General features: G+C 42.4%; 1 protein-coding gene across 3 annotated transcripts; it reads left to right on the forward strand.

The window, feature by feature from the left end:
• The first annotated feature begins 31,686 nt into the window (after window positions 1-31,686).
• Window positions 31,687-60,672, forward strand: ATL2 (atlastin GTPase 2). 3 transcript variants are annotated; one of them, XM_033145038.1, is made up of 14 exons: window positions 31,687-31,841; window positions 45,870-46,129; window positions 47,573-47,707; window positions 48,884-48,988; window positions 50,174-50,224; window positions 51,979-52,035; window positions 52,622-52,714; window positions 52,934-53,072; window positions 54,085-54,212; window positions 55,103-55,159; window positions 56,155-56,226; window positions 57,164-57,595; window positions 59,847-59,861; window positions 59,963-60,404. In XM_033145038.1, the coding sequence occupies exons 1-14, from the start codon at window positions 31,772-31,774 to the stop codon at window positions 60,068-60,070; spliced, it is 1,722 nt and encodes a 573-aa protein (XP_033000929.1). In that variant the 5' UTR covers window positions 31,687-31,771; the 3' UTR covers window positions 60,071-60,404. The 3 variants fall into 3 exon arrangements, with proteins under 3 accessions (XP_033000929.1, XP_033000930.1, XP_033000928.1); XM_033145039.1 differs by lacking the exons at window positions 59,847-59,861; window positions 59,963-60,404 and adding an exon at window positions 60,469-60,672; XM_033145037.1 differs by having other exon boundaries at window positions 59,847-60,405.
• Window positions 60,673-61,102: the final 430 nt, after the last annotated feature.

Below are 61,102 nucleotides of genomic sequence, written 5' to 3' on the forward strand. Positions count from 1 at the left end.
GCAACATCTGGAGGGGCACATGATCCCCATTTCTGGTGTGCAGGCGGAATCCCTGCCTGATACCACTAAGGTCCCACAGGTTCAGAGTGATGCCACAGTAAGTAGGCTTGAGTCCTGACAAGCTGCTAAATAAGTGAGTAACAAGACATTCATAGGTTCCACTTACCATTTGATAGGCAGGAGGTAAGTCACACTCCTGCACTTAGGGTTTCAGAAGCAAGGTAAGCTACAATCCTGCAGGCACTTACTTGGGAGAAAGTACAGTGGAAGTCAGGGAGAATACGTGCGTAGAAATGTAAAACAATGGTTTGTTCTTGGGAGACTATATGCAGCCTTAACCTTTGTGTCAAAAGTCCAGTTGCGTTCAATAGGCATTAGCACAGTTCAAGGATACAGCTGAGCAAGGCAAAAGCAGAATACCTAAATGTAAGAATAAAGCTGCAGTGCTTTGGTTTGCCTTGTGATCTGCTGGAAAGGAAAGGGAGAGTATATAGGATATTAATGTGCAAACCCCAGGATCTAAAAAAATTGCTGCTTCTGTCTGACTGCAAACAATTTGGAGAGTTTTCTATCTTCTTTCTCAGTTTATTTGCCTACTTAGGCAGAGAATCATTTGGATATTTGCCTGTTTTAAACGCAGTCCTTGGGGCACATCCCTGTAGCAGCATTTGCAGAGGCCTAGTAATGCAAATATTTAATTACTTTTCTGTTTCCTCCTCCTGTCTAAGCCCAATGTTTATTTTCTTTCCTGCATTCTGCTTGCTTGCTGCTCCTACAATAACTGCGGCAAGTACCGTTGGCCAAGCAAAGGTAATTTTTCGAAACGCAGACAGTTTGCACGAGGGGGACAAATACCAATTTAGATTTTCTAATGGTGCACACGGACCACTCGTAAGCATGCCCTGTTATGAAATGATTGTGTAATGCAATTCCCATTGCCTAGTTAGGTTGCTGGAAGCAACTTTACTTAATAGCAGTGCTGCTATTTGAATGGCCATGTGATGCAATCCATCCATTCCCTGGTGTCTGTTTTTGTAGGTTTTTTTGCCATTGGGGAAAAGAGACTTTGAGGGGAAGATGGTGCTTTAGTCTTTCCAGTTTCTGCTGGCTGCAGAGCTACAAGAACAGGCACTGCCTACTTTTATAGGTAGTTTTAGAGCTTGCAAATGTGAGGCCTGCTGGATGTCCCTGTGTCATTCACAACTAAGGTTGCCAACTTCTTTTTTTACTGGGCCCAGCTTCTATGTTTTTAGCAAAAAAAAAAACCCTGCCCCCATCACTTTGAAAAGCTTTTTGCAAATCCCTGCCCTTGAAGTACCAAGTCTGGGCTGAGTTGTTTTCTGGTGGCAGTCCAGAGATTGATAAGCCTCCCTTTATATTCCTTGATGCAGTGGGAGGCTGCATGCCAGGATTCTTCTGCTCTCATTTAGCCCCTTGGCTCATCTCCTTTTCCATGTCTTTCCCCCAACCTGCTGGGCTACACACCTGGAACCCTGCTAAGTACAGCTGCATTCTTCCTATAAAGCACTATGATACCACTTTCAGCAGTCATGGCTTCCCCTGAAGAATTATGGGAGCTATACTTGGGTGCTGAGAGTTGTCGCGAGGTCTGTAGTTCCTCTCACAGAGATACAATTTTCAGAGTGGTTTAACAGTCAGCCCTTGTTCCAGGGAACTCGGAGACAGATCGAGATACAATCACTGTTTAACAACTTTCAATGAAGGAAAGTCCAGGACCTGACTTTGCTCTTCATATCATACCCTCAAGTCCTAAGGCTGCCCTGTGTTCCCAGTCCTTGGTCCTTGTGTTGTTGATCATGACATAATCAGTCCCTGCTTACTGGCCAGCAGATAACAGGCTTTTGTATAAGACTTTGATCAGAACTTTTCTTCTTCTCTTACCAGTGACCTTTGGACTTTACATAGAGAGTGAGAAAAATCTTTGAGATTCAAGTGTGCACACTAGAATTACTAAGTTTGCAGTGCAGGTTGTAGATCGCTGACTCCCAGCGATGAATCTGCATTCACATAGATTGTACACCTATGGGAAGGGATTGCCTTCCATTTAATTTAATATAAAAAGTAGTGTTTAGGTACTTTAAAAATAACAATTTAAATAATATCAGCAACAAAATCATAGGCCCAATCACATGCACCTCCATAACTATGTACCTGCATTGTTGCTTTCCCTTGCAAAATGCACCTCAGCTGTAGGATTTTAGGAACCTTCGGGCTCCCTTAAACTGGATGTGTTGACATTTTTGGTCCCTGACAAACAGCTGAACTCACCAGTCTCTGCAGCAGGCCTTGTCTCAGCCTCTGAGCTCTGAAATAAGAAATGGTCACTCAAACTGTGGAACCACGTGCCACTTTTTGACTTGAATTGTGAAACACAATGTGGAACGCACATTTCTTACTTGACATTTTTTGTTCCCAGTGCACAACTAATGGAGAAACAGACAACATCATCCAAGTTTAGACTGTGTACACATCAGAGAGTTAATATGCACATGGGTCATTTTTCCTGAGCTTGCTTTTGCTCATGCATGAACACTTCTAATTATCTCAATGGTTTCCCATCTGCACTATTGGGTGGTCCTTGATGGGATATATTTGTACTGTGTTGTTGTCCACACCACTAAGTTTGCACTTCCTTACCTCCCGGAGTTCTGGGAACCGGAAGTCCACTGTGGGAATGTACACAGGTATTTGCAAATGGGTCCATGAGAAGGGGAGGCAGTGAGTCACACTTGCCTCAGGCCTCGATGGGGCTAAGCTGGTCAGGGGCCCCTGCCAGGGACCAGCTGCTTTTTTGTTTGTGTTTTTAACTTTATTCTAACAAGACTCCTACCCCAGGCCTCAGACAAGCTCTGCCCATGCCCCAAAAGACTAATGTCTTTACAAGTCCCGTTTTATTATGTTTTCAGGTCACTTCTAGTACTAGTGCCAGGAATAAAGTAAATTTGCTGGAGCAACCAACTGCTATGATCCAAAGGGAGAGGGTTCATCACCTCCTCTTTATGTTTTTATTCTAAGATAACACACCTTATAGGGGTGATTTGAATGATGACCCCATCATGTCTGGGCTGGTCTTCGGTTTGCTTTTGCATTGACCATTTAATCTTGCAATAATTATGTAAGAATCCAGTTCCATGCTTAAGTGATTCAGATCTATATTTCTGTTTAAACAGACCTAATCTCTCCCCCACCCCCTGTGCATTCCAGCCCATCTGATAGAAATACTTGCTGGTTTCTTCTCTTCTGGATCTCAGGGGTGCCAAATTCCACTGTAAAAGATTGCATTCCTGAGAGACAGCTGCTTGAAAACAAGAGAAAATGATCACTGATCATTGGCTTCTACTTTGAAAATCTCAGCAATGCCTTCCTGCACACAGAAGTGGCCTGACCCTCTGAACTCTTGCTCTAGGGAGGGGAGACAGGGACGGACACACAGATCCAAGCAAAACGGTTTCTCCAACAAAGCTAGGCAGAAGACCTTCCCTTGTTAAGATGATTTTGCTTGGATGAAACGTAAAAATGTAAAGTTTGATTTAATATGGGGTGGGGAAGATGGTGCCCTCCAGATGCTGTTGGACTCCCAATTCCCATCAGCCCCAGTAAGCACGGTCAGTGGTCAAGAAGGATGAATGTTGTTATCTAGCAACATCTGGAGGGCCACCGATTTCCCATCCTTGATTTAACATGACACAAAACAGGTCGAATCCATCACGTTTTACAGTGGTACCTCGGGTTATGGACCCGATCCATTCCAGGGTGCCATTCACACCCCGAAAAGTCCGTAACCCGAGCGGTGAAAGCACGACATTGCGCTTCTGCGCATGCACAAACCGCACAAAATGCTTCTGCGCATGCTCGCCAGGTGAAACCCGGAAGTAAACACTTCCGGGTTTGCCGCATTCGCAACCCGAAAAAACGCAACCCAAAGTGAACACAACCCAAGGTATGACTGTATTTCATTGCCCATTTAACGCAAATATATATATTAAGTATTTGGGCCACCCTTATTGAAGGGGGGGGGGATCTTTCACACTGATTCTTCCCTGGTGTGACCTACCTGTTGAATAATGGTAAGGATGACATTGTGGAGAATGTGGCAATATTTTTGAGTGACGCCATGAAATTACGTCCCCCATAGGTCCTAAAAGTCACTTCTGTATCTCCCGACGTCTGGACAGTCTCCTACTATGTTTTATTACCTGTGTTCCAATCCATGTATACAACGTACTCTTACTATGCCAATAAAGGAAATTGGTTGATTGATTGATTGATTGTACACTTAGCAAAATCTATTGCAGTTAACCCTCAAATGCTCATTAAATGCCTTCTGATGTCCTATTTCATCTGTCTACAAAACAATTCAAGATGAATCACAGTTGCCATGCCTAGCTGATTCTCTTTTCATGCATACAATGGCAACCTCACAGTCTAACAGTTTATTTTTTTCAGCATTCTGGAATAGACTTTCACTATGTACAGTTCCTAAAAGCAGCTAGTTCTGTGCTGTAAAAAGGCAGGTACAGGCCCTTTCAGTTCAGCTAGGCCATAGACTCAAAAGAAAACGGAATGATCAAAATGCAGGTTTATGAAATTATTATTTCCCCCAACAAAGCCACTTCTGCACCACCAACCCTGCTTTCCTGACATCTTGGCCCGAAGGCTTGCGGTAAATATGGCTCCATTCTTTCAAGGGGTGGTCTACCCTGGAAAAACACCGCCTTATGAATCTGAATGGCCTCTTTCCCCTCTGGATTTTCATATGTTCTCTATCACAGAGTCTCAGTGTCACTGTGAATTCCATTGGCATGAGACTGACTCCCCTTCGAGGTCACTAATGAAGGGTATCAGAGACGTACAGACTTGACAAGGTCTCCCACTGGGATACATTCCCCCAAGCTTACACTAGATCGCCAATCATTTCACTGTTACTTATTACCAAGAGCACTGCTACATTATTTTATTTTATTTTTTGGTTGGGGGGATACAGTCTAGAAGGGGCAGCTGCACTTCTCAACACACTTGTGGTGGGGTAGGAACTGCTGTCTGTCTGACTGACTGACTGGACTATTTGTACTCTTTCCAAAGATAATTCCTCCAGCATCAAAACTGAACGTTTAAACTAGGCTCTGTTTGTTTGGGGGCGGTTGGGGAAGAGTGGGAAGCTTAATTTGCCACACCTAATTGTACTTGGAGGAGAAGCGCATGGCATTTATGAGTGTCAATGTATTGAGCATGGTGCTTTAGTTAACAGATGCCATCTCTGTAGCCTGAAATTCGCCCTCCCTTTAGGCGGGTGAGGGAGGGATTTCAGCTGCTCTTTTCCTTTCTTAGAGACTTTGTAGAGATTTTGCTGAATTTGTCCCAGTTAAGTCTTTTGTTGGGGTTTCCCTTGCATTTGGGCCCCAAAGCTGTTCCATGACGTGGGCACTTGTCAGTAAATGTCTCTGTTTTGATAAAGAGTGCATCGGAAGAGAGGAGGGGTCTCATTTGGACTGTTTGTGGTGGCTTCTAGTAATGTTGTGAACTTCCCTAAGATCTACAGATAAAGGGCGGTAAACTAGGGCTGCCACACGTCTGGAATTTCCTGGACATAGCTTGGATCCGGCCATCAGAAACAGTGTCTGGGAAAATCTGGATGTATGACAACCTATGTCGGAAGTGTAGATTTTGGCAAATTTCCCAAAAAAGCCCCAAAAAATAGCCAAAAAAGAAGAAGCTCTCAACTTTTGTGTCCGGATTTTCACTTTTTGAAATATGGCAACCCTAGGTAAACTAAATAAACAAAACCACACCAAGGTACCTCAATATTTGGATCTGATGAACTACATATTTCATATGATGATGACAACTGTTACTACTGATGGGCCACCTCACATATCAGTGGGCCTCCTATAGGCAGTGGTGGCGGTGACACTTTGATTCAGGAGCCACAATTTTCATGTCCACAAAGCAATGCAGAAATTAAAATGGCAACTCCCAGCTGCCTGATGTAGGGAACCCAAAACAAGTGTCAATGCCAGTGGTGCCTGCGATCCTTTTGAGCTTTGACAGTTGCCCCTTGGGTGCTTGGTGCTCATGCTGCGCCTCAGTTGGCATGGCAACATGGAGTTAAATAGATAGGCCGCAGCTGCCATGGAGCTTATAGTCTCTAAGGTCACATCCACAGCATTACATTTAAAGCACATGGCTTCCCTCAAAGAATCCTGGGGAATGTAGTCTGTTAAGTGTGCTGGGAATTATAGCTCTGTGAGGGGGGTAAACTACAGTTCCCATGATTCTTTGGGCAGAAGCTCTGACTGTTAAAGTGATATAAATGTCCTTTAAATGTATGCTGTGGGTGAGACATAGTGCAGAAACAATATAGGGATGGAGGGGCAGACAAGGTAGGGAGAGAAGAATGTGGGCAAATTACTTTACTTTATATATGTGTGTGAAAATTTGGTTATGGGGCCCGTGCAAGACATTTTCTCCCCGAGGGCTACAGATGAGTAAATGGGACAAGCACACACCAAATCAAGATGCATAGTACCCAAAGTTGATAAAGGTATTTTGGAATTTGAGGCAGAAAACCCCACAAGCAACTCTCTCCCCTGACCCTGGAAATAAAATTAAAATAACAGAAACTTAAATAACCAGTCATTTGCCGATAATCCAGGACATCCAAAATAAGCTTCTTGCGTCTCACACCACCATGAGTTTTCTTCCCACTCAACTCATGTATGTTCTGTCAAGAAAAGATTTTGGAAACAGTTCACAGCGAACAATATTCCTTCCGATTCCTTTCATGACGGGGTTTGTATGCGGTTCTCAAATTGAAGAGCAGGGGATGGAGAGGACACCCTGCCCCCTTTTTAACCTTCTGTCCCTTAGCTATTTTAAGGCTGGCTCGGGGTGTGTGTGTGAGAGAGGGAGGGAGAGAGAGAGAGATTTGATGAAAAAGAGGAATTGGGGAAGAACATGTGGATTTCATTACTGGTCCCCTATCTCCCCACCCCCAGGATTCAAGCAACCTAGCCAGGGTCACAAGTGGGGCTATCCTGGGGCATCCCATGTAAGCACTTCTGGGATTAGTGGGGAGGGGAGGGAATGAGAAGCTGTGAAACGGAGAGGCGATACCCATTTTGAAAGCTTCATAGCCTGCCCTGGCCTCTCTGAGAGCATTTGAGGAACCTCAGTCACTCCTGTATACATTACTGGAATTTGTCTGGCATGGTGCATTATGAGGTCGCATTCTGGGCACCGTATACTCCCTTCAGTTGATTTGCACCACTGAGGTGTCCTCTGGAAGCCTACATCATACAGGCAAAGGTGAAGGGGTTTATTGGCACTAAAATTAGCCAGTGGATTTGAAATTTGAAATTCCAATGCCAAGACAGCCCCTCTCAGTTTATCCTAGTATTTATCTTCCTAGGTCTAGGCTCCTCTGTGACATCACAGCAGCTAACCCAATAGTGGTCTAGAAACTCAGCTTCATCTGCAAAGCACCACTGGAGACATTATAGCAGCTCACTCAGGCCCTTGGGCTGTGAACCTATAGTTTAGTATAGACAGCACTGGGTATCCTTTGTACAGCCATGTAGAAGTTCAGCTACATATAACAGCCATCCCTGTTTGTCTCTATGCTTAGACTTCCCATCTGGCTAATTTGAAATGCGGCTTTATAATGTGCAGTGTTCCACGCTATTATGGTCTTCACGCCCTGTGTGCTACGCACCTAAGTTACAGTTGCCTTTCAGAGTGCAAAAGCTTGATGTCGTTTGCTGTCACTGAAACACACAAAAAGCACCAGCGGATTCCGCAAAAACAAATGGAGTGAAACTTGAGTCACATAAATTTTTCTCAGCGGTCAGCTCCACATCTCATGACAAGCATACTTCAAGTGTGCCCTTTTGCTGTATCATCTCAGGGTCCTGCTAAATTGAAGCCTGGGACTCAATAAGCTTGTATCCAAGGCCGAGCAGTTGCCTTCCTTCTTAGGGATAAGACACCCAACTGTTCATGTCCACCTGTTTAGAAGTCAGACAATGAGATTTCAATCCTTGGCTCCGCAACTGCTGTACAGATTGTCCCATGGATCGAATGTACCATCTTTTCACCTTGCAAGCTTATTCTTTTCTACATACTGCCAGTCACTGTCAAGTAAAGCAGAGACCACTGAAACATACAGTCTGAGCACACACTATACTTTTAAATCAAATTCGGGCCAAAATCCTATCTAGTCCAGCATCTTGTTCTCCTTGGGACCAAGCTGACAACCAAGGAATGTTTTCTCCATCACCTGCTAGTTTCTCTCTCTCTCTCTCTCTCTCTCTCTCTCTCTCTCTCTCTCTCTCTCTCACACACACACACACACACACACACATGCATTCAAACTTGCAACTTCCCAACTGCCTGAAGTAGAGGAGTCCAAGAAAATCTGTTTTCTCACTTGAACCTGCTGAATGTATAAACAGATCCCAACACAGGAGATTGAGCATTTCTACAGATTGGTACCAGAGCTTTATTCTTAGCGCAGACACAAATCAATGGAAAAGTCAATACTTACAAGGATCTGGATATATGAGAGCTGATTTTAATCAGCCAGAGTTGTGACAGTTAATTCAGTAGTGTGTACTACATTGGGAACAGTGGCCTATTATTTTTTTTAAAGCCCGCCTGCTTTACTTTCCTCACACAGGGCAAAGGCAAACAAAGCACAACAGAATAAAATCAAACAATTTTACACCAGTCTGGTATACAAGTTGCATATAAAAAATGGCTGGTTTCTGTGACGTGCATGCTTTGGGCAAATGAAACATAGCTCAACTTTCTCTGTGCATTTTGTTCTGCTTTCGCCAGTCGTAGAGAGGGGATTTTGAGGTTACAAAGGTATATTTGTCTGAATTTGACAGAGAAGGTCACATGCAGGATAAACTGGCACAGATCTTAAAGACAACAATCACTTCAACCACACACATTCATGGTTCTTGAAGCATCTTAAAGTTATCTTGATGTATGAACATTTTATGCCACTTTATAATGAGACATACTATTGTTCCATCTGTCCTAGACTGATGGCAACTCTCCAAGATCTCAGTCAGAGGTCTTGCCTAGTTTGCTACTGGGCAGACCATGGATTTTCTGCAAGCACTCTGTAATTACATCGGCAGCATTTAATTCTGCGTGTTTCTTAATTCCTTGCTGTGTACAAACTATGCCTTCAAAGCATATTCAAGGCACATTCTCCTCATCAAATAATTCTGGGCACCGTAGTTTGTTAAAGGTTGCTGCGAATTGTAACTCTAGGAGGGGTAAACTACAGTTCCCAGAATTCCTTGAGGGAAAGAATATGCTTTGAATGTGCTTAAAGGGGATAGTGTGTAATTCACAGCCCAGATTCTTTTATATATTAAAATGCTATGCAGTACAGTCAAGGACAGTGATTAATTGATAATAATCATAATCTTTTCCCAAATGCATACCTCCAGAGTTCCAGCTGAACAAACCACTGACCAAGTTGATAAACCTGAGTCAATCCACCTTCCTCCTCCTTGCCCAACAGATCAGAACTGTTGTTGGGGAATTGATAGCAGAGTCCCCACCTTCCTTCAACAGCTCATCAACACCGTGGTAACACTTCTACAGGTAGCACCTGCAGAATGCCAATTTGTTAGGGGAAGTGAGGAAGTGGTTTGTGTGTCGAGAGAGAAAGGCTTGGAGATGGGGTGATATTTTCAAAGGGGGATTGTAGCAATTGCTGTGTATGATGATGAAATAGCACCCTCCGATTTTTGTCTTTCTGAGTGATGATTCTCACTGCTGTCTCCTCCTATAACAGGCTGTGTGAGAAAACACCAGTCTGTTCTGGCTTCTAGGCTTGTGAGCCCATGGACCGTGCATTCGTTTTGGGATGAATGGGAAATTGAACCAATGCTGCTTCCAGAGACCTGTTTATCAAGCATTCGTCCTGATTCATTTGTCCAAAGTTTACAGGGAGGTTAGAAAGTGTCAGCAATTCATTGAGCATTCATTCTGTTGGGTGTACTAGACATAAAAAAGGAAGCTGCCTTATATAGAGTCATAGAATCAAATAATAAAATCATGGAATTGTAGATTTTGAAGGTACCCCAAGGATCATCTAGCCCAACCCCCATGCAATCCTCCATATGGGGATCGAACCTGCAACCTTATAGCATTATCAGCACCATGCTCTAACCAACTGAGCTATCCAGGCTGTTAGCCAGGCTGTTGACCATTGGTCCATCTTGCTCATTGTTCTCTACAATGACTGGCAGTGGCTCTCCAGGGTCTTTCTCACCCACATTTTCCAGTGGATTTTCCTGTCACTTTCCTTATCGCAAAGGTACAGCTTTGGGAGGGCAAAGAAGGTTTGTTGCATAAGAGCAACAAACAAAATCAACAGTAATTGCACAAGCTGGGGTTGCTTGCTGAATTCCACCTGAAAGTAGGGACCCCGTGAAAGCCCCACAAATGTGGCCCATTTGGTTCAATTTCCATTTGTCCTTAAATGAATACAGAGGGGCAAGAATGGAAGTCTCAGGCATAGCTCCCAATCAGGCCCATTTTGGGTTGTCCTTTTTGTGTGATTGCCGCAAAACTAGCAGGAAGTGCCACTTTGAATTGCAGGCCAATATGACTCTCAACCCCGGTAATAACTGCAATCTGGCAGCTGCGGCAAGATCTACAGTGTTTTCTCCATGCAACATGCTTCACAAACCCGAAGTCATTAATCACAAAACGTAGTCTGGCCTTAATTCTACAATTAATTTTCTAGAGCCTCTCCCATTTGTATCCATTAATCATTTTGTGGCTCCTCTTACGCATGATTTGGCGCTTGGGGCTTATTTCATGAAGCAGCTGTATCTCCTTTGAAGTCTACACTGTCTGTACTTTATCTGTCCTATTCCCATTGATTACAAGTGTTCTCTAAGTGACAGTGTCAGGTGACTGAGGGTAACACTCTCAAGGTCTAAAAGATTACCCAGGAAGTTGTTGTGAAGGAAGGGTATCGTATAACTGAGGTCGAGATCCTAAATTGAGCTTCTCCCCTGTCCTGTTATATAATCTGGTCTAGTTAATCTCCCAGTATGCTGGTGCTTCTAAATGTGCCAGAGTCTAGGGCTACTGCTTTTGGGATGGAGAGATGTCTTCAACAGTGCTCTGGGGCAGGGCCTGAGGGGACATGAGGCTGCCACCTTGCTGAAGCTAAGCAGGCGTGGATTTGCTAATTGCCTGCATGAAAGGCCACCTGGATGTGCTACCTTGAGGTCCATGATGGAAGAAAAGAGGGGATATGGATGCAATAAATAAGGCAATAGAGCCTGAGTTGCTTCCAGATGGCCTGTTTATTGAGCATTTGTCTTTGTTTGTACATTTCTGGGGAGGTAAGATGACAGTGAGGTCCACCTCTGAGGGCCTTCTGGCAATTCCCTCACTGCAAGAAGTGAAGTTACAGGGAACCAGGCAAAGGGCCTTCTCTGTGGTAGCACCCTCCCTGTGGAATGCCCTCCCATCATGATGCCCTCCCATAGTGAGAGGTCCTGCAAGACTATGTTTAACTATTTTGCTATGAATGAAATAAATAGGCAGACTAGGAAGAAGTAGCTGCCTCAGTATACTGATATATATCCTCCATATATCAGCACCATAGCTGTCAACCTTTCCCTTTTTTAAAGGGAAATTCCCTTATTCCGAATAGGATTCCTCACAAGAAAAGGGAAAAGTTGACAGCTATGTTCAGCACTCCCTGGAAAAGACCCTGATGTTGGGAAAGATAGAGGGCACGAGGAGAAGGGGACGACAGAGGACGAGATGGTTGGACAGTGTTCTCGAAGCGACTGGCATGAGTTTGGCCAAACTGCGGGAGGCAGTGGAGGATAGGGGCGCCTGGCGTGCTCTGGTCCATGGGGTCACGAAGAGTCGGACACAACTGAACGACTGAACAACAACAACAACAACAACATGATCAGCACACACACAGCTATGATCAGCACACCAGTTTCCAGACCCCTTTTCAGAAGACTGTGAAACACACACACACACACAGCCCGTGGAGACACTAATTTAGGGGAGGGCAACAGAGAACACAATAGTCTGAAAACATGCTCACCTGTGTGTGCGGACAACGGGAATAATGGGTGCTGTTTTAGATTACCATGTTATCTTGCAAAGGTGTGTGTAACTGCAAGCCGCAATGTACCGTACTATACGAAAGCATACTGTGAAAAAGCAGCTTGTGTGTTTCAAAGGTTACGTGTGTAGACAGTGGCAGAGCACATGTTTCTGTTCCTAGCAGGTGATGGGCAAGACCTCTAGCTGAGACCCTGGGAAGTCGCTGCCAGTCAGAGGACAGTAATGAGCTAGATGGGCAAGTAGCATAAGGCGGCTTCCACTCTCTCCTATACACACAGGTACTTTGATCTCCTTTCTGCACCAGCAGAAATTCAAGCTGGCAACCACTTCTGTGAACTCAAGTAAACTTGCAACCGGATAGGATCTGCAAAGCTTGTGGCTTCAGTGTTGAATCAGGATATCAGTATGCGAACAACTAATATGGGGTTATTCTGCACCTCTGAGATGGCACTTTAGGTTTATTTTCACTCTGCTTTTGGTGCACTAAAGGATTTCTATACACAAAGGATTTAATGTTGTATCATGCCTTTGCTGCTCAGCCGTGAGAATGGCAGGAAGAGTTTTGCAACCTGTTGCATAAATGCATTTATTTACCGATGAGCCATGGATAGCTGAGATGAGCTAGCTGGGAAGCTGGAAGGAACCCCAACGGCAGTGGCAGACGAGGCTCTCCGAAAAGCATCACACACACACACACACACGCTTCCCTCTCTTTCCTTATCTGTACTGTGCAAGGAAATAAATATACTTTGCAAATTTATGGAAACAACACAAAGGAAAATTATTCATTGACCTTCCATTTCTGTATGAGAGAGTTCATAATGTTCTGCAAAATGTCAGCATGAAGTTCTTATCTTTCTCCTGATAAACGCCTGCCTGTGACCTTAACTTTTCAGACTCTACGACTTTCGATCACTTTAGAAGTCTTTAAATCTTTCTTTGCTCCTGCCCCCTTTTGTATGCCTGCCACCTGTTTTGCTCCAAAGCGCATCTCTTGCTCAGGGATGGGGAACCTCAACCTGTGGTCTTCCAGATGTTCACTCTGCCTCCCATCACCACTGACAGTTGGCTATGCTGGCTGGAGTTGGTGGGAGATGGGAGTCTGAGAACATCTGGCGGGCCTTGGGCTCCCAATCCCTGCACTTGTTTAACTTGCCTGCCTTCATGATCAGCCCTTCCATCTCTCCCTCTGCTGTTCTCTCCCCACGCTGCCAAACCTGTGTGGGGCAGAGTCTTATACTGTACTACATTCTAACTTGTGTTATAACACGCCCTCTAATGATAAATGGTGAAAATAATAATCTGAAAGTGCACATAATTATCCTCAACTGACTCACAGAGAGACAAGTGATTGCAACTCTGCAATGCTTTATTGGGCCCCGGTACAGATCAGATTTAACTTAACTTTACAGAACAGATAATGTGAATAGGATTACACAGAGCCATCCCTATCATTTGGTGTGAGGTGGCTTCCTCAGGCAGCAGATGCTGGGCTGTAGGACACGGGTGAGGTATCATAGGACAAAGCTGCATTTGCTGCCCTTAAAACCCATCTATATCGATGGGACTTAAGTAAGGTCATAGTTAACTTGTCCTATTGATTTTGATGGGTTCTAAGCTCAACAAATTTAGTTTGGATTCAACCCTTTGTTCTTATCTGTTAAATGGGAATAATAGTGACCTCTTTTGAAGTGTAGCTGTGAAGTAATGTAAGGGGGAAACTGCTGAGCTCTTTGCACAATAAAAGTGTTGTTCAGAAGTACGATACCAGCAATTTAATATCAACTCTCAGCCTTGACCATTGTGCTGTTAGATTATTTTTTGCTAACAGTCTGACCACATTTCTTGGCCTAATATATTGCCCCATTATGCTCCTGATTAGCTTTGCAAGTTATAGCGCAGTTAACAAATGCCATGCTAGTCCGCGATGACAAGTGCTGCTAAAGATAGGCAGCAATGGAATGGGGTGTCCTTTATTGAGTCTAAAGGATTCACCCAGCACACATTTGAGCTAATGTGGAAAGAATACACGCATCCCAGACATTTGCTGAATTCATTCCCAACAGCACAAAGGGTAGACAGTCACCCGGAGGTCATCCAGCAGATAATTAAACAGATCTCCCACTGAAGATTCAACCATACTACAAACCTAGTCCTGTAAAACTGTTAGGAGCCTATAAACCTACGTCTAAATTCAGTAAACCTACAGCACCCAAGATTCTTTGTAAGCTAAAAATGATTTGCAAGTGATTTAAGTTTGTGGTGTTGATGCATCCATAATTCCTATTCAAAAACGAATCAAATCAAAAGGCTTTTATCATAATGACATTAGCCTATGTAAAGTGTCATGTAAAACATTAGCAAAGTAACTGGTGCATTGCAAAGTAGAAAAGACCCTCAACGTTGATATGAAAAGCACTATCGCCTAGTTAATTGATGAACCGACCAGTTCGTAGTAGTTCCAGATGCAGGGCTGGGACAAGTTCTTAACAAAAATAAATAAAAGTAAAGCAGTTTCCTATGAGTAAACTGTACCATAAGTATTATGCATTATTAGGCCCTGAAGCTGCCAATAAATCAGGTTTCTGCAGGCCTGATTTACTGCTGGCCTTGCTGCTCCACTCTCCTGAAGATGGCTGGAAGGTAGTTCGTCCAGTCAACAGGATGAGGTGATCTGGAGAGCCAGTTGGGGCTCTCTTGGCCTTCTATAACTGTTGATCTGGGCTTGACTTTCCCAATCTAATTTGTAAGCCAGTGCAGTTGGTCTTTGGCCAGGTCTGTTATTAAATTGCTGGATGTCGTGGCTCTTGTAAACCCAACCTGCTCTGCTAGTAATTATGCATGTAGGCTTCAGGGCAAGGATGGCAGTAATAACTTTGGTGTTGCACCAATAATGTAGGTCACATAGGGTTGGCACCAGGCTGCAGAGTGGGCTAAAATAGTTGATTTGGCAACAGCCACTATTAATGGATGCCACAGAGCTATTGCATCAAAGTGCAGGCTGTTGTGGATTACATCAGGTCATGTTGCAAATCAGGAATATTGTTTTACTGATTGATCATAGTTGTGTCCCAGTGATCTGCAAGGGAGTTCAGGTTCCGAGTGTTATGCCAGGCAATCCTTACAAAGAACCTCTGGTGTGGGCTGAAAAAGAAGTGATATTTTGGGCAGGGGTTTGAAGTCTCCTTGTGCCTTGTCCCTATATCCTGCACCATACTGCTTCTGCCTCTCCTACAACACTCCCCAAGTCCATTGCTCATAATGGCTGTCTCCTTCCTTGTTGTTGTTCAGTCGTTCAGTCGTGTCCGACTCTTCGTGACCCCATGGACCAGAGCACGCCAGGCACGCCTATCCTTCACTGCCTCCCGCAGTTTGGCCAAACTCATGTTAGTAGCTTCGAGAACACTGTCCAACCATCTCATCCATCTCCTTCCTAGGGGTGGGCAAATCTGTCGTTTTTGGTCCTTTCTGTTTCTCACTTTCTTCAGTCTTAAATCCACTACTTGTAGCAGTTTGTAATATATATAAAATCCCACAAGCATTTTAGTGTGAATTTCTCCAAATAAAGACATTTTGTATACAGTTTTGAGTAATATACACATTTTTTGCAAGCAATTTCCCTTAACATATGCATTTTTCTGGGTTATTTTTTACCAGTACAAGTGCTAATAGATGTATTTTTGTATTTGTTGTTTGGTTGGAAAACTGCATTGTAGATTCAGATAAGGGATGAATTTTTAAGGACAGCTGTGTTTCCGTTTGCCTGTTGGTTAAAGAAGTACATATATTCACAGAATTGTAGAGTTGGAAGGGACCCTGGGGGTCATCTAGTCCAACCCCCTGCAATGTAGAAATATTCAGCTGCCCCATATGGGGATTGAACCTGCAACCTTGGTGTTATCAGCACCACGCTCTAACCAACTGACCAAATGAGGTACAGTGGTACCTTGGTTCTGGAACTTAATCCGTTCCGGGATTCCGTTTGACTCCCAAAACTGTTTGAAAACCAAGGCGCAGCTTCTGATGGGCTGCAGGAGCTTCTTGCACTCAAGTGGTAGCCGCGTCGGATGTTCGGCTTCCTAAAAACGTTTGCAAACCAGAACACTTACTTCCGGGTTTGCGGCATTCGGAAGCTGATTTGTTCAGCAACTAAGCCATTTGGGAACCAAGGTACCACTGTAGTTTCTCGTTAAAATGAAAAAGAAATAGAATGACTCCTCTATCCCCATTCCTGGCTTCTTGCTAAACTGGATCAGCCACACCCATGGAAATAATACATGAGCTGTGGAGATTACATAAATGAGCTTCCAGTCTTCCCATCCAGTGCTCAGCATGCGAGACTATAGTCTGGGTCATACCAACTCATATAGATTTATGAAAACACCCCTTATAGTATATTTAAATGGTATTCTCCCATGCAATGTCTTATCAGAATAGGCACAATGTTTATGAATGGTGAAATGAAGCAATGGAGGTATTTATAAGAGCAGTCTTCTAATTAATGTCCCCCCCTCCCCCAGCTTGGGAATTGAAACAGGAATGCCCGCGGTAAATAAATCCAGTGTTCCTGTACAACGAGCCTGAACATGCATTTAAGTAGAAACCAGTCTCATGCCCCACCTTTGTGCAACTTGGTAGTCTAGTTCTATGAAATTCTAGCTTTCTGCAGCAGCACATTGTTACCAAGGATGCAAATAGGAACAGATTTCCACTACCTTCAGTTAAATCCTTACTGTGTCGGGCAGTAACATTCAGCCTCTTGTTAGATAACAGGAGATAACCACCTGTTAGATAGTAGATGGAGAAGATGGGTAGAAATGTTATAATGCTCCTAAAAAGAGCTCTCTGCACCAGACAGGACTTTTTATTTACTTAGTTTCACATTTACTTGGCTTTAATAGGATGGGAAGCCAGTGCTGTCCTTGTTTACTCAGATGTAAATTGCAATGAGCTGGAAGGAACAAAACCCCAAATAAGGGTTTTGCTCTGAGACTGTGACCCTGAGCATCCTTACTTGGGAGTAAGCCTGCTGCTGAATGAAGTGAGAATTACACCCAAGCAAACGTGCACAGAATCCATCCATCCGCATACAGATATGTGAAATTGACCGCTTGTGAAACACAACCCTAATTTTCTGCTTTCTGGATTTACTTGCCATGGGAGATTGTATCCCTTTCATCCTGTTAGCTCTTTCTTTGAGCTCTGATGCTGATGGTGGTGATGCGACAGAATGATCTATCCCTCCTTTTAATTCAGCTTAGGTCGTGGCGCTTGCTCAAAGGCTGGCTCTAGCTGCTGAGTGGATGATGCCAAGCCAAGTGAAGAGATCCACTCATGGGTAGACTGCAAATTAGTCTCTGGTCTTAAGTGGAAAAATGGAGGGCCTACCTGAAAGTAAATCCATCTCCAAGCAAACAATCGAGCCTCCTGTTCCAAGTGGAACGCTTGTGTGGAACAACAAACCTTTTGGTTGTTGTACAGTATTTGACATTTATTTAAAGAGCTGCTAACTTCCCGGCAGCAAGATCCAGAAAAATGTAGACTGTACCAGCAGTAAAAGGACAAACATTTGGTGTGGGAATGTCCTCAAATTTGAGGTGGGCTATATTATGTATGATAGCAGCATACCTTACAGCCATAACATTTAATTTATATTATTTGCTACCTTGCTTCATGTACAGGTATATCTCAAAGTAGATGAGACTTTAAGCATGATTTTAAACCACTTATCTTTTCCTAAACAAGGTAGCCGCAAGGGATTTCTATCTGGATGGGGCTGTGACATGGGGGGAAAACTGGTTTCCAGCTGAATGTCAGCCACCCTGAATCTATTTGCTCTGATTTGATTTTTAAATTGGAGCAAGCAGCAGCTTCGTGGGTCAGCAGCCTTCTTGGAAAATGGTTGGGGAGGGCAGAGCCTGATCTGGATTGGAGCTTTGCTAACAGTAAGAGACGTGGCCAATTAAGGACATAAGAAGACCCTTGCTGGATCAGGCCAGTGGCCCATCTAGTCCAGCATCCTGTTCCCACAGTATCCCACTAGATGCCTATGGGAACCCCGCAAGCAGGATCTGAGTGCAACAGAACTCTTCCCACCTGCAGTTTTCAGCAGATGGTATTCAATTGCAAGTGTGTGTGATTCAAACACATGCCTAAAGTTGTGGTTAGTCTGACCCATTGTGAGGTTTTCTAATTATTATTTTCTGCTTCTTTTTAATGTGTTTTGTTGTGCCCTGTTATTTTAATTTGCTTTGTTTAATATTGCAATGGCTGTTCGCTTTGACAATACAGCGATTGTTTTATGCATCCGTTCTATTTGCAGGTCAGGGGTACTTCTGGCTTCCTCGCGTATGTCAGCGGAATTTTGTGTGCGCCTTTGCTGAGTTGTTGCCTCAGGAAAAATTTTGCACAGAAACTCGCTCCTGCCGCCGCACTAGTCTTTTCTGTAACTCTGTAATTGCTCTCCTTGCAGACTGATGACTGAAAACTGCAGTAGACTTGTTCCTTGACAGCTTCCCCTGTTAGCGTTGTCTTTAGCCAAGGAAATGAAAAATGCTGGTACTAGGCAGATTAGATGCGAGACTGGTGTATGATTTTGGCTCTTGTGTTCACACTCAGGAAATCTACTTTTAAAAAATAAATAAAATAAACGTAGACTTTGCCCCCTTGGTGCCCCCTAGCTATTTTGTAATATGGTTCCGATCAGCTCCAGCTATCCCCAGTCCGTCAGGTTCACACCAGGCTGGCCAAATTTGCTTTAAAGTTTCAGGCCAATGGCTTCCACCTTTGCTACAAGTGACACTTCAGCAATTTTGTCCTAGCTTCCCCCGTCACCCATTTTTAGAGACTCTGGACTAATATCTTCTATTGCACTAGACCAGCATTCTGTGTGGCCAAAGGGCAAAGGTGCTATTGCATTATTGTTAACCATTCCCTGGTTATGGTTGCGTAACTTAGTGTTTAGAATGTTGTAATTGTGGCAAATTATTAACTCTCCATTCCCTGGAAGTTATTGGAGAAATTGTTCTAGCAACATAGAGCTCAGTTTATGACTTTGTAGACAACAATCATATGGGGAAGAGAGACACTTGTACCCATGTACAAGTAAAGACAGTTGATGTGTGGCTGGTTTGAAAGTGCATTTACTGATGTGAAAAAACATTCATGCTCTAATGTTCTGAAGCCAGGTGTAATGGGGGTGGGGGAAGTTTTTCCAGCCTCCAGTGTGTAAAAGTAAAGCAGACTGTGGTTAGCACCTACTGTCTAGTACCTGTGACATCACTGACGTGCACACATACTGCAGTAATTTTTCCAATGGCATTTAAAATTGTCGTTTTTGTAAAGGATGAATGTGTTTTGTTTTTAAAGTCAGCATTCCATCTGAAGTACAAGGGATAGAGCATATCTGAGACCTGTTACAGCATAAATGTACATGCCCAAGGCAAGTTGTGAAGCGAGGTGGTGAAGAACCAACACTGCCCAATATTAACCACATTATACGAGTCTCCACATTCTAAATCAGACATTGGGGATCTGTGACTCTCCAGATATTGCTGGATTACAACTCACAGGAACCCTTGTTTTTTTGGTCATTCTGGCTGGAGGTGACGGGAGCTACATCTGGAAGGGCACAGGTTTCCTACACCTGTCCTAAGTTGTGCTTCTGTTTATCTGAATTTCTCACTGTCTGGATATTATTCTGCACTTAACTGCAGTTGGTTTAAAGCTCCGGAGTGTAGAACAGGCTAGTCTAGACTTGTCCGATGATCTCCTTGTGTTTGGCTCAGAAGACTTCTGAGCCTACAAGCATGAATAAACTGCTAACAATTTGCCAGTCAAGTGCTATAGGCAGGAGGTGCTGGGGTACGAGGAAGACATTTTGGTAACAATGGTATTGTGTGGTTAAGTTGCAGCAGTTTGATTCTTCTTTAGAGGAAGTCTTATCAATTCATTCATTTAAATGCTCTGTGCCGAACCATACCAAGGAAGACCAAAAAAAGTCCATTCTTCCGCCACACAGAATCCGCACCGTGTCGCTTTCTGTTTGCTTCACCTATCTGTGATTCTCTGCTCCCCCGCCCCACTGATTAAGAATGGGAGCTGTGTTTCTGTATTCAACTGTGACAGCGCATGAAGAGTCATTTTGTACTACAGGGTAACTGGGGCACCATGACCCTCTACAGCCTGTTGTATAATTATGTTTCAGTATATGTGCAGAGATAAATTGTGCCGGCAGTAACCCTTCTCTTTGCTGGCAGAATCCTCTGGCATAAAGGTTGTAATAGTTTTTACAGCAACCTCTTCGAGTCAGAATCTCCAGATTTTATACAGATTTACACACAGTGTCCTTATTTATCAAACAGGACCCCTGTTTTCAGGACCTGAGCACAGAACTACAGGGGTAGCCAATGTGACATCTCCCACATGTTGTCGGACCTCAGTTCCCACCACATACTCTGCAAGTGTCCCAGAAAAACCGAGACATCCTGTTTTTTGTTTTTAATTGAGGGAGCACAGCGGCCATTTTGGTTGTCGTGATCTCACGCGATTTCCCCTCGAATAAAGCGCTTTTTTTTCAGGGCTGAAATTGTGGCAACCCAAACAGCCGCTGTGCTCTCGCAATTAAAAAACGGGAAGATGGCATCTCAGATTTTGGCTTCAATGTGTTGGAGGGTATGCCATCATTCTTATGTATTGGCCCTGGGGTCTGAGGCTGAGTCCAACAATATCTGGAGGATACCATGTTGACTGCCCTAACATAATAAAGCAAAATATTTGTTCTAAGATGTTGTCTGTTGAACCTTTACTATAGTCATTACTTACTCAGCTGGTGGTAACGAAACAGCTGTATTAAACAGGGTTATATACCTGTTTAAGAGCTTACCCGTGCTGTCAACAGCAGACAGGTTCTTTTATTTACTTCATTTGGACCTGTTGGCTATAATAGGATGGGCAGCCAATGCTGTGCTTGTTTACTCAGATGTAAATTGTACTGAAATCGGAAGAATATACTGTCCTAAACACTAAGGTTTGCAAACAACCAGTTTTTAGGCACATTTAGGTCATCCTAGAACCAGCAGTTCAAGTGATTAGGTACGGTTTGGCAAAGGGTGCCAACATGAGCGTTAGCAGTTGTAGGGAATTAGCACAATCAGCTTTAAGATTTATTGCAAAAAATATATATGAAAGAAGCTCAATTCTTAATGCATTTACAGTGCAAGGATTGTAGGCCAGATTTGCTTTATTGGAAGAATCTTTGTACAGTTATTGATAAAACTGTAAATGGCTGGGTAATATTTTTTTAACAGCATCTACAAAACAAACAATAAAGTAAACTAAAGCAATGAACAATAAAGTAATAGAACAGCAGCAATATCAGCCAACAAAGCAGGGCATGGAACACAATAATAACCAGTTTCTAAAGGATAACCTTTATGAAAAAAGAAAAGGCTTTTCCATCAACAGAAGTATAGTGTCCAGGTCAAGGGAAGTAATAGTACCACTCTATTCTGCCTTTGTCAGGCTATACCTGGAATACTGCGTCCAATTCTCGGCATCATAATTCAATAAGGATATTGACAAAGTGGAACGTGTGCAGAGGAGGGCAACCAAGATAATCAAGGGTCTGGAAACCAAGCCTTATGAGGAACAGTTGAGGGAGGTGGGTATCTTTAGCCTGGAAAAGAGGAGACTGAGAGGGAGGGAGGATAGCCACCTTCAAAGATCTCTAGGAGTCTCAAAGCGGCTCACATCTCCTTTCCCTTCTTCCCCCACAACAAACACTCTGTGAAGTGAGTGGGGCTGAGAGACCTCAAAGAAGTGTGACTAGCCCAAGGTCACCCAGCAGCTGCATGTGGAGGAGTGGAGACGTGAACCCGGTTCACCAGATTACAAGTCCACCGCTCTTAACCAATACACCACAATGGCTTCTATCAGCAGAAGTCATTAACAGGATAAAGCCTCTGGGTTGGCCAGGCTTGGCATAAATACCAGGAGAGTTTGGCTTGTTGCCCTCGCTTGATCAACAGTGCTGCATTTTCTGCCAGCTGTTCTTCAACCATCTCAAGCAGTTCACCTTAGGGGTCCTAGGTGGGAGAGAAGCTCCACGTTCTGGATTTGGGTACAGATGTTACAGCAACGGTGGATTCTATTGTGTGAACTTGGGTCTAATTTCGAATTTACTGCCCAATGTAATTTCTTGAAAAGCTTTGGTCATCCCAATTTCAGATGCTGGTACAGAGAGAGAGAGAGCAAGAGAGCGAGAGCAAGAAACTTCCTCTCACAGTCTTGCCAGGGCTCTGGCTTAAAATTTCTAGAACAGTTGTGTAACACTCAACAGCAGTGGCAGACTGCAAACTTTCAATGAAACTGTTGTCCTTTCCCCCCCTGTTAATTATTATCGCAAAAATAAAGAATTGTATTGTTGTCTACGGCCACTGTGTTTTTACAGTACTTCCTGTATTTCAATCTATAAGCCTCTGAAATGTTATATAAATTGAAAGCCCAGCTACTGTGATCTTTGGAGTGTGACATGTTACTTTGCAAAACATATCTGGGTCTTGGCTCTGCTTTCTGGGTGTTTCCAAAAGGGAGCTTAATTTTGCAAACAGGTCATTCAGGTATCGTATCACAAATGGGTTGCTGGCAATTAGTTTAAAAAACAACAACCACCTCTTTTTTTGTGTGGAAGGGGTAAATCTGAGTTAAATGGGGTGGGGGGAATATGGGCTGGAATTTTGATGCCAACAATATTGTGTTGACACTGCAAAAGGTTTGCATACATGACTACCGATCCCACAATAAATATCCATCTGGTAGCACCCTCTTTTCTTTTCCTTTTTTTTAATCTACACATCATTAGGGTTGAAAGTATCAGTCAATGAACATGTGATAAAGCAGTGGTGGCGAACCTTTTAGAGACCGAGTGCCCAAACTGTAAACCAAAAACCACTTATTTATCACAAAGAGTGCCCAAACTTGTTGAGCTTTTTTTGGGGAGCTGCCGACCAAAGTTTTGGAGCTTTTTTGGGGGGGGGGGGTCGCACAAAAGTTGCTTTGCTTTTGGGGGGGTGCCCCAAAGCTGCTGAGCTTTTTTTGGGGGGGGGGGAGAACAGAAATAAATGACAAATAATACCTTCGCTGGAATTAACATGCAGCGCCGACATCATCGTCTGCCAAAGCGCCAAAAAAACACACACACAGCACAATAAGGGTTAAAAAAACGAACGCTGTTATGCCCAATCAGAAACAACTACTGACGCAGCAAATTGAAAAACAGATCAATCGCCGATCACAATCTCCAGCGACTAGCAAAAAAAAAAAAAAAAAAGTTCAAGGTTTCAACAGCGGACGCAAGCCTGGGGAAAAAACAACAACAACAGCACGGATGGGCCGATGGTGCGCGTGCCAGCAGTGAGGGCTCTGTGTGCCAAATCTGGCACGTGTGCCATAGGTTCGCCACCACTGTGATAAAGATTTGCTGGATGAAAATGAATGCATTGGTCATATTTTAAGTGTTGCTGTACACTTTGCAAATGTACTGATACCATGGTAGTAAACAGCATGTTAAGCCTTTTGGTAATCTGGGCCTCATTAGGCAGAGTGAGACAGGCTGCATGTGGTGGCAGATGGAGATGGGGTAATATTAAAGGATACCAACTTGTCAATGACAGCCCCTCTGAATGCTCATTTGAGGTTTCTCTTCCTTTCCATAGAACCTATTGGCAGAGCCACATATTCAGAGCACATGACTCCTGCAAAGAATCCTGGGAACTGTAGTTTGCCCCCAGAGCTAAAATTCACACCACCCTTAACAAACTATAGTTCCCAACCATGTGCTTTAAATGAGTGTTGGATGTATGCCAATGCCATTTTTCTTAGATAGGAACATCACCTTTCTGCTATTGGCTAAGGCAGTCTCCCGCAACATGGAAGTCCTCCAACTCCCATCAGCCCCAGCCAGAATGGCCAATGCTCAGGGATGATGGGAGCTGTAGTTCAACAACAGCAACGGAGGGCGACGGATTCCACACCCTTGACTTAGGGGAAAGCACTGTAATAAAAGTAAGTATTACAGCGATCTCTGTAAGATTCCTCCACTTGATGCGGAGAGCAGCAGCTGCAGCTAGAAACCGATAGTGCTCATGTTGAAACTTTCCACAACGTGTGGGGAAATTATGAGGAGAGGGCTGCCGTTATGAGAGCAGCGGAGGCAAGGCAGGCTGTTTTAAGAAATTCTTGCATATTGAAAATAGCATGCAGGCTAGACCCAGACAACATGGGGAGCCAGCTTGGCATAGTGGTTAAGAGTCCTGGACTAGGACGTGGGAGAGCAGGGTTCAAATCCCCACTCATGAAGTTTGCTGGGTGACCGTGAGCCACTCACTGTCTTTCAGATTAATCACAGAATCGTAGAATTGTAGAGTTGGAAGGGAGTCCAAGGGCCATCTAGCCCAACCCCCTACATCAATGCAGGAATCTCAACTAAACCATACGCAACAGATGGCCATCCAACCTCTGCTTAAAAACCTCAAAGGGTTATTGAGAGAGCAAAATGGGAAAGGGAAGAACCATATATACACCACTTTGAGCTCCTTGGAGAAAAGGTGGGATATAAATATAATAATACATAAAATGAATGGGAAAAGACAAAGAGTGTCACTCTGTTCATTTTCTAAGTGAGGGATAACTTGTGTTTTAGATGTGGGGCTCCAGTATTTTCCTCAATTTCCACTTCAGCCCCTGATTTTGAGGTGACATCAAGCAGTCATTAGGAGCTGTGGAGCAAAGGGTACTCTGAGCACACACAACTCTACTTCTCCAGAACCCCTGAATCAGGAGAAGCTGTGAAATATCCGGATCAGTGTCTGAATGCAATGGTGGACTGGATGAGGGCTTGAATCCTGGGGAGACAGAGGCTCTTTGGGTAGGTGGTCCCCATGTCCTGGAGATAGGTAAGTTATATGCTCCAGATGCACTCCCTCTGAAGGAGCCAGTGCGTATCTTGGGGGTACTTCTAAATAAATCGTTGTCATTAGGTGCCCAAGTGTCCCCTGTGGCTAGGAATGCCTTTTACCAGCTTTGTTGGGTTAGCCGGATACAGCCATTCCTGCACGGGGATAGCTTGACTGGTGTAGTTCATGCTTTGAAGAAGAAGAAGAGTTTGGATTTGATACCCTGCTTTATCACTACCCGAAGGAGTCTCAAAGCAGCTAACCTTCTCCTTTCCCTTCCTCCCTCACAACAAACACTGTGAGGTGAGTGGGGCTGAGAGACTTCAGAGAAGTGTGACTAGCCCAAGGACACCCAGCAGCTGCATGTGGAGGAGCGGAGACGCGAACCCGGTTCACCAGATTACAAGTCTACTGCTCTTAATCGCTACACCACACTGGCTCTCACTCTCACGCTGGCTCTTGGGTCACCTTGAGGCTGGATTACTGCAATGAGCTCTACGTGGGGCTGTCTTTGGGCCTGGTGAGGCAGCTACAGCTGGTGCAGAATTCTGAGGAGAGCAGCTGGCTGGCACCACGTGGCGTCCTTGTTGAAACTTACGCCCTGAACTTAGGTCCCAGGGTTCCTTAGGGACTGCCTGAACCTTTATATCCCAGATCTGAGACCATCTGCAGGGCTGTTGTTAGTTGTTATTCTGAGTTGGCGAGGCTCCTTTGACAGGAACAAGAAACCGAGCCTTTGGTATCATCCGGCCAGCTCTGTGGAATGCTCTGCCAACAGAATTTCAACAGGCACCTTCTGTTTCAACTTTTTAAACGCCTGACGAAAAGTTCTACATTCCATTAGGCTCATGTGGGCCATTAAGAACACATCTTTCCACAGCAGAGAGCTGATCTCTGCTTTTAAAATGGTTTTTTATTGTGTGGTTTTATGTACAGCTGTTGTAGATCAGTCTGGTATTTTTTTTATGAATAGCAGCATATTAATAAATAGATAAATATATTTCTGTTGGTTGAAAATGAGGTAGTTGTAAATAGTAATGAAAGAATAAGAAGCAAAATAGTAATGGACTGATACCTGAACAGTCCCAAGAAGCAAAGACAGTCAGAATGGACTAAGAACTATGATGACCATCGTGGTACCTGATCCCTAGTAACATAGATTTTAAGTCACTGCATGGAAGCAATTTTTTTTTTTACTGCATTCTTCCTTCCAAAGCAATCTTAACATCACGAGAACTGAATGGATCTTCTCATATATAAATGAACAGATTACTCATGGAATTGGCTTTCTCAATCTATCTTAATTCATGCTCTGAGCTGGGCATTATTAGGAGCTGGAAAATATCCCACAAACAGCCGCCAGTTGGGATGCACTTTTAGAATCTTCTTTCTGTGCTTGGTTTCCACCAATGTCATCAGTTTTAGAAAGTTATCCAGCCTCTTTCCCCTCCTCCCACTAGGTTGTCTGCAACGTGTCCCCTTTCTAAATATATCTGGCACAATCTAGACCAAGTTAAACACTTCTAAATGCCTCACTAATTTCAGTAGGATAAATTTAAGCACATGCTATAGGTCTGCAGTTGGAATCAGTACGACATTAACAGTGCTTGATGTTGTCTGGAGTGTGTAGTGATATTTTTAAAGACCAGAAGTGCAAGCTGGATTTCGAAGGGGCAGAGGAACCAGAGACCAAATTGCAAACATGCGCTGGATTATGGAGAAAGCCAGAGAGTTCCAGAAAAACATCTACTTCTGCTTCATTGATTATGCAAAAGCATTTGACTGTGTCGACCACAGCAAACTATGGCAAATTCTTAAAGAAATGGGAGTGCCGGATCACCTCATTTGCCTCCTGAGAAATCTCTATGTGGGACAAGAAGCTACAGTTAGAACTGGATATGGAACAACTGATTGGTTCAAAATTGGGAAAGGAGTACGACAAGGCTGTATATTGTCTCCCTGCTTATTTAACTTATATGCAGAATACATCATGCGAAAGGCTGGACTGGATGAATCCCCAACTGGAATTAAGATTGCCGGAAAAAATATCAACAACCTCAGATATGCTGATGATACTACCTTGATGGCAGAAAGTGAGGAAGAATTGAAGAACCTTTTAATGAGGGTGAAAGAAGAGAGCGCAAAATATGGTCTGAAGCTCAACATCAAAAAAACTAAGATCATGGCCACTGGTCCCATCACCTCCTGGCAAATAGAAGGGGAAGAAATGGAGGCAGTGAGAGATTTCACTTTCTTGGGTTCCATGATCACTGCAGATGGTGACAGCAGTCACGAAATCAGAAGACGCCTGCTTCTTGGGAGAAAAGCAATGACAAACCTAGACAGCATCTTAAAAAGCAAAGACATCACCTTGCCGACAAAAGTCCGTATAGTTAAAGCTATGGTTTTCCCAGTAGTAATGTATGGAAGTGAGAGCTGGACCATAAAGAAGGCTGATCGCCGTAGAATTGATGCTTTTGAATTATGGTGCTGGAGGAGACTCTTGAGAGTCCCGTGGACTGCAAGAAGATCAAACCTATCCATTCTCAAAGAAATCAGCCCTGAGTACTCACTAGAAGGACAGATCCTGAAGCTGAGGCTCCAGTACTTTGGCCACCTCATGAGAAGAGAAGAATCCCTAGAAAAGACCCTGATGTTGGGAAAGATGGAGGGCACAAGGAGGAGGGGACGACAGAGGATGAGATGGTTGGACAGTGTTCTTGAAGCTACTAACATGAGTTTGGCCAAACTGCGAGAGGCAATGAAGGATAGGCGTGCCTGGCGTACTCTGGTCCATGGGGTCACGAAGAGTCGGACACGACTGAACGACTGAACAACAACAACAACAATTTCAGATAGCATAATGCAGTGCTTGCCACTTCTTGGAAGAAGGAACCCTGAACCCAGGCATAGTGCAAACTATCTGGGGGGGGCAGGGAAATAATCCTCTTATGCCACAACAGAAGTACAGTACACACAGGCGGGGGATGAAAATGAATGCTGAGACTCTCGGGAAACTTGATTTTGTGACTAAAAATAAGGCCATGCAGAGAAGCACAGAAGATAACAAAATATATATGTTGGAGCTTTGATGTGTTTTCCGGTGCTGTTCATTATAGCCAGGATCCAATAAATCATGAAAACAATTTCACGAGCTCAGGGATGAGGAATCTGTGGTCTTCCACTTACTGTTGGACTCCAACTCCCATCAGCTCCAGCCAGCAGGGCCAATAGTCAGGGATGATGCAGCTGTAGTTCAACAATGGGAGAACCAGAGATTCTTCACCCATGCACCAGCTCATGAGTATTTTGGACAACTGCCCCCATGACAAATCACTTTTGAAATGGAGTGAAAGTTCAAAAGCAAATTGCAATATTGCATTGTAGTCCTCTGGTGAATGGGGGGGGGAGTCAGAAAAATTCCCATTGGGATCATGCAAGAGATTCTCTTTGGATTGCAGGCTATGTATTTTTGACAGTAAGCAAAGGAACTGCACACGCACAATGTTCAAAGTGCATTTTGGATCTTGATAGGGTAGTAAATGTGCAGCTGTACTTTCAATGTCTTGGTAAACCATTCAAACCAAGACAGTCGTAGTTAAAATAACTTCCCAATCTTTCTTTGGTCATTGGTCTTCAATACAACCAAGCAAATACATGCAAGATTGAAAAAAGCACTCTATAACCAGTAGTGTAACTTTTAATTTTTAATATTTGTTCCTAATTCATCAGTGGCTGTCTTTCTGAATTAGCACAAACACACTCTCACAGAGAGCATTCTCTTTTCAAAGGGCACAGCGCTGAAGTAACAATTTTCATGTGTGAAAGTGACAGTGAAGCTCTTATCACATTCCTTGTGATAATACTTTCTCTGCAACACAATTTCCTTCCAGCACATCCCAAAAGATAGGTCCACAAGACCAAAGTAAAAAATATGGATTTGAGTTTAATATTTTCTCTTCAAAAATATACATGACATATGTTGTGAACCCTGTATAGCTATTTATCTGGAACAAGTTCTTTGCTTTTATAATCAGGATTACAGGAATAAATTTATCAAGGGACCCACTGATAATGCTTTGATTATTTGAAGGAGATTGCTTCAAACAAATGGCAGAAATTGACAGCAAATCTGCTGATAGCTGAGAAAAATATTGGAGGGAAGGGAGATCTGATGCAGTTGTGTCCTTGAACGGAAGCCTCTTCCATTCATAGAATGATTGCTGTGCCTGAGAGAATGTTAGTGCTGCTCTCCTTCATTTTACATTAGATCCCTCGTATTAAATGCACGATATTGGAAGAAGAGCAACAAACCCCCATAAACTAATGAATGGGTTCAAAAGATCTGGGGTGGTGCCAAAACTATGAAGCTGATGTCTGCTCAGGCAGAGGAAATTTGGACAATTCCCAACCTATTACCGGTATACTAAATGCAAAATGGCATTAACAGGGTTTTTGTGTTATTTATTTCTCCTCAAAGAGCCAATAGCCTCATGTCAGGGACCAGGAATCCTTAGCAACTTCAGAGCTCTGTGTTGAGCAGATTGAACTCTCTCCCACCCCACCTTGTCCTATACCCAGGTTGCTGCTTGCCACACAACAGAGGAGGAAAGTTAGGACTTGCCTGGTGTGAAAAGAAATCCAGATCCTGTTAAACTTAAACATATTTACCAGTAAAGGAAACAAAAAAATTACTCGCTTCACTCAAGTGGTGGTGAGGATTCCGTTTTCTGCATCAAAATGGCATCCTCAGTGAATGACAGTTAAACTGTTGGTAAGTAGGTACTGTATAAGATTGCAGGCTGCTCTCCTGTAGTTACTCACCTGGGAATAAGCCCCACTGAACTCAATGGGCCTTAATTCTGAGTAGGCACGTATATAGGATTGTGCTGCAAATTACTTTGATCACCACTGTACCTTATAATGTCTTTTAAAAAATAAAGTTGGAGTTCTAGCCTGCCATGAGCTGGAAGCCCCTCCATCTCTTTCTTAACACCCTACTATGCTTAAAAACCAGGTCAGACTTTGGTTATTGATGGGGGGGGGGCAAATGCACTCTCTGCATGTTCAGAGGCCCCCACCCCTTTCAACTCTCACATCTTTCCGCGATTGGGCCGCAGTCACGGCAAACAAGACCAGTGGCTGAGCTCGTAGGGGCCCAAAGATGAAAGGAAGAAACAAATAATCTGTGTTGTTGTTCAGTCGTTCAGTCGTGTCCGACTCTTCGTGACCCCATGGACCAGAGCACGCCAGGCACGCCTATCCTTCACTGCCTCTCGCAGTTTGGCCAAACTCATGTTAGTAGCTTCAAGAACACTGTCCAACCATCTCATCCTCTGTCGTCCCCGTCTCCTTGTGCCCTCCATCTTTCCCAACATCAGGGTCTTTTCTAGGGATTCTTCTCTTCTCATGAGGTGGCCAAAGTACTGGAGCCTCAACTTCAGGATCTGTCCTTCTAGTGAGTACTCAGGGCTGATTTCTTTGAGAATGGATAGGTTTGATCTTCTTGCAGTCCACGGGACTCTCAAGAGTCTCCTCCAGCACCATAATTCAAAAGCATCAATTCTACGGCGATCAGCCTTCTTGATGGTCCAGCTCTCACTTCCGTACATTACTACTGGGAAAACCATAGCTTTAACTATACGGACTTTTGTCGGCAAGGTGATGTCTTTGCTTTTTAAGATGCTGTCTAGGTTTGTCATTGCTTTTCTCCCAAGAAGCAGGCGTCTTCTGATTTCGTGACTGCTGTCACCATCTGCAGTGATCATGGAACCCAAGAAAGTGAAATCTCTCACTGCCTCCATTTCTTCCCCTTCTATTTGCCAGGAGGTGATGGGACCAGTGGCCATGATCTTAGTTTTTTTGATGTTGAGCTTCAGACCATATTTTGCGCTCTCTTCTTTCACCCTCATTAAAAGGTTCTTCAATTCTTCCTCACTTTCTGCCATCAAGGTAGTATCATCAGCATATCTGAGGTTGTTGATATTTTTTCCGGCAATCTTAATTCCAGTTGGGGATTCATCCAGTCCAGCCTTTCGCATGATGTATTCTGCATATAAGTTAAATAAGCAGGGAGACAATATACAGCCTTGTCGTACTCCTTTCCCAATTTTGAACCAATCAGTTGTTCCATATCCAGTTCTAACTGTAGCTTCTTGTCCCACATAGAGATTTCTCAGGAGGCAAATGAGGTGATCCGGCACTCCCATTTCTTTAAGAACTTGCCATAGTTTGCTGTGGTCGACACAGTCAAATGCTTTTGCATAATCAATGAAGCAGAAGTAGATGTTTTTCTGGAACTCTCTGGCTTTCTCCATAATCCAGCGCATGTTTGCAATTTGGTCTCTGGTTCCTCTGTAGCCTATCAATTTTTCCGCGTAGGAGATATGCGCAACGGCTTTAGGACCCGGGAGGCGTCGTTTTGCCTACGGCGGCGACAGCCAGCAGAACAGCCGAGGTGAGCGGGAAACGGCCGGAGCAATCGCGCAGGCGCCTTGTCAGTTGACGGGGGGAGGGGAGGAGAAGAGAGGGAGCAGGAGGGAGAGCGCGCCGCGCGCCGGCAGATCATGCCGGCGCTAGGACCATCTCGGCGGGCTCGGCGCGCGCGCCGATAAAGGGCTCGCGGCGGCGTTTGACGTCACGGGGAGTTAATTTTAAACCTGGACAAGATGGCGGAAGGGGACGCGGCTCGGTTCGGGCAGCGAGTAGAGCTGCCCCGGCTACAGCCTGACTTGGCAGGTAAACCAGGCGCCTGCCTGGGGTCTGGAAGGCGCGGCGACAAGAGAGGGAAGAGCGCGGAGCCTCACCGCTCTGGGCGGGGGCCTGGGGCCTAGGGCTCCCTCGCTGCCTCACCGTCCCCCGGTGTCTCTCTCCCTCCCGTAACGGCTGCGGGCGGGACTGGCTTCCCTCACAGGGGCGCAGCGTGGCGGGAGGACGAGCCGAGGGGCGTGTGGGGGGGGGACACAGTGCAAACGGCAGCGCGATGGGAGCGGTCCCTCGGCCTCTCCCCGCTCCCCGGCTCCGGACAGGCCGCGGCACGGTCTGTGCTGGTCTGGGGGAAGCAGGGTGGGTGCCGTAAGGCCTCCTCCTCATTGGGGGAGGTCGGTGGGTGGTTGGGCAGCCGCCTTGCCCCCAGGAGGGCGTTGGCATCTGCTGGCGGGGCTGCGCCTGCAGGTGCTGAGGAAGGGGAGTCCGTGGGTATATTAAACGGGCCAGGGAGGAGGCGGGTGACACAGCGTGGCTGGTGCGTTGAGGGGGAATATCTGTAGGATCTCTCGCCGCCGTGCTGGCGTGGATTAGGAATCGCTACCACAGGCCCCATTCTTCTCCCCCACCCCCTTAGAGAGAGTGAGACACACAAGCACACACACACACACACACACACACACACACACACACAGCAGTGCCTCGGAGGCATGTTGTGTTGCAAGCTCTGGCGGGTGTACAGAGCCGGGTGGAAAGAGCCAGTGCCCCACGTGGTAGAGGCTAGCTGGTCTGTGGGGCATGGGAGTTTGTGGCCTCCTTCCCGAGTGCTTCTGGAGCGAAGTGGAGGATTTGCTCATAAGGTGTCTTATACCAAGTCAGACCCCTGGACCTTTTAGCTCCGTGTTGTCTTCACCAGACTTTTTTTGTGGAGCTACTGCTGCTGCTGCTGCTTTACTGGACTCCTGAGACCCACCATATGGAGCCAAGGACAAAATAGCAGAGGTGGTGGGGTCAGCCTGCTCCCAGAGTTAATGAGCACACTTGATTCATGCTCAGTCCAGGGATTTGTTTTCAGAACTAGAACTGCGCTCACAGTTCAGATGCACAAATATTTGCTCTTGGTTTTCCTCCCAAGCTTTATTCAGCTTGGCTGTCTGATTTAGAGAAGGAGAGAATATAAACAACCGGGAGCTGGAATTCTTGCTGATCTCCTGTTATTCGCTTCAGTTTATATTCTGCCCACTCCTGGTCTACACTTACTGGCAGCTATGCTCCAGAGCATAATACTCCCAAAACATGAGTCTCTCTCAGCTCTACCTGGAAAATGTCAGGTTTGAATCTTGCAGGTTCTACATTCAGAACATATGCTCAGCTATTATCTGTGCCCCTACTTCATGACTTCAAGGTTGAATAGGTGAATAGTTTGGTTATGTGGATCACATAACTAAGACTTTTGAGATATGATGTTAGACTTTTTCTGTGTCTACTTCAGTGATATGGGGACATGTGTGTTGTACTTCTGGCAAGTGTAGTACAGTAGATCGCAACAGTGTTAGACTGTAGAGCTAATGTATACCAGATGTTAAGTTCTATATGCAAATTATGCCATACTGGAGATTTTCAGTTGCTGGTGTTAGGAGGAAAGGCACTGTAGCAGAGGTTAACGGGTGTAAGGTACTAACTTCATGATTGTGAATGGGGAGCTCTGTTTCTGGCTGGTGCTTGGGAGCCGTGATTGGTAGTTTTGGATGCAGTGTTGCATGGAGAAATGTCTGATTGCAATGTTCACAGCTTGTATACTGTGACCTACTTCTTAACAAATGTAATTTCTTTCACTCCTGCTTTTCCTACCATGGAAAAGAATCTCAGTTATGCTGTTGTATACAGCTAGTTCTTGCAACATGGCCAAACTAGCATTTACATGTATTTGGTGCATCTGAAAAGTTTTGTGGGGCGGGGGGAGAAATATAAAATCAAACTGATAACCGGAGACCTTATTTCCCCCTCTAATGTGGTCTAAATTGGCAAATGCCCAAGAAATCTTGCTTTTGTGTACATCATGTGATAAACTTGTATGCAGGTTTGTTGCCAAACCACTAGGGGGATTTGCTTGTATAATGCTTGTTCCACTTCTTTCCATAAATAAACCTGGCAAATGATAGTGCTTTGACACCATTATGTGTGTAACTTAGAAATATTTAAATAGTCTCTCTTCAGGGGAAATTCTGTTCTATTAGAAAGCTAATGGAAACAAATCTGTTAAATAATTGGTGGCATCTGTAGTAGCTGGTTTATTTTAACACTTAAAGCTAAGCATGAAACTGAATTAATCAACCCCTTTTCTGGGAAAGTTTTTTTTTCCTTACAAACTTTCCTAAAAGTGTGTGCAGTTTACCCAAAATAAAGCCTTTGGAAGTCATAGTGTATGAACATATTCAGAGCTACAGGTATGTGTGTACATTCTGTAACAAGTTTCACACAAATTCAAGGGTTTGGAAGGGTAAGTAATGTGTGACTGTAGACAAATGGAGAGCTTACATGAGTAAGCATCTCTGGAACTCAGTAGAAATGCTTCTGAATAAATTGAATTCCACACTTGAGGCCAGGAATCTGCCTGGCAATCACATTGTGGAAGGGCATGAAGTGAAACCTCTTCCCATGGCAAAGTTTTCTGGCACAGCCAAAATGAGGGGGCCATTGTCACTTGACTGGTTCAGTACTTTAGAGACATGTGGAAGTGGTGAGAAGTGTATGCATATTTAAAGTTTCAAGTGTAAAGCTAACCCTTTATTTCCTCCTGATTCTTCTGCATGTGCCAGATGACACTGAATGGAAGTTTATTGCACAATTTAGTGAAAACTTGTTGGTTCCCTGGTAAAACATGTATAGGCACATACTGTACTACATATTTGTTCATCTTGGGTACTTGGCATTCTGACACCTTATCCCAACATACTAGTGTTGTCACCAGGCAAAACGTCTAGTATTGTATACCTCTAGCAATCTTGCTTAAAGTTGCTGGATGAGGTACTTTATGGGTTCATCATGTCACAATTAATAGCGAAAATGTTTTGAGATAGAATTTTAAACTAACTTTTGTGTCCATTTGTGTCTATTATATTTAATTTTAAACTAGTTCCTAAATGGTATAGCTACACTACAGTTGTGACTTCCTGTAACACGACCCATACACTTAAAGTTCTAACTTTCATCTGTGAGCATATCACCTAGTTTTTAATTAAAAATGAAACAAACGTCTTCCTTGGTTACAACAGTAAAAGGCATCAAACTTTCTTTCTAAAGCTCCAGTCTGAAGAACCTGCTATTTGTTGTCGTCCCCCCCCCCCCCCCGGAATTAGTTCCTTATATTATCAAAAGCTGCTGCTTGAAGTTATTCAGAGTTCTTTGGGTGGATTCTGAAGAAGTGTGCATGTACACAAAAGCTCATACCAAGAACAAACTTAGTGGTCTCTAAGGTGCTACTGGAAGGAAATTTTTTATTTTTTATTTTGTTTTGACTATGGCCGACCAACACTGCTACCTGCCTGTAACTGGAACTTTGGGTGGCTTGTTAAAGGGTGCTTCTGGAATGAAGGGCATCAGAAATCTTGCATTCACAGTGCTTGTAATTGAGCCATACGGGTTGGGGTCTTACACAAGATGTGACTGCGTTTACTTCTCTGTAATGACCTAATCCCAAGTATTGGCAAACTAACAACTTCTGAGGAGGGTGTACCAGCAGGTGTCAACTGTGTGTTACAAAACACTTGCATGAGGGGTACAAATGTCGGTTAACTCTTCACTGCTAAACTTTTAGCTGTAACTCTTTGCTACCATGTACTGGTAGACTTGTAGATTCTCTTCTCTCTCCCCTCCCCATATAGGGCAGTATTCACCTAATAAACCCTATCAGCAAAAGCCCTGCGCAAGGACTTCTTGCACAAAAGGACTTTCCCAAACCACTGTCCCCCCAAATTGGCTTTAGGTTGGTTGGGAGAGCCCCCCAGGACTGAGGGAGAGGAGGCTCATTCTACCTGGCAAACTGATAAGTTTGTGCAGGTGGAACATTTTTATAGCATGACTTGAATTCTACTCATTAACTTGTTTACAGATACATCTTCTAGCAATTGAAATAGTAATTGACAGATAATCCAGTTGCTTGTCTGGTTCATATATAACTCTAAAGTCAGGCTTCTCCAATCTTGTGTCCATCAGATGTCTTGCATCAGCCACAGCCAACATAGCTGATGATCAGGGATGATGGAAGTTGTGGTCCAAAGCATCTAGAGTCTGGAGGGCATCACATTAGATATCACTGGTTTAGTGTTATATCAGGTGTTGGGAACCTTAGCCACAGAAGCCAAATACAGCACTCCAGGCCTCTATCTGGCCTTTTGTTATGCCTTCAGGTGCTTTTGTGTGACTTGACTGTGCCTTTGAATTATAATGCTGCCTGCCTGGATGGAGAGATGTGTAGAAACCTGAAGTTTGTGTGAAGGGAATATAACTCACGTACAAGCAGGGATAGAGAATCTGTGATTCTGTGGATGTTGTTGGACTCCACCTTGTGGCATGGCCAGTGGTCACGGATTGTGGGTGCTGTAGCCCAGCAGCATCTAGAACAGCTCCAGCCATCAAGGCTAATGGTCAGGGATAATGGGAGTTGTAGTTCAAAACATATGGAATGCACCATATTGGCTGTTCCTAATCTAGAGTTCCTTATCCTAGTGCAAAGAAAAAAGGCACATCAATTGCTGTACTCACTTGTCCTGGTCCTGCCCACTGCTTGTATGGAAGGTTGCCCCAAAGAAAGCATGACACTTGGGCTGAAAAAGGCTTCCCATCTCTGTGCTACATGGACAAGCCTCAGCAAACTCCCATGGAGTGTCAGGCATATACACACGTGTGCACATAAACACACCTCTCCTTTAATGTGGCCAGAATGAGGACTACTTTCTAGAGGTACGTTCAGTCTAAAAAAACAAAACAAAAAAACCCTTGGCTTAGCATTGTATGTGAATCAGCAATCCTGGTTTTAAACAATCAGTAGTTGCTAAATGAGCAAACATCGAAACATGGGTTATGAAGCCGTCTTGTTTACCTAAACCATTGCTTTAAAGCAAGATTCTTGCTTTGCATGTAATTCTAAACTGAGATTCTTTGAAATTAAAAGTAAATATCAGCAGGGGAAAGATGGAGCATATTAGTTTCGACATTTCACTTGATCCCGCTGAATCTGCTAAACTATGATTTAGTGTTTTTGTCAATAGGAAAGCTAATCATAGTTTAGGTTACAGTCTGGTTTTGGATGAGGCTGCACTACCCTTGAAGTTTGGGAATGCACCTGGACTCAGCCTTTCTCTTTGATGGCTATGGACACACTAGTGCTACTAGTGTTACTTTACCACTGATCTCTGGATAACCAGTTTTCATGCTGATCTTAACTGCATGAGAAGCAAAATAGAACTTGAAGGTACTTCATATGACAGTTGCCAGCTTCTTCTTTTTTGATATATGAACAACTGAACTGTTTTATTCAATCATTTGTTGTACTTTACAGCTGAAATTCTTTGTATTAACTCCATTATGTACCAAAATACAACAAACATCACTTTACAATAAGCAATTCAAAAATGATCCAAAAGGGAAAAAAGGAAAGAGAAAGAAAAGAGAAAAGGAACCTCACACATACAGTATATATAATCAGATGTAAAAACCTAGGGGATTATCACAATCCTGAAAGAATGTTGTATTGTTTCCCTTAGTGGTGGTCTGGTGCTTTTAAAATTTCTTGTCGTGTCTCATACTCCAAAGTTCTCCAGCTGTTACTCAAAGTCCAATGTTCCCCAGATGGAAATTGAAATTATAATCCAAATTATATTTGTAATCTGAATGGTATTTGTAATCCGAAATATGGTGTTCTCCACAGTTATAATTCCAATAAATGGCCCTGCTCCTTTAAAGTCTTTTTTCCCTTTCCTAGTCCAACTCTTCCAGGCACTCTACCTTCCCTGAGATTTTTCCCAGTTTTGGCAGAGTGTTCTCCTGTTGAGTTTCGGTAGGTTTTGCAAAGATCCAGGGTCCTTTTAGGTTTATTTTAACCCCCCCCCCGATCTTTAAACCACTTTCATTCATAAAAATAGCTTTACCGTTCACAGCAACAGTGGCCAGCTTCAATCCCAGCACCACTCACCTCATTACTCCTTCCCATCTGGGACAATCACAAAGTCATGCCCCTACCCTATCCTGGCCAGGCTATCCAGAATAATGCCACAGGCAACATTAACAGCCATTGAGAGGTCCAGCAGTACTAGCTGGGATGTACTTCCCTGTTCAGTTACTGGTGTAGGTCATCTACCAGAGATTCAGGGAATAGGCTCTCTTCATACCCAGTCACCAGTGCAGGCAACAACTGTTTTGCACTGGGAGTTCGTTCCTGTCCCCCATGCACTTTGCCGGAGCACTTGTAAGCCCACAATGCCTCCTTTTCTAGTCACATCTGAGTTGCGGCGATGTGAGCGTGCATGGTCACGCATTCTTTTAATGCATGCAAAACGGGAGTTGCCTGTATAGACAAATTCATGGTGTATCAGTGGCTGCTAGCTGTGATGGCCAGGGTCTACTAACACTGTTGGAGACAGTATGCCTCTGAATACCAGTTAGTGGAAATTATGAGTGGAGAGAGTGTCGTTTTACCTGGGCCCTGATTGTGGGCTTCCTGTAGGCTTTTGAATGGCCACTGTGAGAACAGGATGCTGGACTAGATGGACCTCTGGCTTGATGCAGCAGGGATCTTCTTTTCCACCCATTCCTTAAAAAAATGTTTTCTATTAATTTTTATTTAATTATATGCAAGCAACATGTAACAAAACACTGTAAATTTTCTTTATGAACAATACATATATAAGCAATTCTGTTTAAAATGCCCCAGCTGTCAATCACCATACATCTATGCATCAATATGTCAATTAGTTACAGATTATTTTAGAATTGTCTAATAGTTTTATTTATAAATAAAAATCAATAAATGAAATGAGAATCTGATTAAGCCTTACTTAATTCTCCAGCAGGGCTCTTCTTATGTGCAGCAACCTAGAGATAAGTCTGGACCTAGATCTACTGCTTGGTGTACAGCAGGGAGTGCCTTATTTCTGCTTAGCTTGGTGTGTCTACTGTACCTTTTTTCTGGGAATGATAGATGTAGCCATTGGGTGAAACTAGGTTGCATTAATATAAAATTACTGCGATGCAAGTTATGTGTGCCTGCCTTTGCCCAGAAGTTAATTGTCCAAAATGCAGTGACAGGGCTCCTGATATTAAGGAGCTGTACATGTTGCCAATATGCTTCCAGGCCTATTTCAAAGTAATGGTACCTGCCTTTAAGCCTTTCTTGCATAGGTCACCTGCTCCCTCCAGCATAATACATCACATGGGAGGATCGAGATCCTAGGGCATTTGCTGAAGTGTCACTGCTGTCCTATAATTTCCTACCCAGCGTAGTCAGATAGTGTGTCAGCTTGGCAATCATTTCAACTCCTCAGGTGAGCTTTTGGGGCTTTGGCTTACTGAGCTGCTGAAGTGTTTTTAAAAGGCTGACTAATGCTGTTGTGTCATATATGAAGGATGTTTATTGTGCTATTGTCAGAAACCTATTATAAGCTAGTTTGGGTACCATTTTGAATTTGGTGTGCATTCCTGCTATTTAGGCATGTTTCTAGTGTCTGATAATAAACACGGGAAGACAACATGTTGAAAAACAAGTTAGGGTCAGTTCACTAGGTCGGCAAACTGGAAATGCCATGCATTCTATCCACTTGTGCTCACCACTGCTTCCAGTAAGCTTTCCAGAAAGAGGAAAAATGGCAAGAACTGGCATTTGTATTTGAAGCTTTTAGGATACAGCATCATTTCCATAAAGATTTATACACATGCTGTGTTTGGGTAATGTAATTATACAGCAACATACCGTAATACTTCCAGCTGTCCAATCATTGGGATATTTGAGAAATCTTGAGCCTGATCTTTGAATATTCCATACCAGAGGCTACAAATTGGAAGGAATACATTAAATTCTTTCCAGACTTATTTTTAAAAAGCTACTAAAAATGCCCAAATATTTAAATACCGGTAGTCACAACTGTTTAAATACTACTGCCCAACATCAGCCAACCAACTTGCATGCTCAAGGGGTGCAGTAATCAGACCTGACCAGGTTCTGTTTGCTTGCTTGACCCAAATTGCAGGCTTATGCATTTAATGTGATAATAAATAAGCATGATTGTACAATGTGTTCTTACTTAAAGATGTAAAGAGACTTCTGTTGGTCATGCAACATACGGAGTTCCATATGCTGTGACCTGTAGTAGTAGATCAATTCCATGCTCTTATTTTTCAGCTGCTATGAAAAGCTGGTCAGTAACTGTCAATTGATCCTTGTTATATAAGCCAGACATTTTCTGAGGAAACATTAGCTAGGGCATTCTTGCTATAGTAACATATGAACTTTTGATCTTGGGTGTAATATCTAATCTAGGGACGACCAACTGAGTGCCTGTAGGCATGATGTAGTCCCAAAGCAATTTATCTGGCCCCCGGTCAGGGTAACATTTCCCATTCTGTAACTTGGGTATTCTTGAGGTGGGAAATATATAGACATGTACATGTAAACACTTAAAATACATATTTGCAACTCAACCTTCATACTGCCAAGGAGCATAATCCAGCACCCTTTGTTATGCAAAGTAGAAGAGTACAAGACCACACAGCTGGATTCAGTGGATGATTAGAATGAGATACAGGATGGCCCTGGGTGACTTGTCTGTCATTGCATCCAGTAAGGCCAATTAATGACATTTTTTCACTTTTTAAAAACAAAAGCAGCTTTAAAAATGGTGTCTTGATTTCACAGGTTATGAGCTGCAGTGATGGACTTGATACAAGCAAACAAATTTAAACTTAATCCAGACAAGATAGAGATGGTGTTGGTCAGTTGAGCTGTCTTGGGCATAGTTTAAGAGGGTAGCACCTGCCTTGAAAATGCAGGTTTAGAGTTTGGATGTTCCCCTGGTTTTATGCTTAACCATGGTTGCTTGTGCCAGATAGCTTTTGCCTAGCTTAAGCTCATGTTCAACTATGCTTTTTCTTGGAGGGTGCAGATCTCACCAAGATAACGTGGCTTAGTTCCATCCAGTAGGGACTAACATTTTTCTTTTTGAGCTTATTTTTTAAAGTCAGTTACTAGACCAGATGAAGTTTTATTTTTTAACTGGTTGATCTTTATCTACTTTCCCCATATGGCTCAAGCAAATATTCTTAAAATTAAATGAAACAGCAGCTCCATACTTTTAACATTCCAAAATAAAAATGATCCATGTTTAATGTAAATATTACCTTGTTTATTATCTGCTGACTATTTGTGTTCTTTGTTTGAGCACACACACTCTGCATTAACACACATACTCTTCAAGTACTACTTGGTGGTGCAAACTTTATCGTCCCAGTTGGTGGCTTCTTGTCTAGAGATCAAAGGGTACTTTTCAGTGGTGGCACACTTGCTCGAAGGTCCCCCATCTGGAAATTGTGTTAGTACCCACATTACTGGCATTCAGATGCCAGGTGAAAACCTGGTTGTTCAAGACTTTGGTTATTAGCACCACTGTTATTTAATATTGTTGATATTTTGTTTTTATTGCATTTTTTCTGGCATATGTGTGTTAAACTAAAACTCTGTCATTTTATTGATTTTTAAATCTGTCCCTCCGAGAGATCCTAGGGTGTTGACTGGGATACAAATAGTCTAATAAATAAAATGGCCCAATAATATGATTAGATTGCAATTATTAAATGTGTGTGTTGTTTAACACAGAAAGATGCCTCTAGGCAACTTCAATATGGATAAAATGCATAATACCAAAAAATAACTTTTAAAATACAATAAGCAACATTAATAAACAATTATACAACCACTGACTAAAGAACAAACTCTGAAATATTAACTGTTTCCACTGCTACTGCGAATATATGAGCAGTTGAAATGGATCTAACCTATCCTGTCAAATGTTCTTTTTTACTGTTAAATACAATCAAAAGTGGAGGAGGAAGGAGATAATGCCTCCTAGCAAAAGTCATGAAATGGTGAAATATTTCTGTGTCTTCAACTGTTTCAGAGCCATTTCTGTGACAGTTTTGTTCAACCAAGCTAACTCTGACTGTTAGTCATAAAGACTCCTGGCTGCTCCTGGGACTGTCAACACCATGTTCTGAGAAAGCATGTAGCAATGGCATACAGTATTTAAATTGGCCAGAATATACAGGCTTTTAGGTCAGGGTATCTTCTTACCTAAACAGCACTTCATCCCACTTGAATAGCTGAGACTGTGTTACAATATCATTCTGATTTGCTGTTAAATTGTGCTACGTCCTGCTGAAGGTCTCAGGTTGCTTAAAATGTTTCATGATTTGTTCAGTTCTGACTAATACACTGACAGGTCCAGTAACAACTAGAAGTAGGACTTTCTTCTGTTGGTCTAGCACAGTGTTGGGGAGTGACTCATTAGTTTTTAAGTTGTGGACTAGCATTTAGAGAATGGCAGGAGGAGATGACTGGTTTAGCCAGTGGGATTGTGAGATGCTGTCTTGGAAGAATAATATTGAGTCTTCAGTATCCTTGTGCTAAGAAATGATTTATTTTAAAGGTACTAGCAGTGCCATATTTCAACTATTCTGTAATGTAGGATAAAGATGAGATAGGGTGTTTTTGAAAGTGTGTCAGAAGTGGTCCATAATCCATGCAGCAGGGATGCTTAAATTTGGCAACCTGAAAATTAATACAGATCCAGTAAGAGGGAGATCACTTATTTGTGCCGCTGAGAAAATTGGTGGCGAAGATGCTAAGTGCATATAGACAAGGCTTCTGATAATAGCATATCAGTGTGACCATTTAAAGAATTCTGTTGGGATACCTATGGCATGTTTAAAAACGCTTATTAGAGTAGCACTCCCTAAGCTATAGAAACTGGTCCTTTTTACTCACTACTTTGAATTTTAATGGTGTTTCATCTCCATTGCTAGGAACATTGTCTATTGAACTTACTAGCTGTTCTGTTCTGAGACCTGTCACCTGAAACATAGGGGGTTCCTATTCAAAGCAGTTTCTAATCAGACTTGTGGAACAACTACTTAGATTCCCGTTTGTAAGAAATCTGCAGGGGAGCAGAGTCCGAAAGATAGTATGAATAATGCTTGCACTACTGTGATAAAAGCTGCAATTTGGTGATTACTTGTATGTACCTAGTTAAAGTAAAAACCTGGGTAGATAAGACATGGTTTCCTATTCCAGATACATTTTTTGGTTACTTGAGGAGTTTTGTTGCTAAATTTGGATCTTTATTTGAATGATTTTTTCATCTTATAGAGATCAATAATACAGCACTGGTTTATCATTAGACCTTAAAGGTGGGAGGAAGGGGATGTTGATGGAAATTCTAAATATTTTTCTGCAGTATGAATGAATAATTATCAGAAGCAGGTCACCCAAAAATGCCCATGGTAACATCAAACTGTTGGTGCCAGAAAACTGCTGTATTCAGTTGTAGTTGAGATCCATTAATAGCCATTGGCACAGGACTACAGGCTGTGGAATACAGTGCATTCCTTGTCATTATGTCAGGAAGACAGCCAATAAAACACATCTTTCAAGGTAGTGTTCTACTGGGTAATTGTTTTTCTAAAAATGTTTCCATTTAAACAGTTACTTTATTCTTGAAAGATTTGCATAGTAATAGCAGAATTAGGTTTCATACTAAAAATCTATTGTGCAAGAGATTACCGTGTTTCTCCTAAAATAAGACACCGTCTTATATTTTTTTTCGCCCAACAAAACACAGTATGGCTTGTTTTCAGGGGATGTCTTATTTTAATCGCGTAGCATCGGTACGCTGCATAGCCACGCCTCTCCAGGCTGTTTTAATGGGAGGTACCATGTCACTATGGCTTATTTTCGGGGTATGGCTTATTTTTGGGGAACGGCTTATATTTCGCAAATGCATAGAAATCCTGCTATGGCTTATTTTATGGCTGTGTCTTATTTTAGGAGAAACAGGATACTAGACCCTCAATCCATTTCAGCTGACAGCAAAAAAAGACCATGATTTGTATGTGGTGTGTTTTAAGCAACCCCCCCCCCAAAAAAAACACCAATTTCTTCAAGTGGAGGAAACAGTATGCAAGCTATGACTAAACCCCTGGCTCATCTCAGGCAATCCAAAATCAGCTGTTGTGAAGTTTGAAAAGTGAATTCTTCATGTTTAGTTCAGCAAACCCCCTCGAGGTCCTTAAACACAGAGGGATGTCCAACTAAGCCACACTCTGTGTAGACACATTGAAATAAATGGACTTGAGCCCATTGATTTCAGTGGGTCTACTTAGAGTATGATTAAGATTGGATATCATTCACCATAACATCTGCTAATGCAACATTCGGATAAATATTGACTTCCTCTTCTGAGAGCTGTCTTGTATACAAATGGTGCTAACCAAATGTGGTGTTTTGCTTTGGCAAACAGGATTTACCCTTCCCCTCTTCCCCTAATGCCCACCCAAAATTTGCTCTAGAACATTGGGTGACCCTCTGTGGGTGGTGAAGCGTAGAAGTTGTGGAAATCCTATTGTGTCTGCTGGCATGACATTGGATCTTGCCCAAATACTCCTCCTAATTTTAATGTCATGTAATCTGAATTGCTTCCTTTGTGGGGTGAAGGTTTGAGTAAACATTTGGTATGTGCCCAAATGAATGGAATGGTGCCATATCCAACAATAGTTCATTGTGGTTCTGTAGATTTATTTTAGTCATTTTATTAACAAATGCTGTTCTGTATTTCTTTTTCACAAAAAAACTTTATGCATGCATTTCTGTTTAAATCTGAAGTGTTGGACTTTGTAGGTTATGCAAGTGTCAACATGTATCTTGCACACAAAGTCTTAATTCAGCACATTTCAGGAATTAGGGAAGTCAGTCAGGTTAAAACTGTTTGCTGACTTCAGTTCAGCTGTGCTACAGTGTTGCAGAACCAGAGCATGTGGACAACCACTAATATTTGGCATTCCATCATTTGAAAAATAAGACTTTAGAGCTGTCTTGCCCAAAAATGGCAACTAGACATTCCATTTTGGTGTCTGCAACTCTGGTTTAAGGAGCCATTTGGTGCCTAGCTTGTATATCTGAATTTCTAACACTGGCACTAATAGCCACTATGTTTAGAAGAGAACAAGAACCCAGAAAAAAATTAGGAATTTGCACCGTTCAGAATAAAATAATTCCTTTTCTAAAACTGCACAGTGGGATAAAACCAGGACACTACGATGAGTTTTGTCATTCTACTGTACGTTGACGTAGGGCTAGAAGGAAGAAGAGTGCTTTCTGAATGTTCCATGGCGGGAAGGAGAAAGTTGGCCATCAATGAGAGCAGGTTTGTGGTTCTGGCTTTGGAACAGAAGGTTCTGTTGCATTCTATTTAGTTCATTGGTTCTTCAACTGGTAAATTGGGTCTCAGTCTGACCAAAGATGGAGCACAACAGAACTACTACCATGCAAATATATGGTAAAAAAATTTAAGAAGTGGATTCCCAAATGTGTGTTTAGGGTAAAAGTGGGTCCCAGGTCTGAAAAGTTTGAAAGCTACTGCTGTAATTCAGCTAGACAGAGAAGTACTATATAGTTTTCTTTAATATTGACGACGAGACTATCAGGTGTTCTATATTGTGGTTTGCTTAGTTTTGGGGCTTAACACAGAATTAAAATGCATGTGAGCTTACTTGGTAAACAGAACCTGTAAAGTTGCTTCCCAGGTTGAAAATATATTTTCTAGACTTGGGAGGGAAAAGATAATTTTGCTTAAGGGGCTAGTTTGCTTTTGCAGCTGTTCTGAGATGACTTACCAAGTTGTCATTCCTAGTGATAAGAAACCTACATTACATTTCACTTATAAATGTATAAATGAACAGAATTGTTCTAACAGAATTTGGAAACAGAATGTATCTAATGTTAAAAAAATTATTTCCTAGGGGAAAACTTTGTGGACGCAGAAGAGAACGCCTTTTTGGATACTGATGAAGAGGTGGTTACAAAGAAGCCATGCCCAATACAAATTGTTCTTGCTCATGAAGACGATCATAACTTTGAACTGGATGAGTCAGCATTGGAGAGAATTTTGCTTCAGGAACACATAAGAGATCTCAATATAGTAGTTGTTTCTGTAGCTGGTGCATTCCGTAAAGGCAAATCTTTTCTCTTGGACTTTATGCTTAGGTATATGTACAACAAGGTGAGTAGCTTAAAGCACACCAGCTTGAAAACTCAAAACTAGTTTGAATGCAAGTCAGTTTGATTGAAAACATTTACGCCCTACTCTTTAACTGGAAATGTTAAGGTTATTTGCTTCTTAGTGTTCATTGTAATGCATTCCTAAATAAAAAAAATTAAAACCCCAGTTTGTTCTTAAACTCTTGAGGCTTCGACAGTGATCTAATACTGACTTTGGAAGTAAAAGGCATAATTAGTTTGGTATAAATTAGTTTGGTGTAAGTGGTTTTTCGGAGAATAACATGCAGAATATGGCCTATGTCCAGCGATTACTTTGCAGTAGTGGAAAACACAACCACACCTGCAGGATTATTAGCTAATTTTGTCTGATCCACTGTAGATCCCAGGGCCACTGAAAACACTAAAATATGAAGGAGGGGGGGAAACTGGCAAAAATTGATTGCCTTGCCTTCTGTGAGCTGAAACACTTTGCTATGCTAAGGGAGCATTGGTTACAAGCTTGGGTGACCAAGCAGTGCCTTTATGAGTAGGGAAGAGCTCAGTGATAGAGTGACACTACTTGCATCTCTTGATGTGCTAGTCTAGGCATCTCTGCAGCTGAAAGAGTCAGGCAGCAATTCTGGAAAGAACACTAGTACTAACAGTGACCTCTTAGAATGCTATGAGCTCAGCAAAGGCATGATGGGAGAGTTGCTTAGGAATACATGCTGCCTCCTGCAGATAGGTTAGACTTCTTCAGTGTGGCTGCACTTGTGCAGAGAACCACTTTGGAATTTCCTGCATCTTGTTTAAAAGGGTGTTTAAAAAAAAAAGTGATAGAGCTGAAATGGATGGTTTTGTATAAAAAAAGAGCATGTAGATTCTTGCACAGTTAACATTATTCATGATGGTGACCCAAGCCATACTCTTGAGTAGGCCTATGGAAATCAATAGGCATTACTTAAATACATTGATTTAAATGAGTTTATTTTGTTTATAACTAACATTGAATATTGCCTTATGCATTGTGAAGTTGGTTCCCTGGTTATATTAAAGCGTAGATATATTAAAGGGTAGAGCAGAATACTTTTACAAACTGCTCGGCAAGTGCTGACAAAGCCAAAGAAATGGAACACCATTACAAGATTTTATGGGAACATAATATGAATAGAAATGCAAATAAAATTACAGGGTATCTTAACTCAGCAAGATCTTTCTTTAGAGGTTCTGTAAATGTAGAAAGCTTGTACTGTCCTTGAAGTAATATGGAAAAAAAACCCCAAGAATTGTGTTCTTTGAGAGCAGTCACTTTAACTTCTGACTGGTAATGAAAACTTGGCAAAACTGAAACATTCATTTTTTGATTGAAATTAGATTTCCCCCTTACTAGTTATTGTAAGTGTTCTAATGTAAGATTACCTAGAACCTCTTAACTCACTGAATAAGTGTGTGACTCCTGTTACAGGAATCATCTTCTTGGATAGGTGGAAGCCAAGAGCCTTTGACTGGGTTTACATGGAGAGGAGGGTGTGAGAGAGAAACAACTGGAATTCAGATTTGGAGTGAAGTGTTCGTAATTCCCAAGCCTGATGGGACAAAGGTATTACTTTAAATAGCTGACAGATGTTTACTGTCTGAAGTATGTTGGATGACTGTGGCAAACCTTAGCTCTCTCCTCAAGAGTTGAAATTTTTTTGTAAATTGTTTTGAGGGGTTGGTTTTTTGTTTCTTTTGCAATCAAGTGGCATATACACATTATGAAATAATAATAGCTTAATATATTTTATATTTTTACCATGTTTTCTGCATATCTTATTTCCTGCCACTTTGAAAAAAAATCCTGCCATTTTGTAAAGTTGAAACAAGATATGCAGACAACTTGTTACTGAATGTCAGTAGCATGAAGTTGATAAGGTAATCTTAAAGCTTACCTCAAAACAAAATAAATAAATTCCTTCCAGTAGCACCTTAGAGACCACCTAAGTTTGTTCTTGGTGTGAGCTTTCGTGTGCATGCACACTTCTTCAGATACACTGAAACAGAAGTCACCAGACCGTTATATATAGTGAGAGAGTGGGGAGGAGTATTAGTCAGAAGGGTGGTGGGAATGGGTGATTGGCTGATAGGTGTGGAAAACCTGTTGACGACTGTTAACCTGTTGACTGCAGTCGTCAACAGGTTTTCCACACCTATCAGCCAATCACCCATTCCCGCCACTCTTCTGAGTAATACCCCTCCCCACTCTCTCACTATATATAAGGGTCTGGTGACTTCTGTTTCAGTGTATCTGAAGAAGTGTGCATGCACACGAAAGCTCACACCAAGAACAAACTTAGTTGGTCTCTAAGGTGCTGTTGGAAGGAATTTATTTATTTTTTATTTATTTTGTTTTGACTATGGCAGACCAACACAGCTACCTACCTGTAATTAAAGCTTACCTGTTTATGACTTGAACAGTGTGTGCAATACCCCCCCCCCGAAAGTAGGGCCATATGTAGAGTCTAGTTAGGATCCTGGTTCAATCTAGTGCATAAACATGTTGTCAAAAAAACCCAAAGTGCAACAGAGTGAAAGGTGGCTGGGTTACTTGGCCAGTCCTTAGGCTGCCAATAAAGCAGTCTCTGACTGGTGGAATATATCTTGTGGCAGCCAAATTGAGGTAATTGAGATGGCTTAATAGAAGACAGCTGGGATAGCTTAAGTTTTTAGCATAGAGATGTAAGAACTGCCTGTTTACTAATTTTGCTGCTTCTTTTTAATGGCAACGATCCTCTAGGTTGCAGTATTGCTAATGGATACCCAAGGTGCCTTTGATAGCCAATCAACTATCAAAGACTGTGCAACTGTATTTGCTTTGAGCACCATGACAAGTTCGGTCCAGGTAAGGACCAGTGTTTAAAACTGAGATATGAAAGCTAGGAGCTAAATGGCACCTTAAACCTAGGTTATGGGCTCCACAACAGAATGTCTAGGCATGCTTTTTTAATAAAAATACAAAGCTGAAAATGAATGAACCACAGCTAAAATATTACGTTCATTTTTCACATGGTCTAGTCCTTTCTCAGTCCACCCCTCTAATATTCTTAAGAAAGTCTCTTCTCCAGTCTTCAGAGTAGCTGGAAATGGGGAGGTAGAAAAGGGTCCTCTTTTCCTTCCACTCTGCAGTTTTAATCTGAGATCTTAGGCGCAGTACTACACCCAGAGCTCAGAAACTGCTTGCGCTAATGAAATTCCCTGTCGCAAAGTGCACCTAGAACAATGGGAGTTTCAGACACTGCTAAGGATATATGTTTTTCAAAGTGGTGGTAGCCTCTAAATATCCTCAGGCCACAGCTTCAAAATGCACAGTCTGAAGCCATATGACACAGCAGCTTTGCTTAAAGCTAAACAGTCTTAGATCTGGTCAGTGATTGTGAACCCTCAGTAAGGTTTTTAGAACAGTGTCACCGGTATTTTGGAAAACTGTTCCTATGAAGGCAGGCATCTACAATTTTGGTATTTCAATGCCTGTTGAAAATATTTTTAGTTTTGCCAAACAATTTTAGAGAATTAATTTGATTCAGCATTGGTTCTGTTTTAAAATTTTATGTTTTAAACAGAATCATATAATTGCTGGACAAAGCAGCAGGAAAGTGCCTTAGCACTCACAAAAATGAGAAGGAATGCTCACCATTGCTAAGCTGGGGAGTGTTTTGAAGAGCTCTGGCAAATGATATATGCCCAACCATATAATACCTAGCAACAGGGCTCTGTCTGTTTAGTTAACCACCCAAACCCCATTGGTTTTGATTCCTTATTTCTGTGGCCATCACAGGTTAGCATTTATTAACTTTTGACACGAGGCAAATTGAGAAAGTTGATGTGATCATGCTAGTGTTTGCTTTTCTTTAAAAACTCCCTTTTTATTTCTGATGTGAAGCATTCTGACTAGGATTTAGGGCAGTGTGACCCCACCCCTGATTGTTAGTTTGGGTAGTAACTCACTCAGTGCTGGTGTATTTTTTAATAGGAAAATCTATAAAATCTTTTTGCAGAAATGTAAAAAAACTAATAACGTGTTTTCTAGGTGTACAATTTATCACAGAACATTCAAGAAGATGATCTTCAGCATTTGCAGGTAAATATGTCCATAAACAATGACGATCTCCCACTAAGGAACACGACTGTAAAACTTGGATTATAATTAGTGTTGAGTTGAGTATTGAATTGAGTGTTGACCTGTTAATAGGACAGGTCAGAATTCTTGAAAAAAATATTCATGTAAGCAGAATCTGGCAAACTTCCTTTAGTAGCTGATCTCAAGGAGTGCTGTTTTGGAATTTCGCTGCTACTACAAGTAGGAAGAGTGATGGGATGTTAAAGAACTGATGTGACATAGGACACGGCACAGAATGCTTAAGGTCATGGCCATTACATTGCGATGGGCTCTCCGCCCTTTACTTCTGAGATATTTGTCTTCATATTTTTTTAAAGTATACTGATTGTAAAAAAAATAAAATAAAATAATACTTGGATTCTATGCAGTTCTAAGTAGTTAAGGAATTTTTGTCCAAATTGGCTCTGCTAAATTTGGGCTCCTGTTGGAAAATACTAAGATGATTCAACATAAGGATGCTAGGTTTGAAGAATGAAATTATTTGGTTGGTACAGCTGCTTGGTGAAAGAGTAATGGAAGCATCGGGATCTTGCCCCTAAAATATGATCTTTCTGGTTTTGAGATAGTTTTGAAGTCAGACACCATGGGTCAAAAGTTACCTTGACATGGATAATATGGGGAGGTGGGCACTGCTGGTACTTAAAGCTAGAAGATAAAATTAAAGAATTGGTAAATATTCAGATTGGAGCACAATTTTTAGAGCTGCCTATGGTACAAGTTGGGACACGGGTGGCGCTGTGGGTTAAACCACAGAGCCTAGGGCTTGCTGATCAGAAGGTCGGCGGTTCGAATCCCCGCAACGAGGTGAGCTCCCGTTGCTTGGTCCCTGCTCCTGCCAACCTTGCAGTTCGAAAGCACGTCAAAGTGCAAGTAGATAAATAGGGACTGCTCCAGCGGAAAGGTAAACGGCGTTTCTGTGCGCTGCTCTGGTTCACCAGAAGCGGTTTAGCCATGCTGGCCACATGACCCGGAAGCTGTACGCTGACTCCCTCTGCCAATAAAGCGAGATGAGTGCCACAACCCCAGAGTCGGACACGACTGGATCTAACAGTCATGGGTCCCTTTACCTATGGTACAAGTTACCAGCTTTAAAAGGAAGTGCTCCCAGACTTATTGAACATTGTGACCCCAAATGGCTAATGCAGCAGTTTTTCATTTTCTTTTTACAAAGCAGCAATATTGTATAGTATTGTGTATTTATAGTAGTAATTTTTTTGCCACAATTGGCAAAAGTAGGTTGGCTCCTATTAAACAGAGGACTACTGTTGAGTTACAAGACAGTACTGCAGGCCTTATTAATGGTTTGGAATACAGTCGTACCTTGGTTCTCAAACGCCTTGCAACTCAAACGTTTTGGCTCCCAAACGCCGCAAACCCAGAAGTGAGTGTTCTGGTTCACGAACGTTTTTTGGAAGCCGAATGTCCAACGTGGCTTCTGCAGCTTCTGATTGAGGGCAGGAATCTCCTGCAGCCAATCGGAAACCGTGCCTTGGTTTTCGAAAATGAAATGGACTTCCGCAATGGATTCTGTTTGAGAACCAAGGTACGACTGTATATGGCTTTCCTTTGTATTATAAGCTTGGTCAGTGCAGGCGCCTAACAATGATGAATAATGACTTGAAATCCAGTATTGGGCTATTTTAATGTCTGAGCATGTGTTGCAATACTGTTTGTTTCTGTACTCTCGATGCATGCTTAATGGCTTTGTTTTATAGTTGTTTACAGAGTACGGAAGGCTAGCTATGGAAGAAATTTATCAAAAGCCATTTCAGGTAATAGCAAGATTATATTGGTCATAGTTAATTAGTTTTTGTATGTATATTTAACATGTTAGTGCAGTTTCACACATTACAGTAGAATCCAGTAAGCGTTAATTATAGCATATACCAACTTAAGCAAAACGTTTAAGGTGGCTACATAGTTCCTAACCTTACACGTCAATAGTACGTGTAGATCAGGGCAGCCATATTTTCCCTAGGCTCCATCACGTGTTTCATGGTGATTGTGTGTAAGTTGCCTAAGCCATAATGGGTAAAGGTTCATATATGTCAAAGTTCATATAGTGTTGGCTCACTCTGCTATAAAGCTATTGGCCTTAACAGGCTTGTTGGTGGTAGCCAAAAGCCGTATTTTTGTGACCAGACCTTGTGACGGTGCACGTGGCAAAGCAGTTGGTGTATAATTTTTATGGAAAGGCCGAGGTTAAACTGTGGCTTCCATGGTGGTATTTTCAGGCTACAGTACTTACGTTTTGGGGATTAAAATCCTACTTGTTCAGCTTCTGAGTATTTCTATTTATGCATGCTCTTCTGGTGGCTAGGGCAACGGTTAACTGTTACTTTTGTCTTTCTCATATAGACACTAATGTTCTTAATTAGAGACTGGAGCTATCCTTATGAACATCCATATGGCTTAGCTGGAGGAAAACAATTTCTAGAAAAAAGGTTACAGGTAAGCTATGGCCTGCAGTAAATCGTTAGTAAGACCATGTTCTTAAACAAACGAGAACTTGGTTCATGAGGGCTGCACTACATAGAACCTATAAGCAATTGTTTTGGATTAGGTCAGCTTTAATATTCTCTGCAATCAAATAATACTAAGCTGTGGTGCCAGAAGGATGTATAAAATCTCTGATAAGATTGTGTTGTGAAAAATGTGTATTGCTTGTAGGTTAAGGTGCACCAGCACGAAGAGCTCCAGAATGTAAGGAAGCACATTCACTCATGTTTCAGTAATCTTGGCTGTTTCCTGTTGCCACATCCTGGTCTTAAAGTCGCAACAAACCCAAGCTTTGATGGGAGGCTAAACGGTATGAGGTTTTTCATTTGTATTCCTGGCTTTAATAGATTACTGATTTGAATCTGTATTCAAGTGCCAATGCACTGAAGGTGGTAGATGAAGTGTACATAATTCTAAAATTTAGTACGGATGTATATATAGTGTAATATGCTTATTGGAGAAGGAGATGCTAGTATAAATTCTGTTTGAATGCTGTAGTCAAATATTCAGTTGACGGGTGTTGGGAGGGGCACTAGTGTATATGTTTGAAACGTATTTTATACACTGCTGACAACAGTGAATGGGATGTTTGATTGAAACTTACACAGTAATGAAAGTGGAGTAGGGGAAACAAAGCCAAACTGTTGCCAACATGGCTTCCCTTTACATCTGAACTGGGCTTTTGTTTTGAGAAACTTACTATACTAGAACTGTATAGGCATGCTAGCTTGGTGGGGGTGGGGGTGGAAGCTTCAGCAGAATCTGGACATACTTGAAAAACAGCAGCTGCCTATCATTGCATATTTTTAATGCTGTATTTTTATTTATATTCTTTCGGATGGGCATAAATAGAAACTCTTACACACACCTGAAGCAATGTTTATATTTCACTGATAAGTTTTTGCTCACTTTTTCTGTGCTTGGAATAGAGCGCCCAGCAAAGTAGCCATCAGCCAGGGCATGTATTAGGCGAATGATTTTTTTTTAATGTGAGTACTTGTTAGAGAACTAAGGTCTAACATTCACAGCATTTTTGAAACAAACTGGGACAGTAAAGATCTTGCTTATCTTGTGTTTCTGATCCAAGAACACAAATCAATGACAGTGCTGCTGTTGCTGCTCTGGTTTTTGGACTGGCAATCTTTTAATGAAACAACCTTCAGCATTGGCTAAGGTTTTAAGGTTTTTCTTTCTTTTTCGATATCCATTTATTGAGTTGGGATGTTTCACATCATGTTAAGCCACCACTGACTCTGGAGAGAAGGAGCGTCTTGTTAATTGCGGCAAAATTGCAACTCCTTTTCTGTGACTGATTCCACTAGACATTGATGACGACTTTAAGAGTGAGCTACGGAATCTGGTTCCATTGCTGCTTGCTCCTGAAAACCTGGTAGAGAAAGAGATCAGTGGCTCGAAGGTGACATGTAGAGATCTTGTGCAATATTTCAAGGTAGGCAAATACTTGTGCTCATTGATCAGTTCTTTAAAATAGCAAACCTATCGTAAGCCCTTCAGCTTGTAGGCCAGAGCCCTGTTAAGTAACAGAGACCCATTGAAACGCAGTAGTGTGCAACTTCTGCACAATATGGCCAGCATAATCAAAGGCAAGGCAGGTTTTTGGTCATCAAGCTTAGATTTTTTTTCTGTTCTGTTAACTATGCTCTTGCTAGAGAAAAGAAGCTTTCTGCAGCTATATGGCCCTAATTTTCAGTTGTGTCTTTCAGTGTTGTTTCCTTTCCTGGCTCTTCCAGCATATTGGTGTACATAAACCAACTCTTTGCTATCTGGACAACTACACTCACCCCAGGTTGCCCCATATCTCATTAGGTTGCTTTGCTCTTTATGATGCAAAGTGGTTTCCAGTGATGCAAGTACACCATCCAGGACCTTAATCTGCAAACTCCTGTTCTTGAAGTAATAGTCAGTCTCCTGCTCTGGCTGGTGGTTGCAGTGTTTTGTACCAAAGAGTAGGTGATCGCATCTAATTTGGAATCACCCAAAGTTGGCATATGTGGGGCAGTATGGAGTCTACTTGTCCTTGAGCTGTGTTGCTGCACCCATCTATTGATGCATAGCGCTTCCAAAAAGCACACCCAACAAAACGACCCTAGGAAAACTACCTTTAATTATGGTTATGCTTCCCTACAGCATGGTGGTTGTTCAGTGAATCCAATCTTCAACATTGCTAAAAAGTATAACATTTAATATTGGTGGACATGATAGACCACCTTAATCCAGTAAGTTATATTATTTAATTGAACTTGAATTTTGGGCGTTGTGTTTAAAATCTGCTTTTCCGGTCAATTGAAACTAGACAGTAAAACCTTGCTTTGTTTTTAGGCTTATATTAAAATCTATCAAGGAGAGGAACTGCCTCACCCTAAGTCAATGCTCCAGGTAAAGTTTTGTACACTTCTGTCTCTAAAGGTATCTGATGCCAAGAGTGTTTGATACAAATCAGCACGGCTGATGGTCAGAGACTGTATGCTTTTGAATAAAAGCTGCTGAAAAGTGCAGGAGGGGAGAGTGCTGTTGTGCTCAAGTCCTGCTTGCAGGCTTCCCATAGGCCCCTGGTTGGCAATTGGGAGAACAGGATGCTGGACTAGATAAGCCATTGGCCTGATACTGCAGTTTCTTTTTGTGTTCTTATACTATGTTAATCGAGACATTTCAAGATTTGGGGATTGAAATCCCAGATCAGTAAGTTTTTGCCTCAGATGGGGGCATGCCCTGCTCCAGCAAAGAAATAACTGGGAGCCCACTTCAAACTCCCAATTGTTCATTTGAAGCCCCACACCCAATGTTACGTATAAGGGAGGCATGTCAAGCCAAGTTTGGCCCATGGGTCAGAGGTTTCCCACCTAGATGCTGAAATGGAAGCTTTATGCATGTTGTTCATTCGTTCAGTCGTGTCTGACTCTTCATGACCCCATGGACCAGAGCACGCCAGGCACGCCGATCTTTCACTGCCTCCCACATACAAAGGTTAAATGTCAGTGTAACAAACCAAGGTGTACACTGATTCTGCACATATCCAACTTGTGCTATCAGATAAACTGAGATTAAATGGGTCTTTCCCATCTACTACCTTGACATGCCTTTCTTCAGAGTGAGTTTCTCTTAAAGCAGTGTTTTTTGGGATTCTCTTTCTGGTAACTGCAGCAGACTAGCCCAGAAAACTGTTTTAAGATTGCCAAGCAATTATGTCCAAGAGCTGACACCAGAGGGTGGGTGTTGCAAGTAATGATTCAGGAGTTTAGGGTATGAAAATATGGTAAGAATACATTCATTTGGTATTCAGATCACACATATGGAAACTATGACACAAATGAAACTCCTCCAAGCTGTTTAGTGTCACTTGCTATGCTTTGTGTTGTTTTTTTTAACTTAAGGCAACAGCAGAAGCCAACAACCTTGCTGCAGTAGCTGGAGCAAAAGATACTTACAACAAAGGAATGGAGCAGGTATTGATGTGAATGGACCATACTTTGCATGCTTTTAGTTTAATCTAAGAACTGCTCTGCACTGGGTAGATATTTGAGCTTAGATCTCATAAACCAAGAATAGGTAAATCAAGATCTACCAATAAATCTCTGAGTGATTTGCAGTGGATTGTCAAGGGTGTTTGAGAAAGGCCCACCCTGTTCCTTAATTCTGAATACATACACTGTGAGCTCAGACTTTTTACTTTTTATTTGCAAATTTAACACAGAAAAGGAAGTGGGGGAAATATTTAAGGGGCTGGGGAATAATGCCGCTCAGAATATACCAAGATTAATGTTTGTGCAGAGAAACTTACTGATTCCACAGCATGGTCGCTGAAGCATGGATGTTATGTCTGCATCAGCCCTCGGATGAATTGCTTAGCTAGTACACTGGAAGGATCGTGAATGGCTCTGGAGCTGTTATGTGGTGCTATATATAAAGGCGATGTAAAATTAACACATTAATGCCCTTTGGTTGCCCTTGCTCCACATGCGTCAGTCTGATTTAGGCACAAGCAGCCATCTTTTCGAAGGTGATGGCTGGAGAGCTACATTTTTTTAAAGGAGCAGTGATGGGAAGCTTCCTCCTTCACCTCCTGTTGTTGGGTTTTTTTTAAATTTAAACTTATTCTGCCTTTTCTGCAAAGGTATGCATGGTTCTCTGCATCGCACTGTCCTCACAACCTTGTGAGATAGGCTGGTCTTGAGGGATAGTGACTGGTTCAAGGTAATCCAGTGAGCTTTGTAGCTCAGTGAGGATTTGAACCTGGATCTCCCCAGTCCTTGTCCAATAGAATAAACACTGCACCTTTTTTTATTTAGTGGTAACTGACACCTAGCCCTCGTGCCCCTATATAACACATGGGGAATTCTAACTTAATGTAAACTAATAGGTCAATTCTGCTTATTCCAACAGGTTTGTGGAGGAGATAAGCCTTATATTGCTCCTGCAGACTTAGAGCGAAAGCACCAAGATCTTAAAGAGCTTGCCATAAAACAGTTCCGTTCTGTGAAAAAGATGGGAGGTGAGGATTTCTGTCGCCGTTACCAGGACCAGCTTGATGAAGAGCTCGACGAAGTCTATGCAAACTTTGTGAAGCACAACGATGGCAAGAACCTCTTCTATGCTGCCCGTACCCCTGCTACTCTCTTTGCTGTTATGTTTGCTATGTACATAATCTCAGGACTGACTGGCTTCCTTGGAATGAACTCCATAGCTACCCTATGTAACCTTGTAATGGGGGTTGCACTCGTCTCCCTTTGTACTTGGGCATACGTTAAATACTCTGGGGAATTCAGAGAAGTTGGAACACTCATTGATCAGATGGCTGAGCTACTATGGGATCAGGTGGGTACCTTTGATCTAAAAGTTTTCATTCCTGAAGAAACTTGCCAACTTTGCTGTTCTTGAGCAGTAGTTGGTCTAAATGCCCCTCCTGCAAGAATGAAGAACAAACACCAGAAATAAATCACTAGAGAATGAGCCTGGTGGAAAAGCCATGGAAATCCACCCAGAATATTTTTTAGTATCTCCGTGCCCAATCATACAACCAGATTTTGAAAATCCCTAGAAGGCAGAGGTAGTCAAGTAAGTTCATTCCCATGTGTGTGTGTGTCCATAAAAGGCACAGGTTTGGTTTATACTCATAAAAGGTAAGTAAGAACTGTCTTTCCAAAGAGGATGGGCATTTGAAGATCCTAGCAGTTCTGATTCCATATTTGGTTGTCATGACACTGGAAAATTCATGTATGTTGAGCTTGAGTACGTTATATGACTGTCTGCTGTAGCATACGTTGGTTTGTTTACTGAACACTAAAATTGCTTATTCATAAAATGATCAGTTCTTAAAGACTGGTATACAGACTAAGTGCATAAACATGTCAGCAGGAGATTTGGAATTGGAATGTGACAAGCATAAAGCTTTGCTTAGGCACATCATAGGTTTTTCATTAAAATTCCTATTGTGTAGGGGAAGGACTATGAGCCATCAATAGCTGGACACCTCAAGGTATGTATGCACTTCATCAAAGGGTTTCCGAGTTCTTTGTTCAAAATGATTTTCATATCAATTCTTATTGATTAAACCTGAACAAAAGAAGCCACATTGTGCTCTGCTGCAACAGCTTCCAAGACATTTGAGAGAGCCTTCTCATCAACTAATTGTTCCCTTAGCACAATCCTTTGCATGTTTTCTCTGAGGTGAGTCCCACTGTGTTCAGTAGGGCTTACTCCTAGTAAAGTGTGTTTCGGAGTGCAGCCTTAATCTGAAACTAGAGATGGGAGGAATCTTGAATTGTAAATATGTAAAGACTGAACCAAAAACACACACCATGTATAGCCCACCATTGGGTCTGAATGATTTTGTACTTTGTGGCTTTTCATGTACGCATGTTGAGTCCCCTCATTATTTAACCTAGATTAGACTTAGCCTAAGCGTCATTTTTTCTATTATTAATTGAGTCCTGTTGCATGACTAAAAGGATGTCCTTATATTGCCACCTGCTGGCTAACTGGAATTTTGCAGCCAGGAGCAGCCACAGATCCACTTCGTGTAAGAGTAGGAAGGTTGCTCCGAGCTTTTACAGAACTGGGATGTTGCCTCCCACAAACAACCTTTATAAGATTTGGGTACTGAATATCACTAAGATGTAGAAAGAGCACAAGAGCCCTGATCTAGTCCAGTATCTCGAGTGGCCAACCAGTTACCAAAGATACATGATTCAAGCAGTCCTGTTGTGGTCCATCTACAGTTCTGCTGTTTGTAGACAATGTAGTAGAAACCTCTGTACCCCATGTGCTAAATGAACACCCCTACTGCTGCATCTGAAGACTTTACCTTTACTGGTGGGGCTTGGGGGGAAAAGGGTTGTATCCAATATTGGCTTTGTCTTAGCAGAATGGGGCACCCTGCACTTTGGGGGACCCTCCAAAACAGCTTGCAGTATGGCTTGATGGGCTGCGGCAGGATTGGGGGCTCTAGAAAATTGGGTGCCCCAGCTTCCACTACTGCAAAGCCACCCATGGATATAGTACATAGAAGCTTCTATAGATTTACTCAGAATGTTCACTTGCTTATTGATTCTTCTCATGGAAATGACCTTTTACTGATTAAAACTTGCTCCATGTCCAGGAACTTGGGAATCTCCCTTATAGAGAGTTGAGTCATTGGTTCATGTTGCTCAGTATTGTCAACACTGACTGGCAGAAGCTCTCTAGGTTTCTCAGCCCTACCTGGAAATGCTGGGAACTGAACCTGTATCTTCAGCATACACAGCAGATCCTGTACCGCTAATAGCCAGATGCTTTTCATTAACTTTTGGAGAAAGCTTTTTTACCATTCTAGAACTCTCTTTTAGTGCAAGACCTTGGTAGATTGTGGTATAGAACTGTCAAAGCTGCACCCCAAATCTTTTATGAATTTGAATAACCTGTTCTAAACTTTAAGGCCCAGCAGTTAGTTATTTAAAAGGCAGACCCCAGCCTACAAGATCAGCCTGTACATTTTGAAAGCAAAAGCTGTCTTGTTCAGTGTCTTAACTCCTATCCTTCATTACTGACCTTACACCTTCCTTCTCTTGTCTTTCTTCCTTTGCTTCAGAGGAGTCCCAAGAAGGTGAGAATATCAGTGGGGACTGTCTTTAACACCCAGACTGCTTTCCCCTTCCCCCTGCTCTCTGCCAACTGCTTTTCTAACAACTCGCTTCCATGTTTTAGGTGTGTTCCAAATTCTTTGAAGTTGTTAGACGTCGAGTGATTCGCCGTGCTCTTACCTCAGCACAACGGCAGCGGCTCTCATCCAACAATAACAAGAAGAAAAATTAGCCAGTATTTTTAACCTTTTCTTTCTCTTTTCTTTCTGAAGCGTTCACACTTAACTCGCATAGACAATAAGCAGGACCATCTGGCCCACTTTACGTAAATGATATAAACATACCAGGTTGACGCTGCATTATAGGGTATGAAATTGCACCTGATGCTCTAGGAATTGTAAAGTGATTTGGATTCAGTCAAATACTACATAGGAGGAAACCACTTAATGCTCTGGAAATTATTAACCATATGCTGGTAGCCAAACTCATCTTTTTTTTCTTTTTGTATTATACTTTGGGATGCATTTCATACATGATTTTAATTTGTTTTTCTGTCTAATTTTTTATGTTTCAGCGGGTTTGGGGTTTTGAGTTACTTTTATTTATTTTTGTACATTTCTCATGCTGCAGGTGATAAAACCTCTTGGTGATAATATGATTGAGGATACTATGAGACAATCGGTTACAAACTCTCTCAAAGCAGGCCTGACTGAACAGATGTCTCAGCATGCCAGATTAAAGACAGATTGACCATTCATCTCCTTTCATCTGCCTGCCCATCCTAGACTTGCTTGCTGTACAATGAGAACTCAATAAACCAAAGTTTACATTGACTCTAGAGAAGTAGATTATTCTGACTGGCTTCTCAATTTGCTGCCGTCACATTGTGGGAGGGTGCGGGTGCAGGGTAAGACGTTTTGATGGCTTTTAAGGCTTTCTCCTTTTTTTTGCTTCTGAGACACAGCCCAGTGCCACAAAGAACAGGAAAGTGAGGTCTTGTCTACGACACTACTGTACCCACGGGGAGGTGATGTGGGCTCTGTCTTGCAGAAACATATCCACTGTAAACGGGTTTTTCAGGGAAGTAATTTATTGGGCCTATACAAGGAAATCTTTTTAACAGAATGTATGTAGCCACAAAATATCCCATCAAATATTTTAACTTTGTGAACACTTGTAAACTGTTAACATGATGAATCCAGCTGACATATCAGCGGTCGCAGTCAGCTGCGGAGTCATGTTTGAGCCACATTTAGCTACTCCT

Source organism: Lacerta agilis, chromosome 3 (genome assembly GCF_009819535.1).
Source record: "Lacerta agilis isolate rLacAgi1 chromosome 3, rLacAgi1.pri, whole genome shotgun sequence".
Lineage (NCBI taxonomy): Eukaryota > Metazoa > Chordata > Lepidosauria > Squamata > Lacertidae > Lacerta > Lacerta agilis.

What these genes read in the sequence shown, in the direction of transcription:
- ATL2 (XM_033145037.1), top strand. Translation starts at nt 31,772, where the DNA reads ATGGCGGAAGGGGACGCGGCTCGGTTCGGGCAGCGAGTAGAGCTGCCC. An exon ending in TTCTAGAAAAAAGGTTACAG is followed by an intron (nt 52,715 to 52,933) that starts GTAAGCTATGGC and finishes TATTGCTTGTAG; the next exon opens with GTTAAGGTGCACCAGCACGA. An exon ending in CTGAGCTACTATGGGATCAG is followed by an intron (nt 57,596 to 59,846) that starts GTGGGTACCTTT and finishes CCTTTGCTTCAG; the next exon opens with AGGAGTCCCAAGAAGGTGAG.